The following is a 68,118-nucleotide window of genomic DNA, read 5'->3' as shown; positions in this document are numbered from 1 at the left end:
GCCTCTGAGATGGAAGCTTTTCGATCAAATCAAATGTATTTAGCTTCGGTGTTGTTATGTTAGAGATTGTGAGTGGGAAGAAAAAAATACGATACTTTCATAAAGAATACACCCACAATCTTATTGGACATGTTAGTTTTTGTTTCAACTTTCAATTGAATTAACCACTGTTCGTCATCTTCAATGTGTTTATGGGTTTTTTTTTTCAGGCATGGGGATTACATAAAGAAGGGAAATCTTTGGAACTGGTTGAAGAATGTATTAATATTGAATCGATGAATTTATTAGAAGTGATGAGATCGATCCATGTGGGGTTGTTGTGTGTGCAACAGAGACCTGAAGACAGAATTTGCACTTAATTACTATTTAACCATTTGTTCTTTGTTGTTCAATTTGTTCTAATCATAATCGGTTTTGCAGTTGTTCTTGATGAAAATAGGAGGACAAGAGCTGTATGTTGGGCCTGTGGGTCGCCATTCTTGGGATATAATCGAGTATTTCGAGGTATGAAGCTATCTAATTAATAAATATGACTCAACTTGAAATAAGATCGATTATGAGTTTTGTTTTCTATGCTGGAAGAAACAACCCCCTATCTCACTCCCGACGCCTCTTGCCCTCTTTCTTTTTTCATCATCCTTTTCCATCCTAATACGTTAAAAAAATCCATATTGATGTACATATTTTAAATCAATGGAAGAATGAGAATGTCGAGGTGTTCTGTTTTATGCATTTGTGTGCGAGGTCATCAAGGTGAGTCGAAAGTCTGCTCTCTTTTCCTTGTCCTGCTCTGCCACCAAACTTCCTTTTCTTCTTGTGTTTTCCTTTTACTCAGATTCACCAAGGTAGCTTCTTCATCTTCATTTTTCTAAACACTATTCTGTTAGAGAATGATCAATGAATCTGGTTGTGTTCAAATTTTGTATGATGAATCGATCTTTATTATCGAGATTATAGATACTTTTTTACTTGATTTTGTTCTTTCTTCATAAAATCCAAGGTATTATGTTTAAATTCTATAAATTTCAAGGGTATTATGTTTAAGTTCTGTAAATTTTAATTTTTTTATGTTGAATCTAATTGGGTTTCATCAAATTTTGATTAATTAATGTTTTTTTTGGTTTAATTTTACTTTTGATGTTCAGGTCGGTAGCACCCCCATGCACCCTTTACCTAATTTTTTGGTCTACAACAGATTTCAGGAGAAACATCTCATAAAAGTGATGAAATTTTGGATTCACAGCAGCTACACTAACACACTAACAAAAATAACCCATTTGTTTGTTTATTTTACCAGTGCTTTGTTTTTTCTCTTTCCATGTAAGTCTAAAGTTGGTTTAGAAAGGTAAAGTGATTATTTTGAGATTAAAAATTGCTTTTGGAGGTTTAATTAAATGTGCAGGTCAATGATATATGTTATAGGGAGAATGGACTGTTTTACCCTTGGTTCTATTCTTATCTCTTTGTGCTCAGTTTATGTTTGAAATCTTCGTAATGTGATTTTTCTCTTCTTGACTGATTTATATGGAGTGCTTGAGTATAGTGACCCAATATTTGGAAAAGGACCAATTTATAGATTTACATTAACAAAATACCCACATTTCGATTAGCAAGGCTTCTTTCTTGAGTTTCTTTTCTTAGGTGGAGCTTATGGTTGTCAGTTGGAAGCTTTTAACCAAGGGTATAAGTAGTATGGTTTTTTATACTTTCTGTTAGTACCCTTGATCTATCTTTCTCTTTTACGAAAAATGTCTACACAGGTTCCATAGCTGAGGGAAAATTAGTAAACACATGGGATTGAAGGGGAAAACCACCATTGTGGAAAGGCCTCTATACAGGTTTCATAATTGAGAGATAAAATGTGGTCACAGTTTTTATTATCTTTCTCTTTCTTAACTCAATGAGGTAACACTCCCATGTTACTCTCTCTCTCTCTCTCTCTCTCTCTCTCTTACACACAGTCACACACTCAATCATACACATACTATATGTGTGTATGTGTGTGATGAGTTTATAAAAATCTTTGATCGATTAGATATTATAACAGGTAAATCAAGAAAGCGAAAAACAGTAAGATAAAGCACAAGAATGAATCTGAATGTGTCGAATGATTCAATTGATTCAATCCTCAACAGAGCTCGATGAAGAACTTCCGCTGTAGAGGATATTAGGGTTACAAAAGATAAGAACGATGAATGCTACAAAAATCTCTATCAAAAACTTACGTTCTAGGATGCATGCAAGCATCTATAAATATTAAACCCTACAAAATAACTCACGGATGGACAGGCCCATACCGGATATTAAATGGACTAAATGTCGAGCCCAAGACGCAACACTATCTGGACTTAACAATCTCCCCCTTTGCGTCAATTGGAGCGAGACTATCACTTCTTCTTGATGGGACCAGCTGCAGGAACCTTCTTAGCAGTTTCAAACAGACGAGGGATGAGAGCGAGGATTGTCTGTCTGAAGCGAATGTACCACTGGATCCTGTCATCGAAGTACTTCTTGTCGTTTGCCGAATTCTGCTTGCAACGATGAATGATTCCTAAAACATGTTCCAGGCATGCAGTGGTGTATAGATGTTTGTCTGCCAAAGCGAACAGGCATTTTTGGCCTTCGTTTCTGGTAAACATGACAAAATTGCGTTTCGGGTCAATCTTACCCATCTGCATCATGTTCAGGTCACTGGCAGAGCCAACAGGTGAGATAGTGGGCTTTTTCTTAATGATGCTAGCGATCTCCTGATCCATCTTGGCAACTTCCATTATGTAGCATACAAGCATCCTCTTGAAGTGATCAATAATCGGACCATACTCTGCTTCATTTGTGAGGAGGATGTTGTGCAAAATTATCCAATCATGTGGATTCAAATTGGGAAGATCAGCAAGCGATATGGAATGTTCGGTCTTAGCAGAACCCCTCAGCACCTTGAACTGAACGTTAGTGAAGTTTCCTTCTCGAAACGGCTTGAGGACCGAACGTTGATTATCTTCTGAGCGCTCCAAGTTTGATACTGTGGTTGAGCAGCCTTCAGGTAGAATTCGACGAGATCCCTATCAACCTTTGGATGAGGATGAGGGATATCAGCAACGTTATCAAAGGCATGGAAGATGAAGGCCTTTCGGGTCAGTGGCATGTCAAACTGTGAATCGACAGAGTTGATGCGATCCAGTGAAATCACCGGTTCAAGCCACAAAATGCTGGGAGTTTCAATTGCTTCCTTCAAAAGCTTCTCAAGAGTCCACGGAGGAAAAAGGGTTTTCCTGCTCTCAAGAAGGTCATGAGCCTCTTTCATTTTTCTTTCAGATTCCTCAGCCTCTCTGGCAACGTGAGCGCTCATATCAGCATCCTTATCGCGACCTTGCTTCTTTAAGAGATCTACAATCGTCTCTTTATCGTCATCACTCTCTTCAGCAATTTTCTTCCATTTGTCTTTGATACCCGAACCTGAGGCTTGGCCTGTTGAACGAGGTTCGGTTGTTTTTGTTGCTGTAGAAGTGGGAGGTGGTTGAGATACATCCTCTCCCCCTTGTTTCGGAATGGACACGAACTCAAGGAGCCCTTCAATTTTGCTCAAGAGAGAAAGGGCAGGAGCAAGCTTTTTTGCGAGAGTACGCCTCACTGAGTAATTCAGTATTGGATCATGTGCTTCAAGGATGTTTGAAAGGGCAGTGTGGACATCCGAAACACACGAAGAAACAATCTCTCGTTCAGATCGAAGAGATTCAATCTCCTTTTGAGAATTGGAGACTTGAAGATTCTTGACCTTGAGAGCAGTGGTCTTTCGAGCGAGAGCGTCCATGAGTGAGTTCTCGGCAGCTAGATCTTCTTGTAGCTTAGTTAGGCGCTCCTCAATAGTCGCCTTGAACGCTGAGTTGTCATCAGTGAGAGTTTGACGAAGAGTGGCGAAGGACTGCAGTTCTGAGGCAACTGAGGTAGCTAGCTTGTTGAAAATAGGGTCAAGCTTCGTTTTATTGGCATCGGCAGTTTCCTGTAAAGACTGCAAAAGAGAAGAAGCATCAGCAAATAGTTTTTCGACTTTTTCGGTCGCAGCAGCACAGGCCTTGGTGGAGGCGTCAATAGCGGCAGTGGCTGAGCTGACGGAGGCTTCATGAGCTTTAGTGAAAGCATCAACAATCTTCTGAATAGCAGCCTTGGAGATGGTAGACTGTGCTGAAGAAGAGGAGGAAGCAATGAGAGAATCAATCTTCTCGTGAAGCTCCTTGAGATGCTTCTTGGTGACAGGAGCATCATCGTCATCATCACTTTGCACCTGATACGGACTGTAATAGACCGAATCAAATGTCATGTTCTCCCCACCAAGAAAAGGTTCTTCATTGTCTACGGAGTGAGCAGGAGATGAGGGTGGAGGTGAGGGTGGAGGCTCGGTTGTGGAAGTAGGTTCGGGTTTTAATGTATGTTCAGTAGTGGGAGTGGGTTCGGGTGCTTTAGTAGGAGCCCCCGTATCAGATACGTTGGTTCTTACTTCAGCGGTTGTTGTGGTAGCTTCAGTGAAAATGGGAGGGGGTACTGGGATAAAAGTAGGTGGTATTTGAGTAGTGGAGGTTATGGGGGGAATGGAGATTGGTGGAGAAGAGACAGGTGGACTGGAAACAGGTACCTCTGGGGTAGGCGATCGTGGAGGAGTGTGACCACGGGGGGACTCTTCGGAGTCTGAATTTTCTTCCTCAGATTCGCTTGAGGAGGAAGCAAGTATCAGCTTTCTCCTAGGTTGGGTTTTCCTCTTCTTCAGTGGAGGAGATTGAGCCGCTTTGGTAGGTTTGCGTTTCTTCGGAGAACGGCCTTTCGCTCCCTTGCCAACCTGCTTGTCTTTTCCCTTTTCATTTTTCTTTCCCCTTGGAGCGGGCCTATTAGCATCATGAATGGACTTAATCATATCAGTAGTGAGCTCTCTAGGACCAGAGCGACGAAACTCCTTGTAGGTTCTGATGATGCGGCTGTCGCTAGGAACATATCCAAACATCGACTCAGGGATGGAGCCAATGAACTGAAACTTAGATGCATCGGAGACAATAATCTTCGTAGTATGGAAAGTACCTATCGAAGAGAGTGGAGAATTAACAACAATTGGGACGTGATACTTGTCCATCACCCATTTTGTGATCAGCATCCAGAAGCGAGCGTAGGAGATCTCGGAATGGCGAGATGTAGAGGCAAGACTCTGAATCAGCTGCTGCCATAAAACCGACCCATAGTCAAGGTTGATGTCGTTGTATACCCCATAAAGAATCATTATGAACAGACGACTCGCTCCGTCTGAACCGGCACTGCGTTCCGATAACCCCTTGAATAACACTGTAAATAACCCATTCCACTGAGGAGGCAAGCACGATTTCTTGAACTTGGTGACCGTTGTCAGAACCTCAGTGTATCCCATGTTATAAAACATGGAAAACAACTGACCCACTGGAATGGATTCAGGGTTAACCCTAGATGAATCGGGTTCAAACCCTAAAAGCGAACATAATCGTTGCTTGGAGATGGATGCCTTGTGATCAAGAATGTCGAAGAAAATTCTATCGACAGACTTATAATAATGAGCTGTGGTGAAGATTTGCGATAAAAACTCCATTGGAACAGCTTCAACTTTGGTGAGAGCGGGAGCTAGCGGTGAATATTTGAGACATTCGATAATCGGGAACATAAAGGCATCGTAAACGTGTGGAGTGAGATCGATGATCAGACTTTGTCGAGGACGAATCGGTAGAATGTGGGAAGTGGCATGAACAGAAGATGAGTCCGCCATTGAAGTGAGGAAGATGGAAGAGATGATGAACAGTAGAAGGAAGAATGCTTTTCTTGCTCTCTGAATTTTGGGTGCAGTAAAGAGGTAAATAATGGGCGAAGTTACCTTTTATACCGTGGTGAGAAGAGAGAGAAGAATTTGTTTCCAAATCTTCGAGGGAAATTCAAAGGGTTTCCTTAGAAAGATTGATGCGAGACAGTTGGGAGCCCCGATGATTACGCAGGAGAGAGAAAAAAAATTGTCCCGATTCACACGCCTTCCCATCAGGCGCCGTTTGAAAAAAAACGGTTCCACTTCGCACGCCTGTCCTTCAAGCGCCGTTTAAAAATCAAAGCGATTTGACTCTCGACTGAGTCAGCAACTTATCCCTTTAGAGTGAACTGTCATCATAAAGCAGAATGACCACGTGTAACATTGTGAGCCACAACTCTTTTATAATTTAAAAAATTGGCTTGTAAGTAATGAAACCAGAATTATGGAAAATCAAAAAGATTTTCGTGCTTAGTGTGTAAAAGAAAAAGAAATAAAGCAACACATATGTGGGAAATTGTGATGTCGATAAAGACACAAAACAATGGATCCTGGGCACGAATCTCTTCCTTCAAAGTCAAGAGAGACCCTAAAGTGTTTGTTTGGTTTCCCGTTGAATTACGATCAGACACTTATTGAGAAGTGTTGAAAGGCATCTTTTAATCAGGCTAATTTGGGTGGCTTTCGCTTCAGTTCAGAATTCCTGATCTTGACATAAGACAGAAATTGACTGAAGTACTTGTGAGACCAATGTATTCTATTGAACAAGTAGGGTTGAAAAGAATTTAAGTGGCATGGTGAAAAAATTTGTAGGTGAAATCTCAAAAAAAAAGAATTAAAACTGGATTCCATGGGAAGAAATGTTATGGGATTTAACAATTTCATATGAATCACACAAAGATAAAATTCAGAGATTTCAAGGTACAGCCTTAAGGCTGAATTCGTCAATTCTTTAGTGAAAACTAGAGCAAAGTTAATTGTTCACCGTCAATGCATAGAAGGTAGTGAATTGGGGGTTTCACTTAGCACGTAGTGGCACGAAGCTAAGATCATGAACACAGAAATTGTGTAACCATAAACCTCAGTGGTAATTTCTGAGAGTCTCAAGGGTTACGCGTATGAGATCGAAATATGATGGAGAAAAATATGGAAGATGGTGTAAAGAAACCAAAGTACCTCTGCTATTAAAATAAGGACCAAGTAGAAAACTCTTATCTCATGTGAGAAGAGAGTAAGGTAGCTCATGATTAGAATAAATGTAAAAAAACTAATTGGGAAGACGGGGTTTGTATATACCAAGTCAGTAAGGCTGTTATTCAGAATCAGGTGAGGCTTTGGACACATACAGCAGCATGCTTCTAGGGACATTTAACTAATAAAGGAATTTGCCCACAAATATCCACACAAACAAAAAAAATATTAACTAACACAAATAACAAAAAATGTTTTTGGAGTTTTTGATTTTTTTAAAAAAATTTTGGAATTTGTGATTTAAAGTTAGAAAAATAAAAATAAATAAGTAAAAAAAAGACAAAAAATTTGGAACCGAACCCGGGCGTTCGGTCTATTTCGGATGAAAAAAAAAAGATTAAGTTGAAAAAGAAAAGGACTTTGAAAATAAGAGAGATGAAATTGAGAAAAGGATACAAAAGGTTTACAACCAAAGAAACTACCTTTGAGTGATAAGCGAAGATAAGAGAATAGGACCGAACCCGAGCGTTCGGTGCATTTCGGCACACATGTGAACCGAACCCAAACGTTCGGTTCATTTCGCTTCTTACTTTTAGATTGGAGAGGTAATTTTTGGTACTGACTCCGATTCCATCATTCCTATCCCTTGTAGAATTTTATTGAAACTCGCTTCAGGAAGAGCTTTGGTGAAGATATCGGCCAGTTGATCAGTGGTTCGAACAAAGTGAATTTCGACGTTTCCATCTTCCACATGATCCTTAATAAAGTGATACCTCAGTGCTATATGCTTTGTCTTGGAGTGTTGCACTGGGTTATGACAGATCCTAATTGCACTTTCTGAATCACAATATAGTGGGATCTTTTTCATATTGAGTCCATAATCACGGAGTTGGCTTTGGATCCAAATCATTTGAGATGTACAGGAGGCAGCTGCAATGTACTCTGCTTCGGCTGTAGACAGAGAAACACATGTCTGTTTCTTTGATTGCCAGCTAACCAACTTCCCATCTAGGAATTGGCAGCCTCCTGTTGTGCTTTTCCTGTCTAAACCACATCCTCCAAGGTCTGCATCTGAGTAGGCTTGAACAAAGAAACCTGAGTTTGATGGATACCATAGACCGAGGGAGGTGGTTCGTTTCAGATACCGGAGTATGTTTTCCACTGCAAGCATATGTGGTTCACGAGGATTCGCCTGAAACCTAGCACAATAACACACAGAAAACATTATATCAGGCCTGCTAGCTGTAAGGTACATCAAGGAACCAATCATCTGGCGGTATAACGTTATATCGACTGCCGGTTTTTCCAAGGATGGTGTGAGCTTGGTGCCGAACGCCATTAGAACTTTGACCTTTGAGTCTCCCATCATGCCGAATTTAGCAAGAAGAGTCTTGGTGTATGCTTCCTGGTTGATAAAGATGCCTTCGGGTCCCTGTCTAATATTTAAACCAAGGAAAAAGTTAATCAGACCCATTGAGCTCATTTCAAATTTAGTCTCCATCAGCTTTCTGAATTCAGCTGTTAAGCTAGGATTCGTGGAGCCAAAGATGATATCATCGATGTAGATTTGAACTATCATAAGGTGGTTACCTTCCTTCTTACGAAAGAAGGTTGGGTCAACCGAACCTTGTTTGAATTTTGACATCTTTAAGAACTTAGTTAGCGTTTCATACCATGCCCTAGGTGCTTGTTTCAGACCGTAAACTGCCTTGTCCAGAATATAACAGTGATTGGGGTGCTTTTCATTCACAAAACCAGGAGGTTGCTCCACGTAAACCGTTTCTTCAAGTTCTCCATTCAGAAAGGCGCATTTAACGTCCATTTGGTAGACCTCGAAGTTCTTGTGTGCAGTGTAGGCCAGAAATATTCGAACAGATTCCAGCCTTGCTACCGGAGCAAAAGTTTCTTCATAATCAATTCCTTCTTCCTAGTAGTATCCTTTCACCACGAGACGAGCTTTATTTCGAATTACATTACCCTCATTGTCCATTTTGTTTCTGAATACCCATTTGAGACCAACGACTGAGGCATCTTTAGGTGTTGGAATAAGGCGCCATACCTTGTTTCTTTCAAACTCATTGAGTTCATCTTGCATGGCTTGTACCCAATTGGAATGATCAAGAGCCGTGTTAACTGTCTTCGGCTCAACTTTGGATACGAAAGAATTATACATGCAGAACTCTAATTTGGAGAATAGAGATGATTGCTTTGCCTTCAGTTGGGATCGGGTCAGGACCTTTTTAGAGACATTACCCACTATCTGAGATACAGGATGATCTCTGGTCCATTTGATAAGAGGAGGATAATTTGGATCATAAGATGGATCCAATTCGGCGTTGACCATTTCTTCCAATTCAGATTGACTATCATCATCGTAGAACATATCAGAATTCTCCCCCTCGACTGATGAATCTCTTTGATTTTCAGGTTGGTTCGAACCTTCGGGTGCAACAGAACTCTCAGGTGTAGCTGGACTTTCTGGTGCTACAGGACTTTCGGGTGTAGTAGAGCTTTCGGGTGCTACAGGACTTTCGGGTGTAGCAGAGCTTTCGGGTGCTACAGGAATAGAATTCTCCCCCTCAACTGAAGTACCTTGCTGAGGAGGTTCGTTTGGAACTTGTTCTCCTTCACCCATTTGTTTGGCTGCATCTTCGACAATTTGCTTCAGATGATCAATTTTGTTGTCCGCTGCCTTGGCTTCCGAGAGAGTAGCTTTCTCAGGTTCATCAAATAAGTCCACAAACTGATCGAACAAATAACAATCGTGGCCGTGACTTGACCTGTTTGAGAGAAAATATCTCCAATTGCTTCTTCAGTAGTCTTTAGCTTCTTGACATAGCTATCATCGAAAGTCACATAATATGTTTCTTCAATCTTTCTAGAACGCTTATTTAAAACCCGGTATGCTTTTGAAGTAAGAGAATATCCCAGAAAAATTCTTTCATCAGCTTTAACGTCAAACTTGTTACGATGTTCTTTGGAGTTGAAGATGAAACATCGTGAGCCGAATACATGGAAGAACTTTACATTCAGCTTCCTGTTATTGATGATCTCATAAGGAGTAAGAGATAAACGCTTGTTGAGATAAGACCTATTCTGCGTAAAACATGTTGCAGCAATAGCATCAGCCCAGAAATATAAGGGAAGAGAAGCGAAACTTAGCACAGTTCGGGCCGCCTCACACAAGGATCGATTTCGCCTTTTGACAATGTCGTTCTGTTGAGGCGTGTAAGGGGCAGAGAAGTTGTGACTGGTTCCTTTTTCTGCCAAAAAGTCTTCAAATTCTTTGTTCTTGAACTCCAGTCCATTGTCGCTCCTAATGTTGCGAACGACTTTTCTCAGTTGCACTTCAACCTGCTTGATAAACATCTTCAGCTTAGGTGCAGCCTCAGATTTATGTTTCAGAAAGAATACCCATGTAAAACGTGAGAAATCATCAACAATAACAAGAATATACTTGCTACCGCCAATGCTTTCGATTGATGATGGACCACACAAGTCGATGTGAAGCAACTCAAGTGGTTCAACAACTTTTGTATTTATAATTGATGGGTGACTTTGACGACTTTGTTTCCCCATTTCACATGCAGCGCACAAGTGTTCTCGATCAAACTTGAGCAAAGGAAGACCCCGAACATGACCTCCAGTGACAAGCTTGTTGATGTCTTTGAAGTTGAGATGCGAGAGCCTTCGATGCCACAACCAGCTTTCGTCAGAATGAGCTTTGGACAAAAGACATATAGTTGGATTTCCTTTGATTGGTTTGAGATTAAAAGGAAAAATTTCGCCTTTTCGGTCTGATTTGAGGATAACCTTGTTGGATTTCTTCTCTATGATTTCTGAACCTTCATCGTCAAACGAAACTTTGAGACCGGTACCGCCCACCGGTTGAGATACACTGATGAGATTATGCTGCAATCCTTCAACGTACGCCACCTTTCTTATTGTGAAGTCTCCATTAGTTATCATCCCATAACCCTTTATCGTTCCATAAGAGTTGTTACCAAACTTGACATTCCCACCATTTTGAAGAGATCGAAACTCCCTCAGCTCTTCCTTCCTTCCTGTCATGTGACGTGAGCAGCCACTGTCAATGTACCATTCTTCGTCGAACTGCTCGTCACTTATAACCTGCAAAAATTAAGCAGATTTAGGAACCCAAAGTTTCTTGGGTCCACGTGAGCTTTTCACAGGAACAGGAATAGTAAGAGAAACATCAACAAGATATGTGCGTTTAACTAAGGTTGTTTCATCTTTTCTTTTAATAGTAAACACTTTGATTTTGTTAGAATTAGTTACAGGTGTTTTGGATTCAGATTCTGGTGTTTGAGCACTAGACTGCTTTCGGTTCTCCTTGACTGAGGAAATCTTCGTTTTTCCATTCAACTTTCCTTTTAAGTTCGTTGATGATTTTGAATTTTGTGCAGGAACAGAATTGGGTTTGGAAGAGGGTTTAGAATGAGAAGAATTAGAAAAAGAGAATTTAGAATGAGAGTTTTTCCTGAATTGAGGTTCGAAATGACTCTTTTTGTTTATGATCATTAGAGGTACCGAACCTGGACCTTCGGTAGCTGCTCGATGATGGGCTGAAGTTGGATTTTTGGTTGTTGTTGGCTGGTGGTCTGAAACTTGATCTTTTATTATAAAAGCTTGAAGGACTAAAATTGGGTCTTTGGTTGTTATTACTTGGCGGACCGAAACTCGCTTTTCGGTTGCTGTTGCTTTCGGGACCGAACCTATCCTTTCGGTTCTGTGCTTCATGTGGCCCGAAAGTCTTTTTCTCTGACTTAGAATCTTTATCATGGTAAGAGTAATGAGGATTTTGAGAACGCCAAAACTGTTTTCGCTCTGAGAGATTCTTTTTGTATCTCAGGTTTCTCTGCTGCTTTTTATTTTTCACCTGTTTCGGTTGTCTGTGGATATTTGCTTTTTGTTTTAGCTTCTTGACAGCCGGTTCACTCTTCATAGATGAGGTTTCGCTTGTGGAGGTGACTTCTACAGGTATTTCTTTTGTGTCACTTGTACTTGGCACGTCAAAGTTGTCAGGCTTATTTAGCGGCTCTGGTACATATCTTCCTTTGGTTTTCCAGGATGTTCGCTCTGACAGACCAATTGTTTCATCTGCATTATCTATAGGAGCTGACCAGAAAACTCATCACAGCCATCTGCGTTATCTTCGTTCACTATGGCAGTGAGTTCGGCTGTTTGATGTTCGGTTACTCCTGTGACCTTATATACTTGATTCGGTGTGGTTCTCACCTTTTGGTACACAACCGCCTTTTTCTTCAAGGGCCGGGGACTTATTTTTGGACAAACGAGCGAATTCCAAAGAATTTTCAGAAATCAGATTTTTGTGGTTTTCGGGTTCGCTCTTGACAAACTCAGAACAGTCAACTTCAACCTTTACAGAAATTTCACTCATATCATCGTCCTCATTAAGTTCAGATGCGTTTTCAACATCGATTTTATTTTCTGAACTTAAATTGGCACTCAATGAGTCGAATTTTTGTATGGTTTCAGTCCTGAGTTTCAGCTTATCGTTTTCATCCAAAAGATTTTTAAGAATGTCCTTATGGTCTTTGGACTTTATAAAAGATTCTATTTTGTCCAGACCGTACATATAAGTAGGATTCACATCATCGGAAGATACAACACTTTCATAGTTGTATGCTTCAGCATCGATTTCATCCTCCTTAAACTCAAGGAAGGGTAAAATCATGCGATGTATCTTCTGCCCTATTTCACAATTCAGATGCAGTTGAGTAATGTTAGCATAAAGTCTTTTAGCAATCAAACAAAAAACATTCCTTTGTTTTAACAATTTCAAATTGTCTCTTTGCAAATAAATGTTTTCATCCTTAGACTTAATCAGCTCCGAATCCTTCTGCTCAGTCCACATCCTTCGCTCCTCACTCTTGGATGACACCCTGCTTATTTGGTCAGTTAGGTTAGAATTTGTGACCCGTGTTTGAGTTAAACAACTATCCAGATTTGAGATTCTTGAATTTAAGTTATTTAATTCCTTTTCATATGATTTCTGTGGAATTTTGAACGAAATAAAAAGAGATTGTACCTTCTTGATCAGTTCATCAAGTTCACTGATCTGCACACTGAGAGGTTTTGCTGTGAAGCATAAGTTCTCTCGCTCCTTGGCGTCTTCATTTCCACCATCAGTATTATATCCCCTCATGTGAGATACGTCAGTCACCATCAGACACTTTCCACTGCTTTCACCACCTCTTGCGACATAAGCCTTTCCGTGAGAAGGCTTTCTCACCTCATCATCTTCTGAGTCGGTCGACCAAACCTGTACGCCACCGAACTCATCATCCTCTACCGAACCCTGTACAATAAGAGCATTCATAGAAGGATTAGTAGCAACTTTCTTCCTTTTAATCTCTTCTAGCTTCTTCATCAGGATTGCCTCTTCATCTTTCTCCTCATCTTTCTCTGTCATTTTCTTCAAAACACAATCTTTGGCGTAATGATTCTTTCCTCCACAGTAATAACAGCTGACACCAGAATCCGCTTCAACCTTCACCTCTTTCTTTGGTTCTTCAGTCTTCGACTCCTCCCTTACCTTTTCAGAACTGTAGCTTCCCTGCCAATTTCGGTTCTTATTGGTAGGAAACCTCTTTTTGATGAACCTTTTAGGATTGGACACCATCATAGCATAATCTTCTGAAGTTAGATCGTAGTCCTCCAGGTTCAGATCTTCGTCTTCAACTGCATTCTTACTTTTAGACAGGAGGGCCAAGGACCCCAAGTTTGAGACCACACTTTTCTCTTGCATCACTATCTTTTCTTGGGATTTCAGAATTCCCACCAGTTTCACCAGTGAATATGATTTGAACTGCTCGTGAGCTTTGACTGTAGACACAACAGCTCTCCATTCGGATCTTAAGCCATTCAAAAAAGTAACCTTCTGTTCAATAAGCTTCCTTTCGATATCATGTTTGATCATCTTGCTGAGAAGATGATTGAAGCGATCAAACATCTGTGTAACGGACTCATCGGGATTTTGCTTGAACTCTCCAAACTCAGACAAAAGCAAGGTTTGAATTGAGTGCTCCAAATCTTCATCTGTGGAATACAGCTCTCGCAGCCGATCCCATATTTCTTTAGCGGTACTGCAGGAACTCACCAACCTAAATGTGTCAGATTGAAGAGCAAATCGAATCAGTCTCAATGCTTTGATGTTGCACTGAAACTTCTCCTTTTCGTCTTGAGCGACGTCTTTCACATCTTTTAACAGATCATTATACTCCTTCTGAGTTTTAATAATTCTGGATGTTCCTGAATGAGCAAATGGTCCAGACACAATGGCTTCCCATATTAGATACCCATTATCTTCAGATCCAATGACGTAGTCTTCGAAATGATGCGCCCAAACCTCGTAATCTTGAGTGTAAAGAATTGGAATCTTTGTTGTAGATCCAATATTGTTTGAGATGTTGATAGGATTAGATTGAGAATCGTCCATGCTTGATCGTTTAACATGTTGCAAGATCAGACTTGTAATATGTAATATTAGGGCAAAATGAATAAATAATGAGATACGTCAATTATGGAGTGACGGCTCAATAAATATCAGTTAATGCGGAATAAACTCTAATCACTTCTTTCACAGAAGAGATGTGTATGAATTACACAGCCTCCTGCTCTGATACCAATTGATGAGTTTATAAAACTCTTTGATCGATTAGATCTTATAACAGGTAAATCAAGAAAGCGAAAAACAGTAAGATAAAGCACAAGAATGAATCTGAATGTGTCGAATGATTCAATTGATTCAATCCTCAGCAGAGCTCGATGAAGAACTTCCTCTGTAGAGGATATTAGGGTTACAAAAGATAAGAACGATGAACGCTACAAAAATCTCTATCAAAAACTTACGTTCTAGGATGCATGCAAGCATCTATAAATATTAAACCCTACAAAATAACTCACGGATGGACAGGCCCATACCGGATATTAAATGGACTAAATGTTGAGCCCAAGACGCAACACTATCTGGACTTAACAGTGTGGTTTTTTGGTTCATTGAGTTGCAAACATGATTTCTGACCTAGAAATCTTGAATTGCATTTAGGTTTGTGCAATTTGTGGCTGCTGTTATCTATAATACATATCAACAAGAGAATTACATTAGTAGTGAATGGTGGAATTAGTTAATCTCACAAATTCATATAACAAAATTGTAGATAAAGTCCAGGAGACTTAAGGTGTGAATTGTCAAAAATTGATGTTGCTTCAATGGTATATTAGAGGCTTTGGTGTCAAGATGTTGTATGTATGGTGTGGCGTGGTGTTTGTGTCTAAGAATAGATAAATTTTAAAGTACAAGGTTGAAGATTCAAAATTATTATAGAAAGAAATGAATTTAAGTTGGTGTGTATGGTATAAGTAGTTGTGTGCAAATGGAGAGTTCAGGGTTAGGGTTAAATGCAAGAAATAGTTGTCTGCATTTAAGTCTTTGTTTTAATTATTTTAGCACTTGGCTGATTATGTTTAAACCAAGCTTGGATGTTCTTTTAGGCGATGAAAATGGCTTTTGCAGTCCAACAGTTCCGAGACACCCTAGAATCTTTGCAGTAGTGGTAGGGCATTCTTTGTATTTGTGGGACTTGACATGCTTTCATTTGTTGTTGATTTCTAGAAATGGTGACATACTTGCTTCACTCACTAAACTTTGCAGGTCTTTATTATCATACAGATGATCTCTTTTTAAAGAAGCACTTTCTAGCTTTGGGGATGTCATTGCAGGTAAGAATAACCTTTAAATTGTATGTATCTAAGTGTACTTGTGTGTGTGTGTCTTCGTATATATTTATGTGTATTTGTATGTGTAGGTGTGTGCATATGTGTGTGTTTGAGTGTATCTGTATGCATCTGTAGGTAGATGAATGTTTACATATGTGTGTATCTAATATCTATGAGTTTTTGTATATGTGTGCATACAATTGTAATTGTATGTATCTCTGTGTAGTTGTTTATATGTGTAAGTAGAGTTAAAACTACTTTCTGAACATATCATTTTACAGGTGCTGACACGACTCTCTAAGCTAGGAATATGTAAAAGAAATAGATAGATTAGGTTAATTATACAAGTAAAGTATGCTCTTGTGATTTGGAAGTCTCTGTTGTTGCTGTTAATATAAAAGAATATAGTAAATCATATGCATAGCTGGTACATATGATGTTGTCATATCCTCATAAGATTTGGTAAAACCATGGTTTTGTGGCAGGAAGACTTTTTCATTTAAGTCTTACGGTTGTCATTTGAATCTTAACCAATTTGTTTGTTTTTTTTTCTAATTTCTTAATTATTATGTTCTTCTAGTGTGTGGTTGTTGGTTTAGCTTACTTTTTATTTAGTTATTTGAGTTCCGATAATTTGATTAGTTTGGCTTAAGGAGCTAAGTTATGTTGAATATAATTTTTGATTACCACTAAACATATATCAAAACACAAATATATACATTCGACTAGATTTTGGTTAAGTAAATCAACTCATGAAAATAAAAAAAATAAAAATAATAATAAATACATGTGAGTTAAAATCTAATTTAAATTTATATTTGTAGTAAAAGTGAGGTTTATATCTTTTATTCTAATTTAATAATTGAGCTTTTAATGTTAATTAGGCTTCTTTTGCCATGTTGGAGGATAGTCAAAAGGCAAATTTAAGGTTGAAGACTAACCAATAATTAAATATTAATGCTTGGTTAATGTTTTGGTGAAGACTTCAAAGTGAGTTGTTATAATTTAAGTTGTTTTATTTCCTTTTTTTTATATTTGAAGTCGTTTGCTTACTTTTTTTTGGCAATCGGATTTGAAAATATTGTTAAAAATAAAATTAAAAAATGGGAGAAAATCAAATTAGGACAAAATGGTCATCATATTAAGGAAAATAGAGCTGTATGGTTAGATATAACGATGCAAGTGCAAAAACTTTTATCAGATCCAAATGCAAAATATTATAACAAATATGAAAAAAAATGACACCCGATTGATATGTAAATGTTTTCAGCATAATTTCGTTGATGTCGAAATATCTCTTGGTCAACATGTTGGAAATAGGGTATTTTGCCAAGGATTCCTCTATATCTGTCTAAAGATGACAGGTTTTCCTTCAAGCAGAGAAAAAACAATTTCCAATTCAATTATGTTTCACGATTTCAATCAGTAAAGCTTAGGAACAAACAACTTCGAATTTATGTATTTATCGTCTAAAATCGGTTTTCTCGCATGACCAACTTTATGTGGCATTATCCAGAGGGATGAACATGCCAACACAAAAGTATCAATGAACCATGACGATCAATTCAACGACAATGAAGTCTATACCTCACGTGTGGTGTATAAAGAAGTGTTGAGCAATTAATAACATACAGTCAATCATATGTGCATATATGTTTGTAAAGAAGCTCAACTTTTCGTTTTTAGTTCTTATTGATATCATTTCTTCTAGAATGACTTTTATTGATATTTGTTTAGATGTAAACTATTTGTGCAAAAGAATTAATCGCATCTAGAAATTAATTTCTGAATAAAATATTCACACCCGTCGCTTGGCGCGGGTAAACAGCTAATATATATATATATATATATATATATATATATATATATATATATATATATATGTATATATATCATAGTATATTATAAAGGAAACATTTTTTCTTTCACCACATTCATTTGAAACTCCCATGCATTTTTCCTTACACCACATTCATTTAAAACTCTCATGACTTTTCAATTTCTTTGTAATAATGATTATAAGTTAGTTAATAAGATTAAATAAATATCAAACCTAAAGTGTAATCATATATAAACTAAATTTCAATATTAAAAAATATATTTATTTCTACTTAGAAAAGTTATGTTTTTTTTAACCTTTTACATATTATATACTTAATTTATTAGTTTTAATATATTCTTGGATGTAAACCATTATTATTTTAAAGATATAACTTTTGAATTATCTGTATAAAATATTTAAATTATAAACTTAAATATAACATTACATGACCAACTTACATATAAAATTTATTTCAACTTAAACAACCAAAATAATATTTTGTAAACAGATAAAAGTGATGAATTGTAGTGTCTTTCTAATAATGATTATAATTTGGTTAATAAGGTTAAATAAATATCAAACCAAAAGTGTAATCATAAATAAACTACATTTCAATTTTAAAATAATATCTTTACTTCTACTTATAAAGTTATTTCTTTAACTGTTAACATATTATAATTAATTTATTAGATTTAATACGTTGTTGTATATAAACCATTATCAATTTAAACCTAAATGCAAAAACTAAATTATAATATCAATTTAATTAAAATATTTTCTAACGATATTTGTATAATCATTAAAAGTTTTCAAATAAGTAGTTTAAAACAACTTACAATAACAATAGTTAAAAATAACTCTATATAAATGATTATATTGTTATCTTAAAAATCATAAAACAATGTCTGATGTTTTAAATAAATATATTGATAAAAATTAAATTGTTAAGAAAATGAAATTTAAAAAATTAATTAACAATAACATATACTATAAATAACATTAAGTCATATATTAGATTTAATTTTATTCATGAATAACTTACGAATAGAAGTCATTCAAACGGTTGAGATTATACAGTTATAATAGCTGTATATATTATCATATAATTTAAAATAATCAATATTTTATATCAATTTAGTATACAAATTATTATATCAAATTTCACAACAACGTTATTCTTATATTTAAAAAAAACATATATTTGTAAAGATTTCAACTATATATGTGTTTCTGCGCAACGCACGAGCATTCACCTAGTATATATATATATATATATATATATATATATATATATATATATATATATATATATATATATATATATATATATATATATATATATATATATATATATATATATATGTGGTGGTTCTAGTTATTTTGTTAAAATCAATTATATGTTGATACACTTCTATTTTGTATTGTCGTTTTAGTGAATAACATTTTCTTTTATCACCAAAGCAACACCTAAATCACCCTTTTGCTTATACCATGTACGACCGAACATGTATTATTGTTTTAGCATGTTTGTTTGTTACATGTAATAAGAATCATTAATAAAACCAAAGCCCACCTATTTAAAAAAAAAGAGAGAAAATTACAAATTTAGCTTAATAACTTTGTGGAAAATAACCAAAAAAAAACGGAACTTACAAAATTAGCCACTGAAATCACAGATGGAAATACTCCATCTACGATTTTGCCTATCCATATGTGAATGTACAAGTGTTTAAAGCACGGCTATGCTTTAGACATTTGTACATTCGTAGGTTATTTGTTTTTTTTTAATAAATTTTCCGGTATATATAGTCCATTTTGCACCCTAAAATTGCAGATGGACTATGTCCATCTGCGATTTCCTCTGATTATCATTTGCGATTTTGGTTTTTTTTTATTATTTTTTATTTATTTATTTATTTATTTTTTGATAAGTTTGACTACGAAATTGATAGGATTTGATTACGAAACAACCTTAGTATATATATAAACTTTTTCCAGAAAATTTCTTTTTTGTTAATATTGTTTTGGAAAATTTGTTGAAAACCTCTCTAAAAAAATGTATGGATATTCGGTTGGCGTTGTAACTGGTGTGAGGTGGAAAGTTTCTGAAACAAATCTTGAATACGCATGTCCACAGGGAGGTGTTTCTGTATTTGCTTTGATATTTTCTGAGTATTATACTTATAGTGAGTTTGTATCTTTGGTTAGAATGAAAACCGGTTTGTTAGCCAAATATAAAATTAGTCTTCGTTTCCATCATCCTGAATTGAATCATTATATAGCCATGATTGAAGACATGAATGTTAGAATGTTGATTAATGTAATCAAATGTAGTGGAGGAAGGGATGTGAAAGTGTTTGTGGTAGTTGATGAAGGTGATGCGGTTACGGAGGGTGGTTAGAGTGGAAATGAGCCGGTTGGTAGTTTATGCAGCGATAAAGGGAGCAACAATCTAATATATACTTTCATGACTCCTAGTGTACCTCAATTTCATAGTGTTGCTGAAAATGTTAATGTGACGTATTCACCTATTCACTATGTGATCCTGAGAATTACAAGTATGTTGGTGATGATGATGTTGGTACACATCTTAATGACGTGGGTGGTCGTTGTGTCGATGTTCCTGAACAAAAAGTTAAAGTTATGAATAGGCTTGTAGTAAGTACAAGTAAAAAGAAAAAAGTTATGAATCAGAAAGATAAAAATGTGCGTGGTTACGTGGATTATGTTGATGTTGCTGATGTAGCTTTAGATATAACCGCCTTAGAAAGCAATTCTGATGGAGATGAGTTGGGTGATGAAGTTAAAGTTAAGATTCCTAATAACATTTTTTACGATATGCCCCCTATACCCGCATGTCCAGTTGATGTCGATGAATATATCCCAACACAGATGGTAGATATCAACAATCAAAAGATTGAATGTCTCACTATATTTAAGAACAAAGAGTTTCTAAAATGGGCGATTGGGAAAAAATGTCTTCGAGAAGGTTTTTCATACGAGGACAAGTAGATCAACCAAATCAAGGTATGAGGTTGTGTGTGTAGGCAAAATTTGTTCTTGGTTACTTAGAGCAATTGGAATAAAAAATTCTTGCAGACTTTTCCAAGTGAAAACATTTGTTGACGTACACACATGTTCTTCAACAATTCTACAACCTAATCATCGACAAGCAAACAAATATGTTTTGTTTGAATATCTTGCTGATGTTTTGGCTGAAGATTATAGTAGAATATATCGGGGGAAATATATTATTAATGATATGAAAGCTCAATTGAATATTAATATTTCAATTGATTATCAAGATATTATTATAGTTCATTTAATAAAAGTTTTATTTTTTAGTTACTAAAATTAATAATAAGTTACAAAAATCAATAAAAACGATAATTTGGTCATAGTATATAATTTACTTTCCAATTCATTTGATAAATATGCAAACCAAACAAAAAATATATTTCATTCTATGTCAACCAAATGCATATATTAAAAAACTAGCATTTGGTTGAAAAAAGACCATTACAATAAAATAGAAGTTAATACTAGATTATAGAGCCAAAGAGTCCATGCCAACTCAGTTTTCTACACATATTGGAAATAAATAAATAAAAAAAAAAAAACGCTCTATCAACCACATCATCAAAAATCAAAGATTTCATAGTTAACATCATCCCAAAAGTATGGAATTACAAAATTTCCATAAACAACAAAACGAAGTCAACACACCACAACCTCAAAAGCCTTCGTTTGCCCACCCATCATCATGATTGTATCCGACCAAGGAACGGATCTGGGAGTTGTAGACCCTACCAAAATATGAAAAGAACATAATTGAGACTTGAATATGTCCCTCGATAAGAAGGAAGATAGAAAATAATGAAGCAACAACAAAGGTAACACAACTACAATTTTTTTAAGCCTTCTTTTAATCCATGATCTACTTTAAACATTCTTTTAGAGTTATCCACAGTGACAGACCCAAAACAAAATGTCAGGGGTAACACACGTAAAGCACACCAAAAAAATTGCATTATATTGAAAATATTCTCAAAAAATTTCTACTGCGCCAAAATTTTTGAAAGGTAGCACTGACTATCCCAGATTCCCAGATTCCGACTGTTCATCCATGATGTCCATATTCGAGATTAAAAACATACACTAACAAGGATGTCTATCTTCCGATCTTGTCTTGGAGTTGGAAATGTCAGGAGAAGAAGACATGAAGAATATAAATTTGAACGAAATAACCCTAAACGAGAAAGATGAGGAGACCCTATCCTAACTCATCAATTAGACCGTGAATCAGATTGGACCATGACGGTCAAAATAATATATGTTTTAAACATTAGTTTAGTATCCAAATTTATTTTAAAAAGTATTAAATATATAAAATTTAAAAAATTGGTTACCTTATAAATGACCAAATTAAACAAAATTATCTACTCCAAAGTCCAGACAAAGTCTATTTGAACCCCAAGTAAAATCGTACCAAAAGTGTTTGGCCTTGCACTTGCCGGCGAATCATTCCAAAATCTGTTTATTAGTTGGGGTTTGCTACTGATTTCTTTGAATCGACATGAATGATTGCTTATCATAAGTCAAAAAGAACGAAACACTGGCCATCGTTGATTGTTCCAAAAAGAATCGTGGTGGCTTACGGAGGCGCGTGGCGCACTCTGATCAAACTTCTATCAATGGCGTCGGCGGCGAACTTTTGTCAGAGGAACTTACCGCACTGTTAGGGCATCTCCAACCCACTCCCATTCTCCGTTTTCCCTCATTTCTTCCCTCATTCTTCTCCAACCTTCCCCCATTTATTCTCCCATTTTGGGGGATATGAATAGTATTAACCAAATATGGTGTTATACTATTCATTTCTCCCAAAATGGGGATGAACTTTGTGTTGTCAGTTTTAGCCCCTCTGTTTATATATTTATACATTTCTAGTTCATTTTTACCTACTAATTATAATTTAAATATAATATTTAATATTGATAATATTTTGTTATATATTAAATTATATTAATTAATTATAAATATAAAGTTTGTTTTTTGTTCATCAACTTCATATAAAAATTTAAATACATATTGAAATTTTAAAAAACGATAACGTATTTTACAAAAACTTATAATTAAAAGTGTGTATGTCTAATATTTATATAAATGTATGTATAATATTTATTTAAAAGTATGTATGTGTAATACTTTTTATAAATGCATGTATAATATTTATTTATAAGTTTATTATAAATATAATCTTTTGTATTTAATATTAATATAATAAATAAAATAAAGATTATATATTTGTTAAAACTACATTAGTAGAGGTGTATGTTTCGCAATCTATGTAAGTTGGAATAATGGAATATACTAGGGATATATTTTTTGGGGTTAAAAATGGGGTAAAAAATAGAGTAGGGTTGGTGATGAAACACTATTTGCCCCATTTTTTACTCCATTTTCGAGGGAAAAAGTGGAGATGGTCTTAGTAGTTTCTTTTTGGATATTGTAACTCTTGATTTTTGTAAAATCATCAACTTAAATACATGATTATTAAACACTGCACTTCCACTCATCTTAAAAATACAACGTTTCTGACATGATTGTTTCTATTTCTACAGAGAAACGTCTATGCATACATATTAAAATGGTACTACAGATGATCCTTTTTTGGGTTTCTGGAATTGCAACTCTTCATATCTACCAACTATTTATGCAAGTTTCTTTTCATTTTTGATCTTTTTATCATTTGTAGGAAGTTTCTTTAAAGGTAAGTGAGTATACATGACAGTTTTCTTTGTTCACTTTGCACTAATTGGAATGTTGGAAATACTCATCATAACCAAACAAACCTTTAACTTTGTTACTCACTTAATTCTGCTACAAAGTGGTTTTGGATATGCTGCTTATTTTGAAAAAAAAAAAACAGAGGCTCATATTGCTCTTATGTTTTGGAATGGAAGGGGGTATTAGTATTAGGCGTTTTCTAAACAATTTATATATTGTAAATAAAAAATTTAGATTCCTACTGCATAGTAAGGAACTAAGAATTTTGTTTGTTTGCCTATTAGTGAACTCTTTCTTTCTGATGATGATCATTACATTCACTAATGCAAAAGATTATACAGGATTATCCTCTAGAAGAGGATACATAAGAAGAAACTAATTATGTTGAGACTAAAAGTGATCATTTAGAATCGTTGTCATCTACATCATTTAATCATCATCAGATTTCCTATACCGTAGAGAGAGATTTGATTACGGAATTTACTCAATTTTTTTTATTTATTTTACTAATTAAATGCATTCAAGCGCTAACAAACACTTCAAAACATATAGGCTCAGAATTGGGCATGTTTCTAATCTTCAAAATAGCACCTCTTTGTCCATGTATTTTGATTTTTCTAAATAACTAATGTATTGAACATGATACAATAACTATTATTAAATTAAGGGTCAAATGCAAGAAACAACAACATGCTTTCAACCCATTTTAGCCATTTCCTTTTTAGCAAAGATTTTTGAGTTTTATCCATTGCAAAGATAAAATATCATTCAAGTCGGTCCTTTTTTTAAAGAAGCATTTCCAAATTGGCCTCTCTAAGTTTTAACATATTTGTTTTTTTTTTTTTTTTTTTACTTTTCTGATTGGTAGATGTTAAAATGGTGTTTTTAGATTTTTTCAGACAAGGTGGCATATTTAGCTAAGAACCATCATCACTATTTTCATGTGAATGTGAAATGAACATGTGTTGATTATTATTTGACCAAAATCTATAATCATATAAATGTGAATGGAATCAGAGATGTAACATAATTTTTTGTTTTAAAAACATATCGAGATATTGATATATGATTGTATGATTGTAGTGAATAAAAACTTATAATTTTTGATATATTTGTTCTTTTAGATAATAAAAAAATTAAAAAAATTAATAAATGAAATAAAATAAAATAAAATAAGTGTTTAACATAAAATGAGTAACACTTCATTAAAATAGTTACAAACAGTTTTATACATGTACAAAGTCATCATTCTTGAAGTTTGTGTTGACTATTTCCTATTGCCAAACCCCACTATAATACATGCTTCTTACTTGAGCACATGCTAAAATAATACGTGAGTTACAGATATGTAATACATCTTTAAAAATAATGTATAGATAGAACCAAAAATTATATATTGAAAAACAAACTCAAAGAACATACATTATATGTATGAAATATGAAGCAATGTAACTCCACTCTTATAGGAATCCTAAGGCATATCTCTATTGAAAGATGGTTAGATAGAAGATGTCATCATGGTTTGCATAAAGTATTACCAATTAAGATGAGGCTCAAATTTCTTTAAATTACGTAACATATGAACCATCACCAGCACATGAAAGATTTGCAAGACCCAACATGCTGTAAATGTCTTTTTAGAACGACAACCCGACTTTTATAAATTTTGATTGGTTATCAAGTCTTCATTTAACTACTCATAACATACTAACCTCTTCAATCATATCCTCATTATAAATGAATGCAACATGATCATGATTTATGCAGCAGTAATAAATATCAAGTCTTCATTTAAGTCTTCATTTTTAAAAGTCTTCGTCTTTTAAAAGCTCTTATCATTTTACTTGTAATAATGTATAAATAGTATATATATAGTATATATTATCCCAAAAAAAAAAAAAAAACACAATAGAAAATTAAATAAATATCTTATGGGGACATGGCATCAAGGTCCTGAAGTCGAAAACGGATATCTACGTACAGGGACTACAAAACAAACATGTTCTCACTCATTTCACTTTTTCATTTTCACGATTTTAATTTAATTTCCCGTGGGACAAATTACACGAATGGTCCTTATGGCTTGCGGTAATTTATGTTCTTCATCCCTAATAATTTTTTTTAACTCGTAAGGTCCCTCAAACTTTATTTTGTTGCATAAATCGTCCCTAACAGCTGTAAAAAGACCATTTAACCTTATCTTATTTTTTCTGATTTATTTGATTAAAATAAATGTTTTTATTATTTATTTAAAAAATAAGGTCATATTAATCCCTACCCCATCCTCCCCGACGTTTCTTATTCAAAGAACCACCAACACCGATTACCACTGGCACTCCGGTTCAACTCCGACATCCCCGGTCACCTCTGCTAACAACCACTAAAAAAACTCAAAATCATTCTCGTAATTAAACCTGAAAAACGAAATCATATATTGATAAACCTTAAGATCAAAACCATTCTCAGAATCAAACCAGAAAATTGAAATCATACATTGTAGGTATATTCTGCAATCATACATTTATAAACCTCAAGATCAAAATCATTACAAAGTTTAGCATCAAATCTGAAATTATACCTTGATAAACCTCAAAATCATACCTCAAAACCAAAACCAATATAAAAATCGGGTATAAGATACTAGAATCAAAACATTTACAATCTTTGATTTTTGAACCCCAAATGCCAAAATGATCGATGAAGCAGCAGGAAGTATGGAAGATTGTCTAGCAGCAAGAAGGGTGGAAGAGACAAGATTGATGGAGGTTGGCGGTCCGGTGGTAGTTGACGACTAGGGCATCTCGATTCCCCTTTGGTACAAATCCAACACTATCCTCTGCAAATCAACAGAGCGTTGATGATATGTCAGAACAAAGGATCCCGACAACGATTAGGGTGATTAGGGTTGATAGGCGGCAGAGAAAAGGGATAATGAAACCTCTCAGAGAAGACGAACTAACGAAGCCTCGAGTGTTGTGATGTCGGTGTCGATGACAAAGGAAAACATCCACGGGGAAGTGACGACCGGTGGTCGAAGAAGATAGCCGGACCAACAGAAGGGGGTGGAGAGAGAGAGAGAAGTGATATGTTAGGTAAATGGGAAGGAGGGTGGAGTGGACGATGGTTTTGTTTTTTTTTTTTTTGTTTTTTGTTTTAATTTAAAAATAAGATAAATAATAGGAAACCAAAAAAAGAAAATATAAGGGCAAATTAATCTTTTCAAGTCTGTTAGGAGCAAAGACTCGACAAATTAAAGTTTGACGTTAAGTTAAGGATCAAGCGTGCACATTAACACAAACCATAGGGACCATCCGTGTAATTTGTCCTTTCCCCTGTGATCGATCACATATTCTTCAACTATCGGCGTATCCTGTACAGATTGAGATGATTACAATTGCGTAGAATAATCTGGGCTCCGATTTGATTTCAATACGTTGAAGAAACATGTATCAATGGAGGAAATTCGAGTTCTTTGAGGAGAAATACGCCGGAAAATGTTTGGTCCCGGATGAAGTCGCTGGAAAAATCGAGTGTTGCTCCAGCGGAAGGGGGAAAATCGCGGTGGGATGTGAAGATGGGACTGTTAGTTTACTAGATCGAGGTTTTAAGTTCAGCTATGGATTCCAAGCTCACACTTCCTCTGTTTTATTCATTCAACAACTCAAGGTTTTTTCATCGCTCTCTGTCTGTCTATAATTCCTGATTATTCCCCATTGTTGACCACGTTTTGCGTGAATTTAGCAATCTAGAACACATTTGTGCAGAATTAGGGTTGTAGGTTTTCCTATACAGAATGACATGAAATTAGGTTTTCTAAATCCAGTTTCCTTTGTTGATAGGAATGAATTCAAGATCAAGAAACAAGATAAGAAATTGTAATATCTAGAAGAATTTTACAGCTATGGTTATACAATTTCTTCTGATCTTATCTAATGGTTAATCATGCACTTTCAAAGATGTTTTTCTTGCTTCATCTATTCCTGATAGCTAACACTATCAAGGAAGAAAATACACAGCTTTGTTATCTAAGTATGTAACAAGCCAACACTAGAAAGTTTAATCTTTTTCCATTTTTGTTATGAATTGACCAGCAACGCAACTTCCTACTAACTGTTGGAGAAGATGAACAAATATCTCCACAATTATCATCTGTATGCCTCAAGGTTTTTGACCTAGATAAAACTCAACCAGAGGGTACAAGCACACCAATTCCTGATTGTATCCAAATACTACGAATATTCACTAATCAATTCCCAGAAGCAAAGGTTGAAATTTTATACTTTCACTTTCTTGTAAACATTATGGGTAAAAGTAATTGGAGTTCTTCTTTTCATTGTTCTTCAGATAACATCATTTCTAGTTCTAGAAGAAGCTCCACCAATATTGCTGATAGCTATTGGACTAGACAATGGTTGCATTTATTGCATCCAAGGTGATATTGCACGTGAACGTATCAAACGATTCATGCTTCAAGTGGAGAAAAGTCAAGATAAATCCCAATGTGGTATTACTGGAATGGGTTTTCGTGTTGATGGGAAAGCTTTTCATTTGTTTGCAGTTACTCCAACTTCTGTAAGCTTGTTTAACTTGCAGACTCAGCCAGCTGCTCGACAAACCCTTGATCACATTGGGAGTAATGTCAATAGTGTTGCCATGAATGATCGCCTGGTATCACCCTTTTGCTATTTCTCTCTTTACTCTCATCTGTTTATCTATTGTTTTTAAGCATAAAAGTATTTCAATTTGGTGTTAATTATTAGGAGCTTATAATTGGTCGACCCGAGGCAGTATATTTCTATGAAGTTGATGGTAGAGGTCCATGTTGGGGTTTTGAAGGAGAAAAGAAGTTCCTCGGGTGGTTTCGTGGATACCTCTTATGTGTAATTGCAGACCAAAGAAGTGGCTCAAACACCTTCAACATCTATGACCTTAAAAACCGATTAATTGCACACAGTATAGTAACCAAAGAAGTATCCCATATGCTTTGTGAATGGGGAAGCATACTCCTTATCATGAACGATAAATCGGCTTTATGTATTGGAGAAAAAGACATGGAAAGCAAACTCGACATGCTTTTCAAAAAAAACCTTTACACAGTCGCCATTAATCTTGTTCAAAGTCAACAAGCTGATGCAGCTGCAACTGCTGAAGTTTTAAGAAAATATGGTGATCATTTATACATGAAGCAAGATTTTGATGAAGCCATGAGTCAATACATTCATACAATTGGTCATCTAGAACCTTCTTATGTCATCCAGAAGTTCCTAGATGCACAAAGAATCTACAACCTTACAAATTACCTCGAGAAGCTACACGAAAAGGGTCTCGCGTCAAAAGACCATACTACCCTTCTCTTAAACTGTTACACCAAATTGAAAGATGTTGACAAGTTGAATGTTTTCATCAAAAGTGAAGATGGTGAGATTAAATTTGATGTGGAAACCGCGATTAGGGTTTGTAGAGCTGCGAATTATCATGAACATGCAATGTTTGTTGCTAAAAAAAGTGGAAGACATGAATGGTATTTAAAGATTTTGCTTGAGGATTTGGGAAGATATGATGAGGCTTTGCAGTATATTTCTAGCCTTGACCAAAGTCAAAGTGGGGTCACTGTTAAAGAATATGGGAAAATACTTATCGAGCATAAACCAATGGAAACAATCGAAATCCTCATGGGACTTTGCACTGAAGGGGCATCAAATGGGACATCATATTCCTATATGTTACCTTCACCCGTTGACTTTCTCAACATTTTTGTTCATTATCCAAGATCTTTAATGAATTTTCTTGAAAAGTATATAACAAAAGTCAAAGATTCACCCGCACAAGTCGAAATTCACAACACTTTATTGGAATTATACTTGTCAAGCGACTTAAACTTCCCATCAATGTCACTTGAAAATGGGACAACAACTACTTCAAATGGAAATGGGAAATTAGTTGAATTACCTAAAAAAGAAGATACAAAAAACATGGAAAATGATCATGAAGAAAGGCTTCAAAAAGGGCTTTTGTTGTTGAAAACCGCATGGCCTTTGGATCAAGAACAACCGTTGTACGATGTTGATTTGGCTATAATCTTATGTGAAATGAATTCTTTTAAAGAAGGGCTTTTGTATCTTTATGAAAAGTTGAAACTTTATAAAGAGGTGATTGCTTGTTACATGAGGTCGCATGATCATGAAGGCTTGATTGGTTGTTGTAAGAGGTTAGGGGATTCAGGGAAGGGTGGTGATCCGACTTTATGGGCTGATTTGTTGAAGTATTTTGGTGAATTAGGGGAAGAATGTTCAAAAGAAGTAAGAGAAGTTTTGAATTATATTGAAAGAGATGAGATTTTGCCTCCTATTATGGTTTTACAAACACTTTCTTCAAATCCATGTCTTACTCTTTCTGTTATTCGGGATTATATTGCTAGAAAATTGGAACATGAGTCAAAGCTTATTGAAGAGGATCGTCGCATGATCGATAAATACCAGGTTTGTTTTTTATATTTTTTTTATAATATTTTAATAGTTAAAATTCATTTCCATCTTTGAAATCTACTCTACAGGAAGAAACATTGACAATGAGAAAAGAAATCCAGGATTTAAGAACAAATGCAAGAATCTTTCAACTAAGCAAATGTAGTGCATGTACTTTCACACTTGATCTGCCAGCTGTCCACTTCATGTGTATGCATTCTTTTCATCAACGTTGTCTTGGAGACAATGAAAAAGAATGTCCCGAATGTGCCCCTGAGTACAGATCTGTTGTTGAAATGAAAAGAAACTTGGAACAAAATTCCAAGAATCAAGATCAGTTTTTCAAGCAAGTTAAGAATTCAAAAGATGGATTTTCAGTAATTGCTGAGTATTTTGGAAAAGGGATTATTAGCAAAACTAGTAAAAAGGAATCAGGAGGAGGATCTTTAAATTCAAACAGTAATTCCACCCATGGTTTCTGAGCAATCTTTTGTTTGTTTGTTTGTTTGATCGATCTTCTCTTTTTTGCATTTCGTTTTGGAAACCGGAATGAGTGATTCCGGAGATGATACACTAATTTGTTTTCACTTTTGTGTTTGTAAACATTTGAAAAGTAACTTATATGAGGTTGTCTTAACTCTTATGTATGTTTTTGACATTCATTTGTTATTTGATTTTCCACATCAGCATTAGTTGGATGATATGTACTCAAAAAGATGTTAGATGTAGACATTACATCTAGACAATTTTATCTCCACACCAAAGGTTTAGTTTTTTGCAAAACTAAGTTAAACTTTTGCAAAAAATAGGGTAAACTCATATCATTTTGCAAAAATGGGATATAAATTGATTCTGCCCAAACCAAATTCGTTTATGTTTTGGTCAAAAGTCAATTTAATAACTTTGTAATCAAATTAACATGTGTGATGTGATCTTTTGTGTGAAGGTTCAAAGAAAGTCTAAGGGCATTTAGGTAATCTTTCAACGATCTAATACTCAATTCTGCAACATTAAGTTCTTGAATCAAATAATTATATGAAAAAGAGCCATCTTGAACTCCAATTGGTTCGTTACTTGCAAGCATGCCATCTAAACCCTCCCTTGATTCCAGAAGTCAACTGTTGAACGGTCAAGATTGAAGTCAAACTAGCTGTGTAACTTGAACTGATGATCAACAGACACCACGAAAAGCCATAACAGTAGAACTAATCGCCCCAATGTGCTAACCGTGTTCTCCCCTGCACGTTACAAAGAATTTCACTTTGTAAAGTTTTAACGTTGTTTTAGACAAAAGGGTAAAATAGTCATTTACAGGTTCGGTCAGTTCTAAAAAGAAACAATAATTGATAAAAAAAAAAAAGCTAAATATGTGTGTTTTTTTGACTTAATAGATGATAAACGGCTTAATAGAAAAGGTGGGGAGAGAATCCTTTCTCCATGGTGTCATAACTTTTCACAAATTTATCTTCATTTATTTTGAGTAAATTACAAAAAGGTCCCTGTGTTTTCCAAGATTTACCATGTTTGATCAAAAATTGATTTTTTTTTTCAATTTTAGTTCTTATTTGAAGGTTTCATATTGACTTTCTATTTTGGTCCTTATTTTCAAGGTTCAAGGACAAAAATCGATATGAACCCTTGAACTAAGGGGACTAAAACTAGAAAATGTTTCAATTTTCGACTAAACTAGAAAATGTTTCATATGAACCTTGTATGGTTGTTTTTTTTTTTTACTTAACGAAGAAATTACGATTTAATATCGAAAAAAAAAGTCCCTAACTTTTCACAAACTTGTCCTTGTTTACTTAAGTAAATTACAAGAAAGGTCCTTGTGCTTTCTGATTTTATCGAGTTTAGATCAAAATTGAAACATTTTCGTCCCAAGAACTTTCTGAATTTGGTCCTTATTTCAAGGTCAAATGAGAAAGGTTTCAATTTTGGACTAAACACGGTAAAAATCAGAAAACACAAGGACCTTTTTATACATTTGCTTATTTTTCCAAATACTTTTTAAACATCATTTATCTTTAGACAATACAATACTTACTATGTGAAAAGAACATGGTTGAGAAACTAAATCAGAAGATTGTAATGATTTGTTGGCTCGTGATTTAAACGATGTTCTAGAATCCAAACAACAAACCCGACAAGTAGAAAGAAGCCACCTGTCATGAGCCACATTTCAATGGTGAACGGCTGAAGAAAAGCCCATGGATTTGTTTTTGACTTTTTGACCGGAACAACAATAACAAGCCCAGATTGCATGTAAGGCTGTGTAAAGTCAACTATTCTTGTTCGGTTTGTGATAATTGTAATATCTCCAACTGCTGCATCATATATCTGCAAAAAAATCGCAAGTCAAATTTGCAGACTTTGACTTTTGAGGTCAAAATTAAGAGCTCAAAAACTTTAAAATTGATATGGTTCCAATTCCAAGTAAGTATGTTGCTATTTCAAGCAAGAACTTATATTTTCAGCAACAACAGCCACAAGATTGCTATAACTCGGGTTCCTTACACCATCTCCATATAGAATTCACAAGGTAAGGTAGTAAATTCACAGCAGCATCAAAAACATCAATACTATACCCTCTCACCTTCCGGAGACCTAACATCTTTTGTAACAACCTCTTTATAACTATGCCTATAAGGTACCACAATCCTTAAAGGCTTCCCATTGTTTGGGAACACCCATCCACGTAGCTTCACACTTGTTTCACCAAGCCAAATCACACTATAAAGCCTTTGAGCACTCGTAGAACTATTCGCCGACTTTTTATATAAAAACTCGGGAGGTGACTAAAGTTACTTTGCTTAAAAATATTATTAAAAAGAGGAGTGTGTTTTACAAGTTCAAGCTGATTGTGAGTAATGTTTTTTAGTGCTAGTAAGAGTGATGGAGTGTACGTGTGTGCAAGAGTAAACAAACTTGTCTTTTGTACATTAATGATCTAACTAATTAAGCTAAAAATCTTGTATCTTCCCATATCTTCGCTTTGACCAAGTATTTTGTGAAGACTCGAGGTCTAGTTTTATTGATCACATGCATAATTGACTTGGTCTTTGTCATGTGAAGTAGTCTTTTAAACCTGCATGACAAAAATACAAGAGATACAGTGGTAATACCAAGGCACTGGTTATTCAGGATCTTGGGCCACTCATGATGATAGACAATATTCGAACAGAAAAATAAAACTACAAAATACTATCCATAAAAATTGCCCCTGAAAATTTTTCTTTCAAGATCTTGGAAGATGGAGATTTCTAAACTTGAAATCATGTCGTTATAATAGGACATGAAACTTTTATCTAGATAAATCCCATCCGTTCAACTTCCTAGGAAATATAAATTTTCAAAGGTCGGGATTTTTGTTCAAATCTTCCTATAAATTCAAACTTTGTTCATATCTCTAAATACTTGCAGTCAAGAAGATTGTTCAACGCCTTAGGTCAAGTTGTCTCTCCATTTTCTTTATCGTTCTTCTTCTTTCGTTTTATCATTATGGGTAAAAAAATTCACCATCTTAAAAGCTAGGGTTGAGGGACCTGTGTTAGAAAATTTCATTGACTCGGGTATATTGGCCTAAGATGAAAATGAAAGTTGTGCTTTCTTGAACTCTGATATCAAGTTACTTCGATCATAGGGAATGTTTGATGGAGATTAGTGCCCATAGCCATAACAAAACCCGATAATATTACTATAAATAACAATGTTTTTTTGAGTGACACACAAGAATAAAAAGAAGTAGATATGTAACGATATTTATTTGAGGGATTTGTTTTGTTAATTAATTAATAATTTACTTAATTAATGGTAAATATATGGAATATGTAATATTTAAGAATGATTTGAATACCATATATAATTATAATTACACTTAATATTTATCTCTAGGGTTTCAAATCACCACTATATAAATAAAGAGCTCTAGTTTCGGTTTTGAAAGATAAGAAATACACCTCTAAGCCACAAAAGTTTGGAATACTCAAAACCTACAGAAATCCCGAATCGTCGTAACCATCTGATTGTTACGTCATGGCCGAAGAATAGAATTGAGGTTTCGATTCTATTTTAGCTCGAAATTCGAGGATTGCTTGGATCTGATTCTTGTTTGCGTCTTGGGTGCAATCACAAAAGAGGAACTCTTAGTTGGGTTCTCTAGTTCAATCTACTAGCTAGACAAAACAAGAAACCACCTAAGAAATCAATGTTTTCTTTAGAGTTCTACTAAGTTACATAGACTAGATAGTTTAGATTCTTCAGATTTCGAGTTTAGATCAAAATTATTTATAGTTTTTGCTGACATATATTTGATCTAGTGAGGCTCAAAACACATCAGTGGTATCATAGCAGGTTAACTCAAGTCTATTGGACTTAGACTTTGTCTTTTGAGTATGTTAGGGTTTGTATGTGCAGGGATTTTGCTTTAAATTGTTTAAATGTCGAGAAATTTTCCTTAATTAAAATTGAATTTAGTAATGCATTAAAAATCAACGATTAAGTTTATTTGCCACTTCGCCAAAACGTGGTTGGTCCTCCACCATGTTGCTATATCTACCTGAATTGCGACTGGCTTCGTCGCCACGACGTGATCATCTCAGGTTCACGTCATGACTTGTATGTGCTCAGGAATGAATGAGTGTCTCCACGGTAGGCAGTCATTGGTCAGGGGGCTCGTTATGGTCAATGTTTCTTTCAGGTTTGCCAATGTTCCGTTTATGAGGCGGCTGGGTCGTTTGGCTCAAGTTTTGGTTGTTGAAGGATTTGCCAGATCGACGTATAGATTGCTATCTATACTCCAGGAAAAGCAGCGATAGATATGTCAATCAACTTTAGAGTTGGTATGTGTAGTTTTGTGTGGGTTTTGTTCAGTAAACATTGGGGTTTTGGGTTATCGTCAACGCATTCTCAATCGTTGATTATTTTTCGTTCTTCATTAATAAATTGGAATAATTTGAAGGTTTCGAGTTATATAATTTGAAGATTAGTGGTCGTAACAAGCTATTATTAAATTCTGTGATGGTGTATCTTGGCTTCCGAGTATGTTGCCCTAAATTGCTAGATTGTAGAATTATTGTAAGAATCGGGTTTGTTTTGGTAGTAAGTGGAGCAACCGATCGACTATCTACCTATCTTAATTGTGGGCCTATCAGTTCTTTGTCGTCATATGGGGTTGTTCAAGGGTGTGGAATTGTATTGAGGGAAGGTGCTTTGGATGCGACAATCTTCGTCTGGTAAAGTGCTTAATCTGGTTTGGGTGTGGGCACCTATTAATGTTTGGTCATGAGGTATTAGTTCAATAACCTTAGTATGGTGGTGGTTTGCTAATGAGAGGATGGTTTGGTAATCTAGCGGTTACGAGGTTGTAAAAGAGTGGATGAATCCAAGTGCGGGTAATCACTTGGGACTGTTGGGGGATAACTCTAAGTGTGAGCCATTTTAGGGTTCGTACCCATGACGGAATTTGAATCGGTATATTTGTAGGGAACGCCAGAGTTCCTTGCGATCGGAAAGAATCGAAGATAAGTGCGGCTGTGAGTGTGGAGCAAGTTTCAGTTAGGCCAGGGGGGCCTTAACTGATTGACCAGGTCTATGGGGATTACGGTTTGGGATCTCTTGTAGTCTAAGTTTGATAGCCTAAGAACTCTTGGTCTAATGCTTGTTTGTGATGCTCTTGTATGATTGTTCGCTCTTGGGTAGATCATCTGTTCGACCGTCTATCTGACCCCTGACTACTTGCAGCATCATGACTACCGTGGAAAGACCGTAGGGTGAGCCCATGGTAACTGAGGGAGTGTGTGAAGCCTATGACTCGACTCGTAGCATTCTATAGGATGATTTGGACCAAGGATTGGATCTTGAGTGACAAGTTTATGTGGGCGATCAGTGTGTGTGTCGCAGAGTGGTTGATAGGTTGGGTAGCTTTGTTATTTGGGCTCTTGGAACCTTGTGGTTGGACCAGGGAGAGACTGGTAATCTCAGCGATAAATTGGAGCACCTATATCTCGGTCTAGCAAGGGGTTGTCGTTATCATAAAGTCTTGGGTGAGATGCAAGTACAGATCCTTGGATCTCGGGTTATAAGTTTCATCGGGTTGGTTTTCAAGTAAGATCTCGTGTCGGGTATCACGAGTGTTTTATGCAGAATTTTCGTTTCCGTGGGATCAAGTATCAAGGTATCTATATGTCGAGAGCATCCAGATAAGTCAAGGCAGTATTATTTGATGGGTTATGAGCATTACAACATTCCTTTGTGCACATGTAATCCTAATTGTTTTAGATCTTAGTTTTTCTCTATTGAACATGCAAATTGAATACCAAAACAATGAACCCTAGATCTAATATATACAATTTTGAAATTCAAATATATATTAGGGTTTGATGATTACCTCGCTTGTTATATTGTAATAACAAGACAATCCTTGAAGTCCTTGACTCTTGAAAGCTTAGTGCCCCATGTGTTGCACCTCTAATGGAGTCACAAACACTCAATGCAAAGAATGAAGAAGGAGAAAGGTGAAAATTGGCTAGGGCAACTCTTAGAAGCTCGGGGTGAAATTCTTAGCCTTGGAGGGTTTATATAGTTGGGGCTATTAGGGTTTTAAGGTGGAAACCCTAATTTCCTTACTTAGGCCTTAAGGAGTCCATGAACCTACATAATAGAAGCCTTGGACGAATTCTATAAGGTCTCCTATGGATTTCGTCCAGTCCTCCCATAGGAGTCCATCAGCCAACTTTGCAACTATCAATGATTTGCAAAACCAGTCCCTCCATTATTAATCAGTTCCTTTAATCCTAAAATTAATATCAAATTAATTACTAATTTCTTATTCATATAATAAATCCTACCCTCTCTCTCCCTCCCCCCCTCTCTCTCTCTCTCTCCCTCTCTTCACTAGTCATCCTATCAAGTTGCATGAGTGAAGGCAACCCAAAAGGACCATGCTCAAATCAAATCAAGTACATACCAAATATAGTAATGGGTTTAGACATGTAATCCAACAGTCTCCCACTTGGATAAGTCTAATAACTATTATTGCAAGTATGACTTTAGAATCTGATTAGCAACCGTAGCTTTCAATAGCCGCTGTCAAACTCTGATCTAATCATTAACAAGTCCTTTATATAAGTGATCAAATATTCCTACATTCTACAAGATATCGTATGGACATGAGACATTGATTATAATCATTATCTCTATCCAAGTTTTGTTTCCCGACTTCCGATTTATGACGACTGACAACAGACTACAATTGAACACATCAACTTAGTCCATGCTTGGCCAAGCGCTTAGGGTGTCATCACTAAAACGGATGTCGGATGAAGAAGTTATGAATTTTTAACAGACTTTTCTTGTCCCGGCCTGTTAAAAATATAATATTAAAAATGAAGTCAAAATTAGCCGACAGAGTCTAAACCAAAGTTGTAGAGTATAATCTCACATACGGGTTGATATAAAGAACGTTAAAAACGGAGCTCTTATGTGAAATAATATGAATTTTTGAAGTTCAGGGCACAAACTTCGAGGTTGGCCCGAGGCCGTACACCCAACGTACGAAATTACGCCCCGCGTACTCGGACTAGGTCCATAATCTGTGACGACCCGATATTTCAACTCTATGTAATGACCTAAAAAGTCAAGTATTGTAACCACTTTTGATACAATGAAATTAAATTCAAAAAAAATGTCCAAAAGTCTCGAATTGATTACCTACTATGTTAGATATCATTAAACCGTGATCATACATAAAAAGAACGTCCAAATCTGACTACGTATAAGGAAGTTATGATTTTTCCAAGTTCGGCATAACGACAGACAGCTAAAAACTCGAAACAGAGATCGAGCGACTTTTGGCCGGAATGACCTAAATGAGAATCGAAGGTCTCGACAATGGTTTTTCAACGGTAAAAAGTCTGGCAAAAACAGATGTCGGATAATGAAGTTATGAATTTCTAACGAAATTTTCTTACCGTGACCTTTTAAAAATAAATAATAAAAATAATTTCAAAATTTGCCGACGGAGTCTAAACGAAAATTGTAGAGCGTAGTCTCACCTACGTGGGGATATAAAGAACGTCGAAAACGGAGTTTGTATGAAGAAGATATGAATTTTTGAAGTTTATTAAATAATAAAAATATAAATATTAAATCAAAATTCGGTATTATCCGAAGGAGGAGTCACCGGGCCAATCCGAGTTACGCCCAGCGTACACTCGTACGCCCAGCGTACTAGAGGACTAGGCCTCGGATCGTCCACGTCGCCCCTATGCGAGGCTATGCCCTATCCCATCCGAAGTTCCGAAGCAGTCGAGGATGCGGTCACGCATGACGCACGCGTACACCCAGCGTAACCGCGTACGCCCAGCGTACCGAGGCGGTTTCCAGCCCCTATAAAAGGGATGCGAGGGTTCCGAAGAAAGGGCCCAATTCCTCTCATCTTTCTTGCGTTTTTGCCTCGGTTTCCGTACACGTGATATCCCGAAGCCCCGGCTTCCTTGCTCAAGTCCCGAAGGTCGTTTGTGCTCCCGAGAATCCCGAGAAAATCCGCTTTCTCAAGTCGAAGTTCTACTTGGTTTTCATCTCGCCTTCTCCGATCTTTCAAGTGAGTTCATACCCCTATAATCCACACTTTTAAATGTTTTATAAATGCTTTTATAGGCTTTTAGGGGGGGGGGGATACAAGTAAAACACATGATTATTATCGTGTGTTATATAAAGTTTCATTATACACTTTTTATCAATGGAATCATATGTGATTTATAATTATATTAGGGAAACTTTCGTATGCAAAATATATCACGATAACATCTTGTCTTTTGAAATGAAAAATATTGTTATATATATATATATATATATATATATATATATATATATATATATATATATATATATATATATATATATATATATATATAAATCAATCACTATGCTTGTACTGTATTTATATGTGTCCATTTTTGGCACTATAAAAGTTATACTTTCATAACAAGTGAGCATTTCACTAGGGTTTACTATACAAACGAGACACACTTTTAGAAAACTATAATAGGTATAGTTTTACGAGAACATCACGATCTTTTACATACTAGAAACACTATTTCAAAGAGATACATTCATATACAAGAACAAACGAACATTTTCATACGTAAATCTGTTTTATACTAAATTTTGTGAGACATTAAACTTCACGTACATTCGAGTACACATTTCAAGTCCTGTATTATATACCAGAATCCCTTGGAGGAGGAGCATGGTGTTTGTGTATAGATCTATACGGGATTGACAGCCCCGCGCCCTGACTGTTAGCTACAGTACACCATTTGGGGTGACAAACGTCAGAACATTCCAAGCCTGAAGAACGTTGTGTATAGGCAATTCTAGTCAATAGCATGGTTATAAAACTCACATGGAGTATTAAAAACACATTGATTTACGGGGTTTTTCAGACGTCTTGGCGACTTTACACGTACATAAATTAACTACTTTAGGCATGAAAAACATTCTTGTGTTGTATTTTTGGAACTTCTAAACTGCCACCCACATATGGAAAAACATAAGTTTCTAGAAACAAACATTGGTCTTGATATAAGGCTACATTTATATCAGTAGAAAATATGGGATTTTCTAGGAAGAAACAAACAAAAACAAACCATTTCATTTTAGTTCATACAAATATTGTCATTTAATACTTATGAAACTCACCAGCTTAAATGCCGATCTACTCTTTCAAAACTACTTGTATGTCCCAAGGATTCAGTAATAACAGGTAACAAACAGCTTTTGAAGAAGGGACGCGGCGTCGCCAGTTTAATTTCATATTTTGGCATCATATTGTAATTGGTTTTGAACATGTAGCTTTTAACAATGTAAACTTTCAATTATATATATGATGGTTATATTGCTTTGTTTACTATGTATTCAATTGTTACGGTACTACATGAAGTCATCCACCCCCGAACGTTTCCGCTGTTTCGGTTTAGGGTTATGACAGATTGGTATCAGAGCATTGTTTATAGTGAACTAAGTATATCGAACCTCATAAGATATACAAACTATAAATGCTTAAGGGACTAATACTCTCTGATAAAACATTTTTTTTGTTTTACGCCTAAGCCGCGTTTCGTTTAACTTAAATTGTTAGTTCATTTAAGTACAAATACATGCATACAACAACTTATTTTCATGATTATAACTATATAAGAAGTATTTAGACAAGTTGGACACTACGATTAAGAATCGATATATGTAATCAGATTTAGGCCAAATATAGCATGATCAACTATATTTATCCGAGATCGGACCAATGTATATCGAGGAATGCTCGTAGTGAGCAACAAGTCAAAACTTACCAAAACATCACAAGAATCAAACACACGAATTTAAATACTATAGGAGTATTTGATACATAAAATAGTTAAACATACATGTTTAGTCTTACATGTTCCAAATTTTGTTCAATTCTTATAACCCTATTCTCGTACAGTCAAATGGCTGGATTTCATCACCTCGGCGACCCCTACTATCCCAACCAAGGCAACAGTGTCACACCCCGAAACCGAAGGCGGAAACGTTCCGAGGCGGAGGATGTCATGTAGTATCGCAACCAATGTACATAGTAAGCATAGTAAACACAAAACATTACATTACATAAAATCATTACATTTGTTTGAAAGTAAAGTAATACAAGTTTTATCGATACATTAGTCTAAACAAAAATAAGACGAGATTTCCATACGCTCCGTCTTCTGCAAAATAACGCGGGATACCTGTCTAAGGAAAACCTGAGAATACAAGCACTTTAAAAATCAGCATAAAGCTGGTGAGTTCATAAGCTATTTGTTTATGTAAAAAGATCATGTTTCCTTTGGTTTTCTGAAAAGTTGTTATCCAAGAAAATCCCATATTTTCTTATAATGACAGTTTAGTTAAACTTCTGAATTCCGTTCGGTACAAGAATAGATAGTTTAATACGTAAAACTATATATTGAAAAACCCTAGATTACCATCCAGTACAACAGTAGGTAGTTTTAATATATAAAACTATAGATTAAAGGAAGATATAAAATCCGTGAACAAAATTAATATTAATATGTATTGTGAGTCGGATAACCATGCTAATATGACACGATACCTCCTTGACGTTCTTCAGGTGTCGAACGATATCTAGAATTTGTCACCCCAGGCGTGCCCGCCTAACTGTAGCTAGCAGTTAAGGTGTGGGATTGTCAGTCCCGAATAGATCTATTCACAAATTCCACGCTCTCCCTCCAGGAGACTCTGGTTATACTTTCGGGGAGGATTTACTGATAACCCGAAGGGTTTAATGAAGACAAATCTCACAAGCTAGTATTAAATTATTCACGGTGTACTCGGTCGTTATCAAACATCGTAATCGTTTTGAAACATAATACAGTAAAAACAATTGAATACAAAGAAATTATCTGGCATGATACTCTAAATTAAACAGAGATAAACTGAATCAAACATAGTTTATCTATAAACTTTGCATGAAATCTCTACTCGTAAAACAAGAACTAAAGATCCCAAATTATTCCCATAATAATTTGATTGTTTCTTACACTGTAATTGAAATCTACTTAGTTATATTCAGAAAAACATCCCTTATGCTCCGCATGATACAAAAGGGGTAAAGATATCTAAAAGTTTGCCAGATATTTATAGAATTACATCAGTTTTAAGTTTCGAAAACATTTATAGTTTGCTTGTGTTCCCCCCCCCCCCCCCTGAAAACATTGAAAAACTCGGAAAAGGCGTAGGGGTATGAACTCACCAGACGAGAAATGTGTCGGTTGGATGCTAATTGTCAGTTCGGGGCTTGAAAACACGCGAGGTTCCTATGTAATATGAAGAGATACATAATTTGTATCTAATTAGATCTTGATCTTTTAATTAAATAAGAATAAACACTTCTAGACGCGAAAACACTTCAATTCAAGTGTTTGGAGTGACCCGGGTGGCATCTACGAGGGTATAGGGCCTAGATATGGAGTTTGCCCTTCAAGAGTAAACTCCTAAAGGAGATTACAGCCCATAGACCATATCACCATGAGTTTACATCCGTAAACTCATGGGTGGTGGGTTCTTGGTTGCTAAATGGCCTTATAACACTTGTGGGGTGATGCTAGGATCAAATCTAGGGCATAGGAAGTGATTTAACTATCAAAGGGACCATTTAATGGAGTTTACGGCTGTAAACTAGGAGTTTACGGTTGTAAACTCTCTCATACCCAATCCTTATGTGTTTTAGTGGTCCAAGATTAATCACATGTGATTCTAACTCATTTTACAAGTCATAGGATGAAGTTAAGGCACCATTTGACCCATTTATAGGAGTTTACGGCCCAGGAACCCATCCTTGGGGGTTTTACGGCTGTGAACTCCTAAGGGGGTAGTTTTCTTGATGATTAAGGTCCCTAACATACTTGTGGATGGTTCTAGACATTATTCCAAGGCTTAGGAGGTGTTTAAGGGGCATCTTAACACCTTAGAAGGTGCTTACGGCCTAAGAAAATGGGCTTACGGTCCAAGCATGTTCTTGGGCCGTAAACTCATGTTTACCCCTCAAATGTTGAGTTTTTGGTGTTCCAAGTCCCGTCTTGAAACCCCCTAAGTCATATCTAAGCTCTAAAGGTGGTTTGGAAGGGTTTTGGGGCTCCAAAACCCCATTTAGGTGTGTTTGTAGCCTAGGGTTGTTCCTAGGCTGTAAACACATGTTTATGGTCCTTTTTCATAATTTAAACACGAATTTGAAGGCTAAAGATGTTATATTATGAGCTAGGATGGATTGCATACCTAATTGGAGCTTGATAGGGGGTGATTTTTGGATTAAAAGCTTAGATATGTAGAGAGAGAGTAGAGAGAGGTTGAAAAAGCTTCAAATGAAGTTCTTTGAACTTTATATATGGGTCGAGTTTGAGACACGGTGGAATTCTACCTGATACTGACGTTTACCGAGGCTTTTGGTCGTACCCGATTAAGTGTTTGTAACCCGACGTGATCGTAACTAAAAATTATCCAATTAAATATTGAAAGTGTTTTCACGTGTTTCTAACGTGTTTGGATACTTACGAGGTCATAATAAAAGTCTTAAATTAAATGACCTAATCCAAAATGTTAACGGGAAAATTGAAAGACAAGCGGGTTTTTACCGACGGGAATGGATTACAACGACGGAACAATTTACGGGTTGTCACATTATCCCCCCGTTAGAGGGAATTTCATCCCGAAATTCTAAAATTAAGATACAGATTATGGAATTGGAAAGAGATGCGGGTATTTCTGCTTCATCAAGTCTTCGCATTCCCAAGTGAATTCGGGTCCCCACTTAGCATTCCAGCGAACCTTCACTATCGGGATACGGCTTTGCTTCGTAGGGTTTATCTCTCAATCCATGACTTCGATTGGTTCTTCCAGAAAGTTTAGGTTTTCGTTGATCTCGGTCTCATCAAAGGGATTACTAGGGTTTCATCGGGTAGGCACTTCTTAAGAATAGAGACGTGGAATACAAGATGGATGTTGCTAAGTTCTGAAGGTAGTCGGAGTTTGTAGGCTACGGGATCGATCCTAACAAGGAACTCGAAAGTTCCTATGTACCTCGGGTTAAGCTTTCCATGCTTTCCAAAGTGTATCGCACCTTTCCAGGGCGAGACCTTCAACAGGACATGATCTCTGACCTAGAACTCTAATGGTTTTCCTCGTTTATCGGTGTAGCTCTTCTGTCTGTCTCATGAAGCTTTCAGTTGTTCTCAGATTTGGATGATCTTCTCGGTGGTTTCGCGGATGATTTCGATACTAGGGAGAGTACATTCGGGAATTTGACTCTTGGCTAGCTGCGTGTCCCGTACTTCAGCCCAACACAAAGGGGATCTGTACTTACGACCATAGAGGGCTTCGAATGGAGCAGTCTTGATACTGGTGTGATAGCTGTTGCTATACAAGAACTCAATCAAAGGCAAATGTGTGTCCCACAACCTTCCGAAATTAATAACACATGCTCTCTTCATATCATCTAGGGTCTGAATAGTTCTCTCACTCTGTCCATCTGTTTGAGGAAGGTAGGCTGTTCTCAAGTCCAACTTAGTTCTGAGAGCTTTCTGAAGGGACTGCCAAAACCTTGGGGTAAACCTGCCATCTCGTTCGGAGATAATGGACACAGGTACACCATGCAGTCATACTATCTCTTGGATGTAGGTTCGTGTAAGTCTTTCCATCTTGATTGATTCTTTAATCGGAAGGAAGTAAGCGGATTTTGTCAAATGATCAAAAATTACCTAAATGGTTTCGTACCCACTCGAAGATCTGGGTAACTTGGTGATGAAATTCATGGCAATCATTTCCCAATTCCATTCAGGTATCTCAGGCTGTTGGAGCAGACTCGAGGGCTTCTGATACTCGACTTTTACCTTGGCGCAAGTCAAACACTTGCCCACGAAGGTAGCAATCTCGGATTTCATGTTTAACCAACAATATTGCTTCTTGAGATCCAAGTACATCTTATCCAAACCTGGTGATCAGAGTATTTAGTCTTGTGAGCTTCGTTCGACACGTTTTCTGGTTTTAGGGCTTTTAATTGGGCTTCTCGGATCTGTACGGACAAGTGGGAATGGATGGTCATCGTTAATGTCTTCGCCTTGCAACTTGAACTCTCCTTTCGGCTCAGGGCACCTGCTACCACATTGGATTTGCCGGGATGGTAGTGGATTTCACACTCATAAACACGGAGCATCTCTACCCATCGTCGTTGTCTCATGTTTAAGTCTGTCTGTGTTAAAGTGGTTAGGGGTTTGGCGATTCTGGAAATTTTTTGGATGAACCTGCGATAGTAGTCAGCGAGACCCAAGAATTGACGGATTTATGTGGGTGTCTTCGATGCTGACCAATTCTCTATCGCCTAGATTTTTGGACGGGTCCACGTGTATGCCTTCCTCGCTTACCACGTGACCAAGGAAAGTGGTTAGGCCGAAGGGTATCACTACGAACTCGTAGTGTCCATATCGAGTCCTGAATGTTGTCTTGGAAACATCATTTTCGTGAACTCGAAGCTGATGGCACCCTGATCGGAGGTCTATCTTCGAGAAATAACTGGCTCCCTGAAGTTGATCGAAGAGGTCACCTATTCGAGGAAGAGGATACTGGTTTTTGACTGTTAATTTATTCGACTCATGGTAACCTATACACATCCAAAAGAATCCATCTTTCTTCTTCACAACAATACCGGGCTCCCCAGGGTGAGGAACTCGGTCTGATGAATCCTTTGCTGAGTAGCTCATTAAGCTGACTAGATAACTCCTGCATTTCTGCTGGCGCTAATCGATATGGGGGCTTGACTACGAGGGTAGCTCCAGGAATTAGGTCGATGCGAAATCGACTTGACATTCGGGAGGAATTCCTGGAAGCTCTTCGGGAAAGACACCAGGAAAGTTACAGACTTCGGGGATGCTCTCGAGGTCTTTAACTTCCCATTCCTCATTGATTACATTAGCTAGGAATGCGTCACACTCCTTTCGCAGAAGCTTTTGAGCTTTGATGCAAGAAATGATGTGAAGATTGGAACTAAGTTCATCACCGTAGATTTATGAGAGTCTGACCAGAGGGGAGATTAAGACGGATGGCTTTTTCGTAGCAAAGGATATCTGCATGATTGGAACTTAACCAATCCATGCCAATGATAACATCAAAGGTCTCTATGGAAACTGGCATTAGGTCGGTGGGAAGGGAATGATCGTTCAAGATAAGGGTACAGCCTATGAATCTATCGTTGACGTGTTCTTTCTCACCGTTAGCCATCTCGACGGTAAATGTTTCGGTTACTAGACGAGGACTATGTTTAAGAAGACGCTTGAATGAATGACTAATAAAACTTCTTTGGCACTAGATTCGAAAAGGATGCGAGTATAAGAATTGTCGAGAGGGAACGTACCCGCGACGATAGTGGGATCGGCGACTGACTCCTCCTACTTTATAGCCAGGGTTATCTCAGTGTTGTTGGTGTTGTTGGTGGTTGCTGCTTTTGGACAGTTTCTATTGAAATGCCCGACTTCTCCACAACCATAGCAGACCTGATCGGTACTCGATCCAGAAACTTGATTGGTTGGTTGAGTCAGTGCTTTGCAGTTTCGCACAAGGTGGCCCTTCTTGCCACAATTGTTGTAGAAATTTTCACGACATGGGTCGGGCATACGATGGAGGTAACTGCACCTGTTGCACCAAGGGAGGTTACCAGCATACCTAGTGGTAGGTGCTTGAGCTGTAGGAGGAACGACAGGAGTAGTAGCAGCTTGAACTACCACTATTTTGTGCTTCTTGGAGGATCCTTGTGAACTCCGACCCTTTCGATTTTTCCAGAAAACCTTTTTACTTTCATTATGCTCATTTTGGTGCTCCTGATTATCTTCATGGTTTTGGGGTAGGTGTTACTTCTTGGTCCACTGGACCGGCTAAGGTTCAAAAGCGCCATTGCAGCCGTCACTTCGGCAGTAACAGCTGTCTGAAATAAGACAGGGTCGAACGGAGGAGAATATGGTGGCGGAGAGTTGTTGTTCCTAGAGCTGGGTCCTTTCTTTGGAGACATTTTGATCTAAAATGATTAGGAAAAAGAGGATGGTAAGTCCTCTGAATTGAATCTAGAGATATGAAACAGGGGATATCTCATTATGACAGATATAAGAATCCATAAGCGATAAGCAGGAAAGAGTTATCAAAGCAGATAAACTATCGCTAAAGAAGGAACGAGTAGAAATACTCGGAATGAATTTCTACAACGTACTAGGCTTTGGCTAAAATACTCCCATATTATTTTATGTTTCGTTGTGACGACAGCTTGTTGTTTGGGTATTGGGTAAGTTTTAGGCCTGCTGCACACCACAGTCACTCCGAAGCACATGTTGGCCGTGTCTCGAATGAATATATTTGATCAAGCTATATTGACCCTAGACACGACTACATAACTGCCCAGGTTTAACCGCAGTGTACAACACCCATTTACTTATATTTTGTTCTACTCGAGGTTACGGATTCCGGCAGTTAGGTATACTTGTATACTTTTTAAAATACTTATATTTTAAAGTATACTTTTAGTTCAGAGCACTTCGGCCCCTTAGTGTTTATAGTCTTATACTATGTAAGCTTTGGTATACTAGTTCACTATAAACAAGGGCTCTGATACCAATCTGTCACACCCCGAAACCAAAGGCGGAAACGTTCCTGGGCGGAGGACGTCATGTAGTATCGCAACTAATGTACATAGTAAGCATAGTAAACACAAAACATTACATTACATAAAATCATTACATTTGTTTGAAAGTAAAGTAATACAAGTTTTATAGATACATTAGTCTAAAAAAAAATAAGACAAGACTTCCATACGCTCCGTCTTCTACAAAATAACGCGGGATACCTGTCTAAGGAGAACCTGAGAATACAAGCAGTTTAAAAATCAGCATAAAGCTGGTTAGTTCATAAGCTGTTTGTTTATGTAAAAAGATCATGTTTCCTTTGGTTTTCTGAAAAGTTGTTATCCAAGAAAATCCCATATTTTCTTATAAAGACAGTTTAGTTAAACTTCTGAATTCCGTTCGGTACAACAGTAGATAGTTTAATACGTAAAACTATATATTGAAAAACCCTAGATTACCATCCAGTACAACAGTAGGTAGTTTTAATATATAAAACTATAGATTAAAGGAAGATATAAAATCCGTGAACAAAATTTATATTAATACGTATTGTGAGTCGGATAACCATGTTAATATGACACGAGACCTCCTTGACGTTCTTCAGGCGTCGGACGATATCCAGAATTTGTCACCCCAGGCGTGCCCGCCCAACTGTAGCTAGCAATTAAGGTGTGGGATTGTCAGTCCCGAATAGATCTATTCACAAATTCTACGCTCTCCCTCCAGGAGACTCTGGTTATACTTTCGGGGAGGATTTACTGATAACCCGAAGGGTTTAATGAAGACAAATCTCACAAGCTAGTATTAAATTATTGACGGTGTACTCGGTCGTTATCAAACATCGTAATCGTTTTGAAACATAATATAGTAAAAACAATTGAATACAAAAAAATTATCTGGCATGATACTCTAAATTAAACAGAGATAAACTGAATCAGACATAGTTTATCTATTAACTTTGCATGAAATCTGTACTCGTAAAACAAGAACTGAAGATCCCAAATTATTCCCATAATAATTTGATTGTTTTGATTGTTTCTTACACTGTAATTGAAATCTACTTAGTTATATTAAGAAAAACATCGCTTATGCTCCGCATGATACAAAAGGGGTAAAGATATCTAAAAGTTTGCCAGATATTTATAGAATTACATTAGTTTTAAGTTTCGAAAAAATGTATAGTTTGCTTGTATCCCCCCCCCCCCCCCCCCGAAAACATTGAAAAACTCGGAAAAGGCGTAGGGGTATGAACTCACCAGACGAGAAATGTGCCGGTTGGATGCTAATTGTCAGTTCGGGGCTTGAAAACACGCGAGGTTCCTATGTAATATGAAGAGATACATAATTTGTATCTAATTAGACCTTGATCTATTAATTAAATAAGAATAAACACTTATAGACGCGAAAACACTTCAATTCAAGTGTTTGGAGTGACCCGGGTGGCATCTACGAGGGTATAGGGCCTAGATATGGAGTTTTCCCTTCAAGAATAAATTCCTAAAGGAGATTACGGCCCATAGACCATATCCCCATGAGTTTACAGCCGTAAAATCATGGGTAGTGGGTTCTTGGTTTCTAAATGGCCTTATAACACTTGTGGGGTGATGCTAGGATCAAATCTAGGGCATAGGAAGTGATTTAACTATCAAAAGGACCATTTAATGGAGTTTACGGCTGTAAACTAGGAGTTTATGGCCGTAAAATCTCTCATACCCAATCCTTATGTGTTTTAGTGGTCCAAGATTAATCACATGTGATTCTAACTCATTTTACAAGTCATAGGATGAAGTTAAGGCACCATTTGACCCATTTATAGGAGTTTACGGCCCAGGAACCCATCCTTGGGGGTTTTACGGCCGTGAACTCCTAAGGGGGTAGTTTTCTTGATGATTAAGGTCCCTAACATACTTGTGGATGGTTCTAGACATTATTCCAAGGCTTAGGAGGTGTTTAAGGGGCATCTTAACACCTTAGAAGGTGCTTACGGCCTAAGGAAATGGGCTTACGGTCCAAGCATGTTCTTGGGCCGTAAACTCATGTTTACCCCTCAAATGTTGAGTTTTTGGTGTTCCAAGTCCAGTCTTGAAAGCCCCTAAGTCATATCTAAGCTCTAAAGGTGGTTTGGAAGGGTTTTGGGGCTCCAAAACCCCATTTAGGTGTGTTTGCGGCCTAGGGCTGTTCCTGGGCCGTAAACACATGTTTATGGTCCTTTTTCATAATTTAAACACGAATTTGAAGGCTAAAGATGTTATACTATGAGCTAGGATGGATTACATACCTACTTGGAGCTTGAAAGGGGGTGATTTTTGGATTAAAAGCTTAGATATGTAGAGAGAGAGTAGAGAGAGGTTGAAAAAGCTTCAAATGAAGTTCTTTGAACTTTATATATGGGTCGAGTTTGAGACACAGTGGAATTCTACCCGATACTGACGTTTATCGAGGCTTTTGGTCGTACCCGATTAAGTGTTTGTAACCCGACGTGGTCGTAACTAAAAATTATCCAATTAAATATCGAAAGTGTTTTCACGTGTTTCTAACATGTTTGGATACTTACGAGGTCATAATAAAAGTCTTAAATTAAATGACCTAATCCAAAATGTTAACGGGAAAATTGAAAGACAAACGCGTTTTTACCGACGGGAATGGGTTACAGCGACGGAACAATTTACGGATTGTCACAAACGGGGGATGGATCGAAGAGGATCCTGAGGAGGATGAAGTACCCATAGAATTGGATGAAGAGGAGGACTCCGGTACCGACTCAGAGCCGGAAGTAATCAACCCACCACCCGCACAACCTCCCGTCTTCGTTAGAAACTTTCAAGGACCGACTCCCGTTTGGTGAAGTCACCTCCACCATTGGAGCCAGAAACAAGGGATACGTTCTCCCTACGGCATGTGTCGAGACTTCTATGATGTTCGCGGAGGAGGTTCAGCCGATCGAGCACTCCCAGTCATGGTGGGAAAACTAGCCAACCAGTCCTACCAATCCGGAGTTCATGCTAGCCGGATTCGGGAAGTCAACATGGAAGTACAGGTTCACACTTCCGACATCCGTAGGCTGGACAGAGCTCAGGACAATGCCCAACTCCAAACTAAAGCATTCCAAGCTCAAATGATTGTAGCCCACTCCGAGATGAGGGAGCAACAAGCCTCCTTCGATAGGCGTCTTATGGAATCAAAGCAATTGGATGCGGAGTCAAGCTCCAAGCGCAACCTACGTCGCAAGTCGTGCTTGCCAAATCCCAAATTTTGTTATAAGTTAGGACCTTGGCTAAAAGTTTTATTTTCATAAACTTTGTAACCGGAGACCCTTATTGGGGTCAAATTTTCGTGATCGTTGTATCAACTATTATATTAATATAATTGGCACGCTATTATTACTACGTTGAGTATTTCGTTCAATCCTTAAAATACTATGGAGAAACCATACGCTTGTTTCATATATTCGGATTTACGAATAACTTCCATTCTTCTATCTTTGAGACTCATACTATCATCTGTTGTTGAACTATAGCGATTTAGTTCATGAGACACATTCATTTTCTATGCTATGAAATTCTTATCTTTATCTTCTCAACCTATAGTTGAAGGATGCCTCCGCGTAGAAACCCGAGACGAAACAACATTGGGGAAGCACCTATACCACCACCGTCTCCACCTCCTCAATTTGATGTTGCCATGTTCCAAGCAGCAGTCACAGCAGCTGTGGCGGCTGCCATGTCACAAATCAATACCCTTGTTACTACTGGTTCGGGAATTGGCACACTTCCTTCCAACCATGGCGAGAGTCATGGGCAACCCCGAGAGTGCACCTATAAAGACTTTACGAATGCCAAACCCCAGATGTTTAATGGAACTGGTGGTGTGATGATTTTGAGGCAGTGGATCGAAAGGACAGAATCAATCTTTGAAATCTGCTCCTGTCCCGAGCACAGCAAAGTCAAGTTTGCAACTTACACGCTTACTGATAGAGCTTTAAATTGGTGGAATGGCCACGTTAAGGTACTTACTCTGATAGTGGCGAATTCAATAAGCTGGGAGAACTTAAAAACCATGCTGATGAGAGAGTACTGACCACGAGGAGAGATTCAAAAACTCGAGCACAAACTCTGGACTCATGGAATGATTGGTACCGACATAGCAACTTATACCAACAGATTCTGCGATCTGGCAATCCTTTGCCCATATATGATTGCTCCTGAGAGTAAGAAAATAGAGAGATACATTTGGGGACTGTCGCCCCAAATTCAGTCAAGCGTGTTAGCTTCAAAACCTGACACTTTTGAAAGTGCCAAAGAGCTGGCACAATCTCTTATTGGTCACGGAAGTCATCAGAACTCAACAATTTCTGCACCAGAACCACAAAAGGGAAACAACAACAACAATAACAAGAAGAGAGGATGGAATAAGGGGAAGGGTGGGTCTTCCCAAGAATCCTCTAAGAAACAACAACTAGTTACAGTGAATGCTGCTATTGTACCTACTACCGTTCCTACAAATCTCTACCCAACAAAGCCTTATGTGGGTAACCTTCAAAAGTGCACCAAATGCACTTACCACCACCATGGGCCTTGTCGGGAAATGTAGTGCTACAACTGCAACAGAAAGGGACACACTGTCCGTTTCTGCAGAGCCCCCGTAAAGCCGATCACTCAAGTTCCCAATGCTGGTGTAGGCCAAGCTTGCTACAGTTGTGGCGAGGTGGGCCACTACAAAAGAAATTGCCCGAAGGCAGCAAATACCGGCGGAGTGGGACGAGTTTTTGCTATAGGCTACGAAGAAGCCGTAGCTGATCCTACAGTAGTTATTGGTACGTTTCTTCTCGATAATTTTTATGCATGCATACTATTCGATAGTGGAGCAGAGAGAAGCTTCGTGAGCCAAAACTTTATTCACTTACTTAAACATAAACCTAGCATGTTAGAAAAATCATTCACTGTAGAAATGGCAAACGGAAAAACAGAAAACACTAACTGCATATACATGAGTTGTACATTAACTTTAGACGGTCATTCTTTCCCAATCAATCTCATGCCGGTCCAAATTAAAAGTTTTGACGTCATAGTCGGCATGGATTGGTTAAGTCTTCTTCACGCCGACATCATGTGCTTTGAGAAAGTTGTTCATCTTAATCTCCCAAAAAATGAAACAGTAGTGATTTACGACGACAAATCAAGTACAAACCTTCGCATCATTTCGTGCATCCAAGCTCGAAAGTGTTTGCGGAAGGATTGTCATGCTTTTCTTACACACATCGTCGATACGAGTCAGGAAGTAAAGGACATTAAGAGCATTCCAGAAGTACGCGACTTTCCCGATATCTTTCCAGAAGAACTACCGGGATTACCACCGCAACATCAAGTCGAGTTTAGAATCGACTTAGTTCCAGGGGCTACCCCAGTAGCAAAATCACCTTATCGTCTGGCACCAGCAGAGATGCAAGAACTTTCCAGTCAGCTTAACGAACTCCACCAAAAAGGATTCATTAGACCAAGCTTCTCACCTTGGGGAGCACCGGTCTTGTTTGTAAAGAAGAAAGACGGATCGTTCCGTATGTGCATTGACTACAGAGAACTGAGCAAGCTTACTGTAAAAAATCGTTATCCTCTGCCCCGCATTGACGACCTATTTGATCAGCTTCAAGGAGTAAACTACTTCTCGAAGATAGATCTACGATCCGGATGTCACCAATTATGAGTACTAGAGGAGGATATTCCCAAGACAGCCTTTCGAACTCGTTATGGACACTACGAATTTGTAGTGATGCCGTTCGGATTAACCAATGCACCAGCGGTATTCATGGACCTAATAAATAGGGTGTGTCGTCCTTACTTGGATCAGTTCGTCATCGTCTTCATCGATGATATACTTATCTACTCCCGAAGTAAGGAAGAGCATAGTCAGCACCTACAAAAAGTCTTAGAAACATTACGATTGGATAAGCTCTATGTGAGGTTCTCTAAATGCGAATTTTGGATTCGAAGAGTCAAATTTCTGGGCCACGTTGCTAGCGAAAAGGGGATACACGTGGACCCCTCCAAAATTAAGGCCATTGAGAACTGGTCGGCACCGAAGACGCCTACACAGATTCGTCCATTTCTAGGTCTCGCTGGCTACTATCGTAGATTCATAAAGAACTTCTCTAGCATTGCGAAACCTCTTACTACATTAACCTAGAAAGGCGTGGCCTTTGACTGGGAAGCAAAACAAGAGAAGGCATTCCAAACACTGAAACAGGCCTTGTGCACCGCACCGATACTATCCCTCCCCAAAGGGATAGAAGATTTCGTAATGTATTGCGATGCATCAAATCAAGGACTTGGTTGTGTTCTTATGCAAAGAGGGAAGGTTATTACATATGCCTCCCGTCAGCAAAATATACATGAAGTAAACTATACAACACACGATTTTGAGTTAGGAGTAGTGGTATTTGCTCTGAAGATCTGGAGACACTACCTGTACGGAACAAAGAGTACTATTTTCACCGACCACAAGAGCCTTCAACACATTTTTTATCAGAAGGAGCTCAACATGCGACAAAGACGATGGGCCGAGCTACTCAATGACTACGAATGCGAAATTCGTTATCATCTTGGCAAGGCCAATGTAGTAGCTGACGCCCTCAGTCGAAAAGAATACACTGGTCGGAGAGTCAAATCTCTGACTATGACTATCCATTCCCACTTATCCACACAAATTAAGGAGGCACAACTGGAAGCTTTGCAACCTAAAAATGTGACTGGTGAATCCCTGCGAGGAATGGAAAAGAATCTAGAAATCAAGGGTGGCGGAGCATATTATCTCATGGACCGTATCTGGACACCGAAACATGGTGGCTTCAGAGACGTGGTCATGACCGAAGCACACAACACGAGATATTCCGTTCACCCAGGTTCAGATAAAATGTATCTAGATCTTAAGAAACTCTACTGGTGGCCTAACATGAAAGTAGAAATTGCTACCTTCGTAAGTAAATGCCTTACTTGCGCTAAGGTTAAGGTCGAGTATCAGAAACCTTCAGGATTACTACAACAACCGGAGATACCGGAATGGAAATGGGAATGAATTACTATGGACTTCATAACCAAGTTACCCAAGACAACGGGTGGACTCGATAGCATATGGGTCATCGACGACAGATTGACCAAATCCGCGCATTTTCTACCAATCAAGGAGACTGACAAGATGGAAAGGCTTACAAGAACTTACATAAGGGAAATAGTACGACTGCATGGTGTTCCAATATCCATTATCTTCGACAGAGATAGTAGATTCACTTCAAGGTTCTGGCAGTCACTACAAAGTTCCCTGGGGACTAGGCTGGACATGAGTACAGCCTACCATCCACAAACAAATGGGAAAAGTGAGAGAACGATACAAACTTTGGAAGATATGCTGAGACCCTGTGTGATTGACTTTGGAAAGGAATGGGATATCCAGGTAAGAGACCCTGTGTGATTGACTCTAGAGACCGACAAAAAAGCTTCGCTGACCAAAGGAGGAAACCTTTGGAATTCCAGGTAAGAGACCGCGTTCTATTGAAGGTCTCACCTTGGAAAGGCTTGATACGCTTTGGAAAGCGTGGAAAGCTAAATCCAAGATACGTAGGGCCTTTCGAGATTCTCGCCAGAATCGGCCCTGTAGCTTACAAACTCAATCTACCACGTGAAAATAGTAACATACATCCAACCTTCCACGTCTCAAACTTGAAAAAGTGTCTTTCCGATGATACTCTTGTTATTCCACTCGACGAGATCGAGATCAACGAGAGCCTCAACTTTGTGGAAGAACAGGTAGAAATCATGGACCGAGAGGTCAAACAAATGAAACAAAGCCGCATACGCATCGTGAAGGTTCGCTGGAACGCCAAGCGAGGACCTGAATTCACATGGGAACGCGAAGATCAGATAAAACAAAAGTACCCTCATCTTTTTCTCTGATTTACAAGTATCTTTCTTACTTTAAATTTCGGGACGAAATTCCCTCTAATGGGGGGATGATGTGACGACCCGATATTTCAACTCTATCTAATGACCTAAAAAGTCAAGTATTGTAACCACTTTTGATATAATGAAATTAAATTCGAAAACAAAATATCCAAAAGTCTCGAATTGATTACCTACTATGTTAGATATCATTAAACCGTGATCGTACATAAAAAGAACGTCTAAACCTGACTTCGTATAAGGAAGTTATGATTTTTCCAAGTTCGGCATAGCGATAGACAGCTAAAATGTAACAACCCGTCATTTCAGGTCATTGAAAATCGAGTCTTGTAACCTCTTGGAAAAAGTAATTGGGATACCATCGAAAAATGAAGTATTCAAAAGCTCTAGTTGGAGTACACTATGTAGTAGATATCGTCTTAAGATTTCCAAGCATATAAAGAACACTAAAATCCGAGTTATAACGAAGAAGTTATGACTATTCTAAGTTTTCCGACAAAAACCGGCAATACGAAGTTACGTAAAAACGCAAAGTTTCAATAAAATACTTTTTGACCTTAGGTGTCTAAATGAAAGTCATAGATATCGTTAAACTGCAAAAGTACATAAAAAGAACGCCCAAATCCGACTTCGTAAATTGAATTTATGATTTTTTTAGTTCGGCTTAGCAGCAGGCAGCTAAAAACTCGAATCGGAGATCGAGCGCTTTTGGCCGGAATGACCTAAACGAGAATCGAAGGTCTCGACAATGGTAATTCAGCGGTAAAAAGTCTGGCAAAAACCGACGTCAGATAAAGAAGTTGTGAATTTCTAAAGAAATTCCTTAATCACGGCCTTTTAAAAATAAATAATAAAAATAATTTCGGAATTTGCCGACGGAATCTAAATGAAAGTTGTAGATCTTAGTCTCACCTACGCATGGATATAAAGAACGTCGAAAACAGAGTTCGTATGAAGGAGATATGAATTTTTGAAGTTCAATAAATAATTAATATATATTTTTAATTTTAAACTCTTGGTAATATCCGAAGAGGAGTCAGCAGATGGAACCGAGGTACGCCCTGCGTACCCTCGTACGCCCCGCGTACTCAAATAAAGGGCCTCGGTTCGACCACGTCGCCTCCTATGCGAGCTATGCCCCATCCCATCCGAGCTCCGGGGCAGTCGAGGACTCCGTCATGCATGACGCACGGGTACGCCCCGCGTACGCCCGTACGCCCCGCGTACCGAGGCCTCTCAGCCCCTATAAAAGGGATTCGAGGGTTCCGGGAAAACTTGCTCATTTCCTCTCGTTTCTCTTGCGTTTTGCCTCGTTTTCCGTGCCCGTGCTAACCCGAAGCCCTGGTCATTTTGCCCAAGTCCCGAAGATCGTTGTTACTCTCGAGATTCCCGAGAATCCCGAGAAAAATCCGTTTCCCGAGACGAAATTCTGCCCGGTTTCCATCTCGCTTTCTTCACACCTTCAGGTGAGTTCATACCCCTACAAACACATTTTTTAAATACATTTTAAATGCTTTTTATACTCTTTTAAGGGGGGGAATACAAGTAAACATACAGTTATTATCGTGTATTTCATAAAGTTTCACTGTACTCGTTTTTATCAAATGAATCACTTGTGATTCACTACTACTATGTGAAAACTCTTGTCACATTTTGCATGCACTAGATTTATACAAAGTATTTAGCAATTCCAAAGCATCCTTCGTTGCTAAACCGTTTTAATACATTTTAAAAACTTATGATTTATGCATTGTCGAACATTGTGAAAAAGGATAAACTTTGCATACGAAACTACTACTTTAATACAGACTTAGTTGAGAATCTGTGAGACGTGTACATCTTCAAATAATACCTTTTTGCTAAAAGGTACCGCTTCAAGTCCTGTCTATAACCAGAGTCTCCCGTTCGGAGAACGTGTCAAATGTGTATAGATCTATACGGAAAGTCATGATCCCGCGCCCTGACTGTTAGCTACAGTTCGTCCTTTGGGGTGACAGTTTGTCATAACGCTACGACGCCTAAAGAACGTCGCTATAGGCATATTATGTTTAGTATGGTTATAAAACTCATCGGATGTACAATTATTATAGTACTTTTGATTGATGAATGAGTAGTTATTAAAACTATTCTTCATCTAACAAACTGAAATCTTCTAATAGGTTTTATTATATAAATCTATGCTCTAACTCCCTAAGGCATGTCTTTTGCTTTCGGTTATTAGTCTGGGAGATTAGGCTAACTATCACTTTAGGAAAATATGAGATTTTCCCGGTATACAAAACAAACAACTAATAGGAAAATAAGGGATTTTCTTGATTCAACTATCTACATTATTCAATACAAATATTCTCATGCATTTCACACTTTTATAAGAAAATAAGGGATTTTCTTGGAAAACATACTCTCAATTTGGAATGGCATACAAATTTTCTAAACCACTTATGAACTCACCAATTTAATTGTTGACACTTTCTCTTTGAAATAACTTGTATTCTCAGGGAACCGCTAAGCAGGTTTGGAAATCAACTTTTGGGGATTAACGCGCTGACGTTAATTACTTCTTTTGAAAGATGTTTATGTATTTATCTTTTGAACATGTAATGAATACAATTATGTAAACATTTTTAAAACCTTTTTATATGTATGGTGGTGTGTACTTTCCTTTCTATGAACTGTTATGATACTGAATATGACGTCCTCCGCCCCCGAACGTTTCCGCCTTCTGGTTTGGGGGTGTGACAGATTGGTATCAGAGCATTGTTTATAGTGAATTAAGTATATCAAAACCATTTTTGGTATACAACTATAAACTCAACTGGGCAAAAACACTCTGAGAAGAGTCATACTTTTGAAATTAAATTTATTTAGTTTTTGTAAAGTAAGCATGCACTCATTTCATACTAATAACAGTTTCACATCGGACCATTTTAGAAGTATTACAAATAAGTTGTGCAGTGAAGGTACGCCTTGGGACATGTAATTGGAACTGGGAAGAATATAGCCTGATCAACTATATTTGTCCGAGAGTCGACTAACGTGTGCCAAGGAGTGTCTGCAGTGGACAACAAATTTAAAACTTATCAAAAAGCACATCGTTAAATAATACTAAGGGAGTATTTGAGTATCAACAACCATTAAACTTAAGGGTAAATTTCATGTACTCTAGCTTATAGTAAATTCTTAACCCTATTCTCGTACAAGACTCAATGGCTGGATTCCACCACCCCAATGACCCCTACTACCCCAACCAAGGTAATGGAGGATGGATCGAAGAAGATCCTGAAGAAGACGAAGAACCTATAGAGTTGGATGAAGGAGATGACTCTGGTACAGATTCAGAGCCAGAGGTTATCAATCCGCCGGCCCCACAACCTCCCATCCATGTGAGGAACTCCCAAGGACCCACTCCTGTGTGGGGGAGTCACCTCCACCATTGGAGCCAACAACAAAGCTTACGCCCTCCCTACGGCATGTGCCGAGACTTTTATGATGTTAGGGGCGGGGGATCGGCGGACCGAGCACTTCCGGTCATGGTTGGAAAACTAGCCAACCAGTGCTATCAATCTGGAGTTCAAGCCAACCGGATCCGCGAAATCAACGTAGAAGTGCAGGTTCACACTTCTGACATCCGTAGGCTGGATGGGATTCAGGACCATGCCCAACTCCAAACTAAGGCATTTCAGGAACAAATGATTGCAGCCCTAGCCGAATTAAGGGAACAACAAGCCGCTTTTGATAGGCGTCTAATGGAGTCGAAGCAATCGGATGCGGAGTCAAGCTCCAAGCACAACTTACGTCGCAAGTAGTGCTTGCCAAAATTTCAAATTTTGTTATAAATTAGGACTTCGGATAAAAGTATTACTTTCTTTAAACTTTCTGTAATCGGAGACCTTTAGAAAGGTCAAAAATTTTGTCTAAACTCGGATGTAACACAACTATACGTTTAAAATATATAGGGAAAACCTCTTTTCTGTTTTGATTATGTACAGTTCGTCCAATTCATAAGTACATCTATTCAAATTTCATTTATAAATCAGACTCAGAACCCTGTGTTGGCCAAACCAAATCCTTAAACTATTAAAGGAAGTTAACTCAATATAATTCAACTTGCAATCACCAATGCTTATAATCTCTCATTTTCTTTTGGCAGCGCGATGCCTCCTCGTCCAAACCTGAGGCCCAGACCGGGCACGGTGCCACCACCACCTCCACCACCAACGTATGATCCGGCCATGGTCCAGGCGGCTATCACAATAGTAGTAACAACAGCTCTCTCACAAATAAACTCCAATGCAAATGGAGGTACAGGAAGCAGCACGAATCATTCAAATCATGGCACCGGCTGTGGTCAAGTGAGTGAGTGTACCTACAAGGAGTTCTCCAACTCAAAGCCAAAGACTTTTAATGGCATGGGAGGAGTCATTGCACTAATGCAATGGTTTGAAAAGACCGAAACAGTCTTCAAGATCTGCTCGTGCCAAGAAACAAGCAATGTCAAGTTCGCTGCTTGCACCTTCATAGATCGAGCCCTCACTTGGTGGAAAAGCCATGTGAATTCGGTGACGCTCACTGTCGCCAACGCCATGAGTTGGGAAGATCTGAAGGTTCTACTACTGGAAGAATACTGCCCAAGGGGCGAAGTGAAAAAGCTTGAGCAGGAGCTCTGGAATCTGAAAATGACTGGATCTGATCTAGTCACCTACACAGCTAGGTTCAACGACCTCGCTGCATTATGCCCTACCATGGTCATCCCAGAATCAAAGAAGGTTGAAAGGTACATTTGGGGGTTGTCACCCCAGATTCAAGGGCATGTCCTAGCTTCCAACCCTATCACCTACAACAGCGCTAAACGCCTGGCTCAGCGACTCATCGACCACGGGGTAAAACAGGATACCATTGCAACTACAACCAATCCATCTAAGGAGGCACAGGGCCAGAATAGGCCTTGGAACAAGAGAAGGGGGCAAACCCTACAGGAGAACCCCAAGAAACAACAAGTAGTAGCGATCCATGCTATTACTGTACCTACCAATACTGCCCCCACAAGCTCATACAATGGGAAACTTCTGAAATGCAACCAATGCAACTTCCACCACCATGGTCTCTGCCGTGACCTTCAATGCACCAGGTGCAATAAGAAGGGACATACAGCCCGCTATTGCAAAGAGCCAACCCAACAACCCGCCCCCACTACTAATACCGGAGTAAGCCGCGCCTGCTTTGAGTGCGGAGACACTAGGCACTACCGCAGGGACTGCCCGAAGGCAAACAACAGGAATACCGGCGGAAGGGGCCGAGTATTCGCAATGGGACAAGATGAAGCCGTTGCGGACCCCACTGTTGTTCTGGGTACGTTTCTTCTCGATAACTCGTATGCATGCATTTTGTTTGATAGTGGAGCGGAGAGAAGTTTTGTGAGTCACAATTTTAAAGGCATGCTAAAGCCATTACCACAATCATTAAGTGAACCGTTTATAGTAGAAATGGCCAACGGTAAAACCGAAGGCACCAAGGAGATATACTTAAACTGTACTCTAACTCTAAACGATAATCCCTTTACAATCAGCCTCATGCCAGTCTCGATTAAGAGTTTCGATGTCATCATTGGCATGGATTGGCTGAGTTCTCATCATGCAGACATTTTATGTTACGATAAGGCCGTTCGTCTTAATCTGCCAACCGGCGAAACTTTCATTGTCTTGGGCGACAAACCCAGTACCACTCTTCGTATCATCTCATGTATCCAAGCTCAGAAGTGCCTACACAAAGAGTGTCACGCGTTTTTGGCACATGTTGTAGATGTGAAACGCGAAGTCCAGGACGTCAAGAATGTGCCCGACGTATGTGATTTTCCCGACGTTTTTCCCGAGGACCTTCCGGGAATACCACCCGCGAGACAAGTCGAGTTCAGAATCGATCTGGTTCCCAGAGCTACCCCAGTAGCCAAAGCACCCTATCGATTAGCCCCGGCAGAGATGCAGGAGCTATCCAGCCAACTGAATGAGCTACTTGGAAAAGGATTCATCAGGCCGAGCTTCTCACCATGGGGAGCACCCGTCTTGTTCGTGAAAAAGAAGGATGGATCATTCAGGATGTGCATCGACTACCGAGAACTCAACAAACTTACCATCAAGAACTGATACCCCTACCCCGAATCGACGACTTATTCGACCAACTCCAAGGAGCCAACTACTTCTCCAAGATCGATCTGAGGTCGGGATATCACCAGCTACGAGTCCTGGAGAGCGATATTCCCAAGATGGCCTTCCGAACGAGATATGGACATTACGAGTTCGTAGTGATGCCGTTCGGACTAACCAATGCCCCGGCCGTATTCATGGATCTAATGAATCGGGTATGTCGTCCATTCTTGGATAAATTTGTGATCGTATTCATAGACGATATACTCATTTATTCAAAGAATAAAGAAGAGCATAGTCAACGTCTGAGACAAGTCTTAGAGACGTTACGGACTGAGAGACTTTATGCAAAATTCTCAAAGTGTGAGTTTTGGATTAGAAAAGTGGACTTCCTCGGTCATGTAGTCAGCAAGGAAGGAATCCACGTGGACCCATCAAAAATCAAGGCTATCAAAAACTGGTCTGCCCCAACTACTCCAACAGAGATTCGCCAATTTCTAGGTCTTGCTGGTTATTATCGAAGGTTCATTTAGAATTTCTCCAGCATCGCAAAACCTCTTACCGCTTTAACCCAGAAAGGTGTGACCTACAACTGGGGAGAAAAGCAAGATACTGCATTTCAGACTTTGAAACAGGCCCTTTGTAGTGCACCCATCCTTTCTCTTCCAGAGGGGACCGAGGATTTTGTGGTGTATTGCGACGCTTCGAAGCAAGGACTGGGCTGTGTGCTAATGCAGAGGGGAAAGGTTATTGCATATGCCTCACGACAAATGAAAACGCATGACTTAGAACTTGGAGCGGTGGTCTTCGCTCTTAAAATCTGGAGGCACTACCTATACGGTACCAAGTGCACTATCTTTACAGACCACAAGAGCCTCAAGCACATCTTCGACCAGAAAGAGTTAAACATGAGACAGTGACATTGGGTCGAATTGCTCAACGACTACGAATGTGAGATTCGCTATCATCCGGGAAAGGCAAATGTCGTGGCCGATGCCCTTAGTCGTAAGGAGTACTCTGGCCGAAGAGTGAAGTCATTAGCCATGTCGATCCATTCGCACCTGTCAGCACAAGTCAAGGAAGCTCAAATAGAGGCCTTGAAACCTGAAAACGTGACAAGTGAGACCCTTAGAGGAATGCAAAAGAACTTAGAAATCAATAGTGACGGAGCACGCTACTTCATGAACCGAATCTGGACACCCAAGTTTGGTGGATTCAGAGAGGTAGTTATGAGCGAGGCACACAAGACTCCATACTCCGTACACCCAGGGTCAGACAAGATGTATCTAGATCTCAAGCAACTCTACTGGTGGCCAAACATGAAAGCGGAGATTGCTACCTATGTGAGCAAGTGTTTGACTTGCGCCAAGATAAAAATAGAACACCAGAAACCCTCAGGCCTACTCCAACAACCTGACATACCTGAGTGGAAATGGGAGCAGATTTCCATGGACTTTATAATGAAACTGCCCAAAACTCAGGGTGGCCAAGATACTATTTGGGTGATCGTCGACAGACTAACCAAGTCCGCTCATTTCTTACCGATCAAGGAAACTGATAAGATGGAAAAACTATCAAGAACCTACATCCGGGAGATCGTACGACTTCATGGAGTGCCGATGTCCATCATCTCAGATAGAGACAGCAGATTTACTTCCAGATTCTGGCAATCATTGCAAAAATCCATGGGAACAAGGTTGGATATGAGTACAGCATACCACCCACAAACTGATGGACAGAGTGAGAGAACAATCCAAACCTTGGAAGACATGTTGCGAGCATGTGTAATCGACTTTGGTAAAGCATGGGATGTTCACTTACCTTTGGTCGAGTTCTCTTATAACAATAGTTATCATACTAGTATCAAGACTGCTCCATTTGAAGCCCTTTACGACCGTAAGTGCAGATCACCTCTGTGCTAGACAGAAGTGGGCGACACGCAATTGGCAAAAGGTCTAGTCCCAGATAGCACCCTCACTGGTCCGGAGATCATCAGAGAAACGACTGAAAAGATCATGGAAATACGAGAACGACTAAAATCCTCAAGGGATAGGCAAAAGAGCTATGCCGACAAAAGACGTAAACCCTTGGAATTCCAGATTGGCGACCGTGTACTACTGAAGGTCTCACCCTGGAAGGGCATGATACGCTTTGGAAAATGTGGGAAGCTAAATCCTAGGTACATTGGACCCTTCGAAATCATTTCAAGAGTTGGTCCAGTGGCCTACAAACTCCAACTTCCGATCGAGCTTAACAAAGTACATCCAGTATTCCACGTGTTGAACCTGAAAAAGTGTTTGTCCGACGAAACACTAGTAATTCCACTCGATGAAATCGAACTAAATGAAAATCTTAACTTTGTGGAAGAACCCGTCGAGATCATGGACAGGGAAGTTAAGCGAACTAAACAGAGTCACATTCCAATAGTAAAGGTCTGATGCAATGCTAAGAGGGGACCTGAGTTCACGTGGGAACGAGAAGATCAAATGCATCATAAGTATCCACACCTCTTCCTCAGCCCATAAAACTTTTCTTTTGTATTAAAATTTCGGGACGAAATTCCCTCTAACGGGGGGATGATGTAACAACCCGTCATTTCAGGTCATTGAAAATCGAGTCTTGTAACCTCTTGGAAAAAGTAATTGGGATACCATCGAAAAATGAAGTATTCAAAAGCTCTGGTTGGAGTACGCAATGTAGTAGATATCGTCTTAAGATTTCCAAGCATATAAAGAACACTAAAATCCGAGTTATAACGAAGAAGTTATGACCATTCTAAGTTTTCCGACAAAAACCGGCAATACGAAGTTACGTAAAAACGCAAAGTTTCAATAAAATATTTTTTGACCTTAGGTGTCTAAATGAAAGTCATAGATATCGTTAAACTGCAAAAGTACATAAAAAGAACGCCCAAATCCGACTTCGTAAATTGAATTTATGATTTTTTTAGTTCGGCTTAGCAGCAGGCAGCTAAAAACTCGAATCGGAGATCGAGCGACTTTTGGCCGGAATGACCTAAACGAGAATCGAAGGTCTCGATAATGGTAATTCAGCGGTAAAAAGTCTGGCAAAAACCGACGTCAGATAAAGAAGTTGTGAATTTCTAAAGAAATTCCTTAATCACGGCATTTTAAAAATAAATAATAAAAATAATTTCGGAATTTGCCGACGGAATCTAAACGAAAGTTGTAGATCTTAGTCTCACCTACGCATGGATATAAAGAACGTCGAAAACGGAGTTCGTATGAAGGAGATATGAATTTTTGAAGTTCAATAAATAATTAATATATATATTTTTAATTTTAAACTCTTGGTACTCAAATTAAGGGCCTCGATTCGACCACGTCGCCTCCTATGCGAGCTATGCCCCGTCCCATCCGAGCTCCGGGGCATTCGAGGACTCGGTCATGCATGACGCACAGGTACGCCCCGCGTACCGAGGCCTCTCAGCCCCTATAAAAGGGATGCGAGGGTTCCGGGAAAACTTGCTCATTTCCTCTCGTTTCTCTTGCGTTTTGCCTCGTTTTCCGTGCCCGTGCTAACCCGAAGCCCTGGTCATTTTGCCTAAGTCCCGAAGATCGTTTTTACTCCCGAGATTCCTGAGAATCCCGAGAAAAATCTGTTTCCCGAGACGAAATTATGCCCGGTTTCCATCTCGCTTTCTTCACACCTTCAGGTGAGTTCATACCCCTACAAACACATTTTTTAAATACATTTTAAATGCTTTTTATACTCTTTTAAGGGGGGAATACAAGTAAACATACGGTTATTATTATCGTGTATTTCATAAAGTTTCATTGTACTCGTTTTTATCAAATGAATCACTTGTGATTCACTACTACTATGTGAAAACTCTTGTCACATTTTGCATGCACTAGATTTATACAAAGTATTTAGCAATTCCAAAGCATCCTTCGTTGCTAAACCGTTTTAATACATTTTAAAAACTTATGATTTATGGATTGTCGAACATTGTGAAAAAGGATAAACTTTGCATACGAAACTACTACTTTAATACAGACTTAGTTGAGAATTTGTGAGATGTGTACATCTTCAAATAATACCTTTTTGCTAAAAGGTACCGCTTCAAGTCCTGTCTATAACCAGAGTCTCCCGTTCAGAGAACGTGTCAAATGTGTATAGATCTATACGGAAAGTCATGATCCCGCGCCCTGACTGTTAGCTACAGTCCGTCCTTTGGGGTGACAGTTTGTCATAACGCTACGACGCCTGAAGAACGTCGCTATAGGCATATTATGTTTAGTATGGTTATAAAACTCATCGGATGTACAATTATTATAGTACTTCTGATTGATGAATGAGTAGTTATTAAAACTATTCTTCATCTAACAAACTGAAATCTTCTAATAGGTTTTATTATATAAATCTATGCTCTAACTCCCTAAGGCATGTCTTTTGCTTTCAGTTATTAGTCTGGGAGATTAGGCTAACTATCACTTTAGGAAAATATGGGATTTTCCCGGTATACAAAACAAACAACTAATAGGAAAATAAGGGATTTTCTTGATTCAACTATCTACATTATTCAATACAAATATTCTCATGCATTTCACACTTTTATAAGAAAATAAGGGATTTTCTTGGAAAACATACTCTCAATTTGGAATGGCATACAAATTTTCTAAACCACTTATGAACTCACCAATTTAATTGTTGACACTTTCTCTTTGAAATAACTTGTATTCTCAGGGAACCGCTAAGCAGGTTTGGAAATCAACTTTTGGGGATTAACGCGCTGGCGTTAATTACTTCTTTTGAAAGATGTTTATGTATTTATCTTTTGAACATGTAATGAATACAATTATGTAAACATTTTTAAAACCTTTTTATATGTATGGTGGTGTGTACTTTCCTTTCTATGAACTGTTATGATACTGAATATGACGTCCTCCGCCCCCGAACGTTTCCGTCGTTCTGGTTTGGGGGTGTGACATAAAAACTTGAAACAGAGGTCGAGCGACTTTGTGCCGGAATGACCTAAATGAGAATCGAAGGTCTCGACAATAGCTTTTCAACGGTAAAAAGTCTGGCAAAAACAGACGTCGAATAATGAAGTTATGAATTTCTAACGAAATTTTCTTACCGCGACCTTTTAAAAATAAATAATAAAAATAATTTCAAAATTTGCCGACGGAGTCTAAATGAAAGTTGTAGAGCGTAGTCTCACCTACGCGTGGATATAAAGAACGTCAAAAACAGAGTTCGTATGAAGAAGATATGAATTTTTGAAGTTTATTAAATAATAAAAATATAAAATTTAAATCAAAATTCGGTATTATCTGAAGGAGGAGTCACCGGGCCAATCCGAGTTACGCCCAGCGTACACTCGTACGCCCAACGTACTCGAGGACTAGGCCTCGGATCGTCCACGTCGCCCCTATGCAATTCCAGTCAATAGCATGGTTATAAAACTCACATGGAGTATTAAAAACACATTGATTTACGGGGTTTTTCAGACGTCTTGGCGACTTTACACGTACATAAATTAACTACTTTAGGCATGAAAAACATTCTTGTGTTGTAGTTTTGGAACTTCTAAACTGCCACCCACATATGGAAAAACATAAGTTTCTAGAAACAAACATTGGTCTTGATAGAAGGCTACATTTATACCAGTAGAAAATATGGGATTTTCTAGGAAGAAACAGTCGAAAACAAACCATTTCATTTTAGTTCATACAAATATTATCATTTAATACTTATGAAACTCACCAGCTTAAATGTTGATCTACTCTTTCAAAACTACTTGTATGTCCTAGGGATTCAGTAATAACAGGTAACAAACAGCTTTTGAAGAAGGGTCGCAGCGTCGCCAGTTTAATTTCATATTTTGGCATCATATTGTAATTGGTTTTGAACATGTAGCTTTTAACAATGTAAACTTTCAATTATATATATGATGGTTATATTGCTTTCTTTACTATGTATTCAATTGTTACGGTACTACATGAAGTCATCCGCCCCCGAACGTTTCCGCCGTTCCGGTTTGGGGGTGTGACATAATCAGCCGCGTCACCTCTTTCTTCGGATGGAGGACACTGATATCTTAACATTGACACGTCCGAGGCCCAAGAACCGAGCACACGCCACGTTTGCTCGTACGCCCAGCGTACGAGGGTACACTTAACATAGAACTTCACAAGATAGTACGCCCTACGTACTCTAAAATTACGCCCAACGTAATATGGGACTTCGGCCGCTATAAATAGAGTGCGAGACTTCCTAGATTTATTTAGAGAAATTTACACTTTTACACCCTCTCGTTTCTTCTAAGGTATCCTAACACCTCCCGAAGCTTAGAGAATCACCCTGACACCCAAAGCAAGCCCCGAAGTCCCCAAGAAAAGAGTTTTTTGGTTTGAAACTCTGCCCATGCAAAGCCCGATTTTCAAGTAAATCTTCTGGTTTCATCAAAGAAGATTGTTTTGAGGAATGAAGTGTTGTCCAATCACCACCTTAACAAGTGAGTGCATAGTTACTTTCATATTACACATAGATACGAAGTATTTTATATAAATTACATGCTACATGTGCATATTATATGTAGACTTTCTATCTATGCTTGATGAATGATTTTATACATGTTTTAAATGATTTAAATTGTATATGTATTTTATATCTACAAAATATGTTGGGTAAAACATGGGTAGATGAAATATGAGTTGGATGATGAGATGAGAGGTGATATAGACCATGAGATAAGGGTGAGAGGTGAACAATGAGACACGCCTTTTACCCCAAGCGTTGGCCCTGTTATCTAGCAGAGTATGGATGACAACCACAGACTATTCTAGACAGTCCAGTGGAACACTAGCAGGCTCGCAACCTGCAGGTGTTGTGAACGAGATGTTCACCAGTGTACTCTAAAAACCCATTGACATGTATTGTGAGTGGATTCTCGGAAACGATATTGTCGATAAACGAGATGAATCGTGGGGACTATGCAGACTTAGTGCCTTATATATGTACGATGGTAGCTTTGG

General features: G+C 38.0%; 1 protein-coding gene and 2 long non-coding RNA genes across 4 annotated transcripts in view; 2 read left to right on the top strand and 1 right to left on the bottom strand.

Annotated features, from left to right (window-relative positions):
• Positions 1 to 1,910, top strand: part of LOC145074085 (uncharacterized) — a 2,764-nt gene extending 854 nt beyond the window's left edge. Inside the window, exons 2-4 of one of the 2 annotated variants that reach the window (XR_013691694.1) lie at positions 1 to 131; positions 210 to 504; positions 1,146 to 1,910. The exon at positions 1 to 131 is cut by the window's left edge and continues 233 nt beyond it. This is a non-coding gene — a long non-coding RNA (uncharacterized LOC145074085). Of the gene's footprint in view, positions 132 to 209 lie in introns of both variants that reach the window. The other variant, XR_013691693.1, reaches the window with a different exon arrangement.
• A 24,009-nt stretch (positions 1,911 to 25,919) lies between these two features.
• On the bottom strand, positions 25,920 to 26,479 carry LOC145074104 (uncharacterized). The gene is made up of 2 exons (XR_013691702.1): positions 26,305 to 26,479; positions 25,920 to 26,202 (listed from the first exon to the last, which is right to left on the bottom strand). It is a non-coding gene; the product is annotated as an uncharacterized LOC145074104 (long non-coding RNA).
• A 223-nt stretch (positions 26,480 to 26,702) lies between these two features.
• Positions 26,703 to 30,473, top strand: LOC145072594 (vacuolar protein-sorting-associated protein 11 homolog). The gene is made up of 5 exons (XM_079019040.1): positions 26,703 to 27,032; positions 27,458 to 27,631; positions 27,711 to 28,034; positions 28,127 to 29,845; positions 29,920 to 30,473. The coding sequence occupies exons 1-5, from the start codon at positions 26,811 to 26,813 to the stop codon at positions 30,310 to 30,312; spliced, it is 2,832 nt and encodes a 943-aa protein (XP_078875166.1). The 5' UTR covers positions 26,703 to 26,810; the 3' UTR covers positions 30,313 to 30,473.
• Positions 30,474 to 68,118: the final 37,645 nt, after the last annotated feature.

Source organism: Lactuca serriola, chromosome 9 (genome assembly GCF_051521515.1).
Source record: "Lactuca serriola cultivar US96UC23 chromosome 9, Lser_US96UC23_V15, whole genome shotgun sequence".
Taxonomy (NCBI): domain Eukaryota; kingdom Viridiplantae; phylum Streptophyta; class Magnoliopsida; order Asterales; family Asteraceae; genus Lactuca; species Lactuca serriola.
Note: the sequence above shows the minus strand (reverse complement) of the source record. Positions and strands in the feature narration are given on the sequence as shown.

Excerpts from the sequence above, each read along its gene's own strand:
- LOC145072594 (XM_079019040.1), top strand. The coding sequence starts at position 26,811 with ATGTATCAATGGAGGAAATTCGAGTTCTTTGAGGAGAAATACGCCGGA. Across the intron at positions 27,033-27,457 it reads TATTCATTCAACAACTCAAG|CAACGCAACTTCCTACTAAC; the intron begins GTTTTTTCATCG and ends TGAATTGACCAG. Across the intron at positions 28,035-28,126 it reads TTGCCATGAATGATCGCCTG|GAGCTTATAATTGGTCGACC; the intron begins GTATCACCCTTT and ends GTTAATTATTAG.